A 69,809-nucleotide genomic window follows, 5' to 3' on the forward strand; every position below is an offset into this window, starting at 1 on the left:
CTACCGGACAAAGGGCCCAGTGTGTCTTGTGGTGGGGGAGGGGTGTAACATCGGCCACAGCCTGTGGAGCCTCTCCCCTCCATGTGTGACCCTTTGGCTTAATAGGCCCTTCTTTCTGCCTCCAGATCCCCAGAAGATGCCTGAGCCCCACGTGAAAGACAGACTTGCCCTTTTACCTTCCCCAGTTCTCCCCATGGCTGGGTTCTGCCTCTAGAATCTCTCAGTACATTTTGCACAAAACTCTGGGTGACCCAAACCAGGCCCACCTCTCAGACCAGCCCTCAATGCTGACGCTGGCCTGGTTGGAGAGGAGTCTAGAAGAGTCTCAGGTTTCTGGGTGGATGATAAGGGATGGCGCAGCTGGTTTTGAACAGGCTGAGTATGTCTGTGGAACATTCCAGTGGAATGGTCCGTGGGCATTTGAATGTTAAATGCCCTCACACCCTCATTATTGGCATAGAATAGGTTCTAGATTCCTGCTTACCCTGGAAAGCAGGGTCCTAGGTGTTGAAGAAGTCAGTCGTAAGGCAGGTAAAGTGTAATCATGGGATGTGGGGAGAGGTCATGCGGCAGAAACAGCTGTGAGCTTGTCTTTTTTATTTTTACCTGTCACCTAGTTGTTATTTTCATGAGTTCATACAAATTGACTAGAAAAGTGGTTGTGTCTGAGGGTGGGGGTGGGGTGGAACGGAAGAGATGCAGGGACGGCAAGGGTAGTGACGATGGTGAGTTCACAAGTGTTTGTCATTTTTCTTTATACCTGACGTGGACATTATAAATACCATTTTAAATCGACTCAAGAGTTGATAAAGCCAATTAAGAATTATAAAATTATACTTGCTTTAATATTAGTTAAGAATTGTTTAGTGCTTTACTGTTTAGAAAGGCAGTTCAGTTTATTACAAAATTAAATGTATTAAGTTAAAGTGCTTCCCACTCACCTCAGACTTCCCTTTTTGGCTTTTTGTGTTCCAGCGAACCTTTCATTTGTTCTCATTTTTCATCTCCAGAGAGAATCCCATTCCAGAATCATCCCAGGATGCTCTAAGTGCAAGCACCCCCATCTCCCCCCACAACCCCTGTTAGATTCGGCTCTCCCAGCTCTGTTCTATTACTCTTTCCTATGTGTTGATCAGAGGAAGAAAAATAGCTGCATATTTTAGTTTTCTTTTCCTAACCACTGCCATATATCGCCTTTTGATCCTTTGGCAAATGTTACCTGCTTGGAGCAAAGGAAAAGCCACATCATTCAGTGTGTCCCCAGCGACCGGAACTGGCTTCCCCTGCCCCTCCAGTTAGCAGCCCATCTGCCATTAGGATTGGCTTATGTGTTGTCCCAGGACACTTGTGTAGCTCTTGCCTTCACGTGCCTTGATATCACAGTGACCGATGGTCTGTATAGAATCACATGTTCTTCTGTGGGCTCGACCCAAAAAGGAAATGTGAGTCTTAAACCAGTGCCTATTAAAAAGGAAATACAGGGGCGCCTGGGTGGCTGAGTCATTAAGCGTCTGCCTTCGGCTCAGGTAATGTTCCCAGGGTCCTGGGATCGAGCCCCGCATTGGGTTCCCTGCTCAGCGGGAAGCCTCCTTCGATTCTCCCTCTCCCACTCCCCCTGCTTGTGTTCCCTCTCTCTCCGTGTCTCTCTCTGTCAAATAAATAAAAGCTTTAAAAAAAAAAAAAAAAAGGAAATACATACCATACAAACCAATTTCTATCAAGTTCTTTTTAAGGTCTCTCTGCAAGAAGCATCCCCTTTGCACCATTCTGGCCCCACATGTCTTTGTGGAGCCCCAGAGTCCCCCGGCATCCTCCAGCTGAGCTGCCAGAAGGAGACAGCTGTGGAGGCCAGACTGCAGGCTCTCCGCGTCTCGCACCTCCCTGCAGGCACAGGGGAGCTGGGGAAGGTGATGACAGAAGCAGGCAATTGCAAGACACAGTGTTGGGGTTGGCATTTCCTTGGCAGGACCACACTGCGCGCCTTCTAGGAGCATGGAGTTGTGTGCGTTTCACGAACGAGAAGCAGCAGCTGCCATAACCTTGACCATCCAGCCCGCAAGGTACCCCCTGTGCAGTTCTGCGCTGGAACAGCTCACAGCAGTAAGAAGCAGGAGGGTGGGCGGTATGGGAAATTGTCCTTTATCCAGCAAACGGTTATTAGGTAGCAAATAGCAGTCATTGTCACTGTTTTAAACAGAGAGAGGCTTTCTCGGGAAAGACTGCACTCCCAGATTATACAGTGCTGTTTCCCCAGCTTGCACATCCCCTTGGCTCTCACCCAGCAGAGGTTCAGGAACATAAGGAATCCATGCCACAGGATTAGGAAATTGGGGGAGATAAGCCGCCTACAGTTGCATAAATCTTGGCATATCAAAGATATCCATCTTGCTGTGGAAGGCATCATTTCTTCCCCACATAAACTGTGGAATTCCTAAGATGTGCACATTTGCACTGTCCCAGCCTCCTTTCGGCCCTGGGCTGCCTCTCCTATACAAGGTCACTGTTGGTGAAGACCAAGGACTGAAGGGAAAGTCAAGGTAGATTCGATGAATCTCCACAGCTCTAGAATTCCATAGTTCTGAGTTACTCCTCCTAATACCATTTAACTACCTGGCATGTTTCCATTTCTGCCTGGGAGGACAGCCATGTGGTTTGAATTCTTTCATCTGCATAGACAAAATAGCTGAGTGATCAACGTTTTTGGTTAGACAAATGGGAATGTGGGATGCAGCCAGAAGTCCTTAAAGGAGGTGACATTTATTTTAAGGCACAGTTGTTACTTAATGATGATTTGATTATAACGTTCACTTCTGTCTAATGTAGTATCTTAGCTCACATTGCTGTAATAAAAATACCATAGACTGGGTGGCTTAAATCACAGGAAATTACTCTTCACAGCTCTGAAGGCTGAGAAGTCCAAGATCAGGGTGCTGGCCAATTCACTTGCTGGTGAGGACTCTGCCTGGCTTGCAGATGACTACCTTCTGTCTGTATCCTCATATGGGGTGGAGAGAGAGAGGGGTGGGGGGGTGAGAGAGATCTCCTGTCTCTTCTTATAAGGGCACTAATCCCACTTATGAGGACCCCACCCTCATGACCCAATTCCCTCCCAAGGCCCCAGCTCCAAATACCATCACACTGGGATTGGGGCTTCAGCGTAGGAATTTTGGGGGTGATACAAACATTCAGTCCACAGCCTATGTAGTAAGCCAGTGGGCCAGATATTGGCTCTGTCTACACAGTAACTGTGTTTGGAATAAATGAGTGATTTGAAGTATCATAAATTAGTAAAACTGATACCAATTATGACCACTGACAAGAACGTCTTCTGAATACAGAGGGAGAGACAGTCATAGCTAGGGGCGTTTGCGGAGCTTACGAGCATGTATTTCAACAATTGTGCTCAAATCTTTTCCCTTCCAAGGGACTCTCCTAAGAGGGCCAAGGTATCTTCCCCACTCACCCACCCCCTCACCCCATTATGTTCACAAACTCGTACGTACACAGACAGAAGAAGCCTTGCTGCAGAAAATGATGCCAGGAACATGTTTTCTTCATTTAGTTTAGCAAAGACTAGCAGGGAAAGCTGAAGGAATGTGGTGCTAATGAGGTTACTGGGGGAGGTGAGAAGCATAATGAATGTCAGCCGTCAATGGTGAGGGGGACTGGGCAGGATGAGGCATCTTGGCCACCCAGACAATTTGGAAATCTAGAAAGGTGTGGGGGCGGGGATACTGGTGTAGCAAGACCGTCCCACCATCACCAGACAGCTCATCTCACCATTCACAGCTCTGGTGTCTGGTACTCCGTGAGACACCCCCAGTTTAAACCAATCCCTGGTAACTTAGTTTTCAGGCTTTTAGGCAAGAAGTGTCCCGTTACCCATTAGTCACTTTGTAACATAGCTTGGGTCTCTGTCAGCCACTAGACTGAAGCTCTTGAGAGCAAGGCCTGTGTCTTCTTCAGAGTTGTGTCCGGTGCTTGACATTGGAAGAGAGTGAGGGTCCAGAGTATTTCAGTGCGCACAAATGTTCGTTTTTGTTCACAACGCAGCCCTAGCGTGTTCTGAGTCCTCAGTCACCCCAAAAGGCTGACAGCCTACAGGCAGTTTTGATGACAGCAGCCCCTAGTCTGAAGCTGGCCGTCTGCCAGAGGGCAGGGATAGAGCGCCCAGCATCCCTGGAAGTGGCTCCACCAGGCGGCCTGAGATCCCCCTCCATGTTGGCAGTATGGCGCATGGCCAGGAGCGTAGGCTCTGGTATTAGTCTCCTCCAGCTGCCATAACAAAAGACCACAGACTGGGGGCTTATACAACAAAAAGTATTTTCTCAGAGTTCTGAGGTTGGAAGTCTGACATGAGGGCGTCAATATGGTAGGTTTCCGGGGAGAGCTCTCTTGCTGGCTGGTAGATGGCTCCTTTCTCACATGGCCTTTTTTAGGGCTTATGCAAAGGCTATGGCGGTGGTGGGTGGGGGACTGAGCCCTTTGTCTCTTCTTATAAGGATACTAATCCTGTGGGATCAGGGACCCATCCTATGACCTCATTTAACCTTAAAAACTTCCTTAGAGGCCCCATCTCCAAATGCGGCCACACTGGAGGTTAAGGCTTTTTGAGTGTGAATTTTGGAAGAACAAAACATTCAGTCCACAACAGCTCTGGACAGTTGTCTGGCTTTTGGTCCCTACTTTGTTACAGACTAGCTGTGTGACCTTGAGGATGTTCCTTTAACTTTTCTGAGCCTCAGCCATCCCGGGGCAATAATGGGACATTAATGGTGCCTATCTCAGGGCATTGTAAGGATCAAGTACGATAAGGTGCATGATGCGTTCAGGGAGGACCCAGTAATTAGTAGGTGTGCACTGATTGTTAACATTATTTACAGGGTCCTCTAAGTTCTGAGAAGGAGTTCCTTCTGATGTTATCCTGGGAATCCTGTCTCTTCAGAGCCAGGTTAACCTTCAGGGATTTCTACAAGGAAGAAGAAAAAGACAGGTTGGGTGGGGGACCCAAGTTTATCCTACTATATAGTTTGAAAATATAGAAAACTATGAAGAACATAAAAATCACCTGTAACTCTTCTACCCAGAGCCAACTCTGATAACCTTTCCTTTAACTCAGACAGACCTGAGTATGAACTTCTCTTAAAAAGGGGGCTAAGGTCCCTGCCTTGTTCCTACTTCTCAGGGTTGGTTGCCACGTGGTTAAACGCATGTGAAGTGCCAGGCACGGGGTGTTAGCTTACTAAGAGCGATTGCTCTCATTTCTACTGAAGAAGACACCCTTCGCGTTTGATACCAACATCAAAGCTCAGACAGGAATTCCCAGTAATTCATTATCACATCACCTTTCCAGGACCCCCACCCTCCAGGTGTGCACTCTGAAGCAGGTGTTCTAGATTGATAAGCAAATCAGTATTCTCCTTTACAACACTGACAAACAATAAGCAGTTTCCCAGCATAAATATTGCTATTTTTCCTCTTGCCCTAAAGCAGCTTTAAAAAGTGAGGATTATATATTTGCACAGGGGGCTGGGGGTGGGGGGTGTCTTCTTTCGGCCATCTCTTCCATCACCATCACTTCCCTCCTCTAGTGCAAACTGAGAAGTCGCATCTCTCCTTTCATGGTCACACATGGCCTTGGCTTCGTAACGAGAGAGAGGGAGATTGCATCTGTCAGCCTTTCTGGGCTTCCTTTGGCCAGGGTGGTTGTGTCCCTCACCTGCAAAGAAACTCATTTCCTAATTGCATATTAAATTAAAACTCCAGTTTTCAGATTTTAGGACAAAAGATCAAATATACTCAGCTTCATCCAGGTTCAGACAATAAGCTTATGGCTGGGACTGTCCCATCTTCCCATCTCTCCAGCCTGACTCCTCCCCACTCCTCTTTGCCCACTACCCTCCTCACTAGGGGAGGGGCCCCTTCTCCCCAGAGGTTGGACTGATACCTGGGAGGGGAGGGGCGCAGATGTTCCTGGGAAACAGCTGTTGCTGTGTAAGGGAACAGGGTTCACTCCCACCACCTGTCTTGTTCCCCAGCACCGCCCCCAGCAACAGCCCCACAAGGGGCTGGCCACCTAACAGCAGGAGAGCCTCATGGTTGACCCCGAATAGGCACAGCCAACTTTCTTGGTGTGGAGATTCCATGCACTCCAGCCTGGTCAACTTGACAAAAACAAACTGCTTAACCAAGTGTGTCCAGGAGAGCAGGCTAAGATCACCAGATAGCTGACCCATCTCCTTACAAGAGGGTATTCCTTCAACAGGTTCTAGGCCTTTTCATCCTGGGGCACAGCCCCCTCACAGCTTACCTGATGGCAGACAAACGAAATGACAAGAATAAGAGGAAATATGTTTCTTCCTCTGCTCTGTCCACAGTAATTTGCTGTATTGGAAAAGGGATGAAAGCTGAGCATTGTCCTGGACATAGAGTTGCCAGATATCCCAGAAAACAAATATGGAACAGCCTACCACTCACTGGCTTTAGCCATTCGATCCTGTTGGGATGCAACAAGTAGATGAGGCCATTCATTCATTTGTTCACTGGTTTTGAGTATCCTATACTTGGGGCTGGGGCTGAAGAGGGAGCAGAAACAATGATCACTAATAAGGCTTTGGACCTTGAGAACCTTAGTTCAGAGGTGCGGAGAGACTCCAGGGCCATGAAGTCTGCAAAGGTGGCAGAGAGTCAGGGAAGGCTTCTTATACTTATAAAGGGGGACAACTGGATTAGGTCCTAAAGAATGAGCAATTTACCAAGTGGAAAGGTGGGCTTCACTCATGCCCGGGGAGACCCTGCAATGGTGAAGTCTCCCTCCTCCTAGTCAGACTTTGTTGTATCTTTCCTAAGTCTAAATAAAAATCATTTCTGTTCAGATACCTAAGGGTCAGGAGAGTTGCAGATCCAACCCAAAGGTGCTCCCTGGACGGGATTCTGATTAGCTCCATCACGGCAGCCGTCTGAACACCTACCCCTTCCCCTGTGTCCAGCCCACTTAGTCTCAGGCCCCACAGTGGCTCCTCCACATCTCCCCCACTCTGCTCACATCCTCTTGCTCCTCGCTGCTCCCAGGAGCTCCCCACCTCCCACTATTCAGAGCAGAGAGAACACAGATTCCTGTGTATCCCCACCTCTTCTGCATCTTCACATATCTCCTTTCTACAAGCCTTGACCTTAACCTTTCTTGAATCTGTTTCCTCTGTGGATGGGCATAATAATACCTTTGGAAGGATCAAATAAAATAAACCATCTAAGTCTGTGACAGAGACCTGGCTTCCATTAATAATGGCCATCATTCTTCCATGCTGCAAGACCTTCCATTACAAGTAATTCCTTGTCCTCTTTTATCTTTAATCAATCCTTTGACTCTTTCCTAGCTGTTTGAAAAAATCTTAGATCTGTCTTAAATTGATCTCTTCCTTCAGGCATGCTGTCCTCAGCCCATTTTACAGCTCCCTTTACTCACAAAGGACTTGACAAGTTTCCACAAACATGCCTTCAACCACCACTTATCAAAGACTTGCTCCTCTCCAAAACAGTGGCCAAGATCTCCCTGTGGTCCTTATTCCCCTCCCCTGCATGGCCACATTTAATGCTAAGGAGAGGAAGCTCCAAGAGGAAGAGAATGGTTAGTGGTCAAATGCGGCCACTCAATGGATGATCCATTTTGAGTTGATTTTTGTATAAGATCTGAGATTTAAGTCAAGGTTTATTTTTTGCTTATGGATATCTAATTGCTCAACATCATTTGCTGAAAAAACTATCTTCCCTCCATTGAATGGTTTTTTTGCACCTTTGTCAAAAATCAGTTGACCATACTTATATGGGCTATTTCTGGATCTTTATTCTGTTCCACTGATTTTGTGTCTCCATCCATACTACCCAGTTTTGACTACTGGAGCTAAGTAATAAGTTTTGAAGTTCGGTAGACTAATTCCTCCCACTTTATTCTTCTTTGTCAAAATTATATTTTTTAATTTTTATTTATTTGAGAAAGAGAAAGAGACCCAGCGGAGGGAGAGGCAGAGGTTAATAAGTTAACTTATTCCTACTTTTCTGAGAGCTTTTATCATGAATAGATGTTTGAATTTTGTCAAATGCTTTTTCTGCATCAAATGATATGTGATTATGTGATTCTTCTTTAGCCTGTTAATAGGGTGGATTACATTGATTAAATTTTCAAATATTGAACCTGACATTGCATCCCTGGAATAAATCCATTTGCATGGTGTAGAATTCTTTTTACATATTGCTGAATTCCACTTGCTAATATTTTGTTAAGAATTTCTGTATCTATATTTATGAGGGATATTACTCGATAATTTTCTTTTTTTGGTGCTGTCTTTGTCTGGCTTTGGTATCAGAGTAATACTGGTTTCATAAAATGAGTTGGGAATGTTTCCTTCTCTTCTCCTTTCTGCAAGAGATTGGCATTCATTCTTTAAGCATATGGTAAGGTTCTCTAGCTTTTAAAAATAGTGGTTCCGGGGGCTCCTGGGTGGCTCAGTCGTTAAGCTTCTGCCTTTGGCTCAGGTCATGATCCCAGGGTCTTGGGATAGAGCCCCACATCGGGCTCCCTGCTCAGCGGGAAGCCTGCTTCTCCCTCTCCTGCTCCCCCTACTTGTGTTCCTCTCTTGCTGTCTCTCTCTGTCAGATAAATAAATAAAATCTTAAAAAAAAAAAAAAAAAGTGGTTCTGGGGGACCCAATCCGGAGCAAATAAAGCTGAATCTCTGGGGGTGGAACTTGAGTGAAGGTGCTTTTCCAAAGCTCTGCAGATGAGCTTATTAACTGTGCAGCCTGCTGTGGAGTTCGGTGTGGTAGTGGCCTTGAGGAAGGATGGGAGGGCGAGCTGAAGCAGAATCCATCTGAAGAATGACATGAATTAAACAACGGGGAGGCTTAGAGAATTTGGCTCTCGGAGACATGCCCCAGGAGCCCCTGATATCTTTGGGACCATATCATATAATGGGGACATTGGTCATCCAAGGCATCTGGGTTTGACTTGGCTGCTTAGAAGCCATCGATTCCTTACTTAGCAATTTCAGCTTTCTTGTTGGTAAAATGTGACTCCTCGGGTGGTTTCGAGAATAAAACAACACAGTAGGTATGAAAATGCTTTTGAACCTACACAGCATTTTGGGAAGGTAAACATTGATGTTTCTTTGGGCCCCAGATTCATCCTTACTGCCACTGTATCATGATTCCCAGTAAGTCCCACTAGGAGGTCAATGGGAGGCTTGTGACCCCAGTCGGTTGTAGGACCGATGTTCTCAGGCTGTGGAGAAACTTCCTTCTCTTCCCTGCTCACTTACTCTGCCCAAGGAGGTTGGCCTCTGGTGGGAAGAAGTGGGACCTCAGTCACAGTGAAAAGGGACTCTGACCTTGACCAGTGCCTCCCTCTCACCTTCCGTAGGAACATGCTTGCCAATTCAGGCAGCGTGAGGATTCTCATCAAGGGAGGCAAGGTGGTGAACGATGATTGCACCCACGAGGCTGATGTCTACATCGAGAATGGCATCATCCAGCAGGTGGGCCGTGAGCTCATGATCCCTGGAGGGGCCAAGGTGATCGATGCCACTGGGAAGCTGGTGATCCCTGGAGGCATTGACACCAGCACCCACTTCCATCAGACCTTCATGAACGCTACATGTGTGGACGACTTCTACCACGGGACCAAGGTAATGCTCCTGTTTGCTGAAGGTGCCTTCCTTTTGGCTTCTTCCATTTGTGGGGCTGCTCCAGACTAGACCCATGTGAACAGGATGCCCCTGCTGTGTTGCTCAAAGGAGAAGGGTGCTCTCCTGGGGCCACTGTGGCAACTGACATAGGAAATTCCAGGCTAGATGTCCTAGATCTCCATGACTACCGAAAAGGAGGTATGTGGGCCTGTTTTACTGACCACATCACTTACCTATGTACTGAGGCCGGACACTGATTTTATGTTTATATTTCTATGGCATGTAACGCAGACCTAGAAGAAGAGAATTTGCTGATGTTTGTTATTGTGCCTGTATGTGACAGGAATGAGGAATTGATCTGATGGACTCCTTTATGTGTGATAAGCTAAATTAATTCCCCAAAGATGGTGACAAATAGATATTTCTCTTCTAGATGATTTTAATGGCAGTAATTATGAAACAGACATAGTGAGCGATCTTGTATTATCTCTCCTAGCTTGTTCATTATTTTTAAAAACAGCTAGAAAAAAAATGTGGTGAGCCTCTTTCAGAGGGCATGGCCATGGACACTGTTTACAGTTATTGAGCGGGGCCTGAGCTGCTGGATGTTCCTGAATGCAGAATACAAAAATTCAGGCCTGTGAAACAAATGAATTAGGAGGAAAGAGTCACATGTGGGTTCTTTTATCCCTCTTCTGTGCTCCGGAACCTGTTATTGCTGTCATTCCTCTGCATTGTAATTATCTGTCGCATGCCAACCTCTCCGTGAACAGCAGACTATGGACTCCTTAAGGCCTGACAGTATTGTTCTGCTTTCCCAGAGCCTGGCCCTGACCAGGAACCAGAGTAGCTACCCAGGAAATGTTTGTTGAGTGAATCAGTGAATGATGCTTAATCTGTGTGGGTCTCTGTACCCAGCTATGCATCAGAGTCACCTATGAAGGTTTTTTTTAAAGATTTTATTTATTTGAGAGAGAGAGAGCACGAGTTGGGGGAGAGGCAGAGGGAGAGGGACAAGCACACTCCCTGCCAAGGAGGGAGCCTGACGTGGAGCTCGATCCGAAGTCAGACACTCAACTGACTGAGCCACCAAGGCACCCCTGAAGATTTTTTTAAATGCAGAATTGAATCAGAATCTCAAGGACTACAAGTTCCTGACCCGGGAGGCTGCCCCTTACGCTGTCTGACTTCCAAAGGCCTTGGCCTCTAACACTCCCTGGGAGAAAGGGATCTACTAGCTACTGGCCCAGGGGCTATAGTCAGTCCTCTGTCCTACTTTGGCCCACAGCCTCAAATCCCCAATGGCCCTGCACCCTAAAATCCCACCTCTGTTCTACCTGGGGTTCTCGGGGAGCCCTTCTCCCATGCTCAGGTGTCTCCCCCCAGGATCCATTTTCCTGGGGGTTCAGGTGTCCTGGCTAGGCGGTGGCTGACAAGGCTCTCCAAACCCGCCTCTGAGGAGCCTGGCTGGGGCAGGCAGAGGCTGGCCTTGCGGTCACAGTTCTAGGGCTGGCCCATCTCAGGCAGTTGGCTATTTAGGTCTCCCTGAAGATATCCTCCCTTTCCAGTCCAGGAGCAACAGACCAGACCCCTGGAAGGCTGGGCTGCGAGGAGTCACAGTAGCTGCGGCCTAGCCTGTTCTGAGGCAAGGGTGCTTCCAGGACTGATACTTCAGCATCTGGGGCCAAATCTGCCTACCCTAGCGGAGCCCAGAGAAGAGAGGCTGTAGGCAGACCCTTCCCACTTTCTCTTCTGAGAATTCCCCCAGGACCTGTGGGTAATGCCTCACTGATGAAATGGGGAGCCCCGTCCCCATAAGCTTTTGCGGGGTCCTCTTGCAGGGTACACTAGTGACAGGACCTTTCCGGAGTGAGGGAGCATATCCAGTTCCCCATCCCCATGTACTGGAGCCAGGCCAGGCCCAGCCTGTTTGGTTTGTGGTCATTGTCGTTTCTATTTTTATTGAAGCATAGCATAAATACCAAGAAGTGCACAAGTTGTAAGTATATAGAATTGTTACAACTGAACACACCCTTGTAACCAGCACCCAAATCGAGAGGCTAGACATTGCCAGACCGGAGTCCCTCCTTATGCCCCCTCCCAGTCACTACTCCTTACCAAGGATAACCACTATCCTGACTTCTAATACCACAGTTTCAAACAAACAAACAAACAAACATCTTCATTGAGATATAATCCACACACCATACAATTCACCCACTTAAAGTATAGAAGTCAATGGTTTTTAGTATATTCACCGTAGATTGGTTCTGACTGTTTACTTTATATAAATGAAATTAAGTGGTTTGTTCCTTTGCATCAGCTTCCTTAGCTCAACATTATTTTTGTGAAATTCATGTTGTATTTTATTCGCTTTTACTGCTTTGTAGTCTGATGTACCACACAGTACTTATCAATGGGTGTTTGGGTGGTTGCCAGTCATACTGTTGCTATGAATGTTCGTATACTTCTTTCAGCAAATCTGTGCACACATTTCTGTGGGGCACATTCCTGGGAGTGGAATTGCTGGGTCACAGGGTACACATGTGCTCAGCTTTAGGAGGTACCACCAAATTATTTTCCAGACTGGCTGTCACAAGGTCTACTCCCAGCAATAATGTAAGAGAGGCCATAGTATTTACTATCAGCATAACTCTGATTATCCCTGGGGTCCCTGCTGTAGTATGCTCAGGCCTGGCACCCCAAATTGTAGCTTTCTGGCTCCTGTTCCCGCCTGGGAGACCTGTAGTCCAAGGTCGGATGCCATGCTGTCACCACGCTCTCTATCCACCTCTCAGAGGGCAGGCTGGCCTTCTTTGTCTTATTTTTCACATTGTCATCTGCCGGGACCTCATTAGCCAGGAGTGACAGCTTTTCCCCTGAGAGCCTTTAGCTCTTTATAGCCAATGAAAACCTCAGCACGTGCATCTTTGTGCAAGGTGGTGAGTAACTCTTGATCTTTTCCAGGTTTCTCATCCATGGGAGCAGCTGCCTCTGGAAAACACATAAAAGCCCCTGTGTGATTTAAGGCCCCCCACTCCATCTCAGGCTCTAGTTGTGGAGTGTTTAAAGGCCCATAGATCCTAAGCCACCCCCCTGGCTACCTAAACCCACTCTTTATTCTATCTATCCCCTAAGCAAGACTGGATCTTGATGTCCTTGTGCCCCAGCCCTCAGATTGGACATGTTTCCTCATGCAGTCCCTGACTCAGTCTCCCCTGGATCCCATCCGTAGACCCTGCCCCAAGTTCTGCCTCAGTCTCCCGGCCTTCCAAGAGCTGTTTTCCTGCCCTGGTACTCCCACCCCTCCACTCCCGATTTCCCCTTCCCTCTGGTGCTCCTACAGCTGGGCGCTTGGGCATCCTCTTTCCTCGGGGTGCTGACAATCTCCCGGGGAGAGAAAATGCGCTCCTATTGCAGTGCCGCTCGGGGGGATGTGTCCACTAAATTATTCACACGGCCTGTGGCGCTCGTTCAGAGGCTGTGCACCCTGGTGGACCAACGCTGACCTACTTTGTACATTCTAAGGAAGGTAGCAGTTGATTCGCTTTAAGCATCTGGGTTTATAATTGAATAATAATCCTAAGGAAAGGCTCACCCGAGTGATTAGCCTAGAGAGAAAGAGAGATCAAGCTGCATCTTTTTGTTCTTATCTGACAGATCTGCGGGGCCTCGAACTCTGCACCCCCTGAGCTATTGCGTGCCTGTCAATTTGGCAGCCGCAGTCAGGGCTGGGAAAACAAAACAGTTGAAAGCCTGGCTTTTCCGAGAGCATCTGGGTCTCCATTGTACTGGGTCTAAAGGGATTTCTCTAGCACTTTAACAAACGCTTTGCCTGCTTTCAGAGGCTGTGGCAGGCTCTGCCTGGCTCCCCGGGCTCTGCATCCCGTGCTCACAGCCGGGCCCTTGATCCTCCTCCCCGCCTCCTCACACCCTCCCAACCTGCAGGCCCTGCCCTCCCCAGGCCCAGAACCTGGGTTTCTTGGAAGCAAAGCGCCAAGACCACCTGCTTGTTAATAATGCAGACCCCATTGAAGAAGGAGGTTATCTCCCGCGGGGAGGCAGGGGGCGGGAGGGAGGAGGGAGACCAAGTAACACCAACTGTGTTTATAAAGGTCCGGGATTTCAGTTGGGTCATGAGGTCTTTTATTATTATTCTGCTTAACGTACTTATGAGTTATATGTATTCTCTTGTGTGGAGCTAATGTTACCTAATAAAGAATGTTAATGCAAGCTCTGGAGCTCCACCCCACCAATGGCCCTCCGCTGCGCTCTGGGAAGATCAGAATCAGGCTTTTTAACCTATACGCACAGCCCCTTCACTAAGATGTTGATAGAGGGGGCAGGCATGGGCAATGGGGAAAAGCTTCCTAGATGCCTTTTCTGCCTCCCGCTCCTCCAAAAATATATTAAGAACCACCGTCTCGGCCAGTGGTTTTCAACCCTTGGAAACAAATTACATTAGAACAACTTGGGGAGAGGCGCCTGGGTGGCTCAGTTGTGTAAGCGTCTGCCTTCTCGGCTCAGATCATGATCCCAGTGTCCTGGGATCGAGCCCCGAATCGGGCTTTCTGCTGAGTGGGGAGTCTGCTTCTCCCTCTCCCACTGCCCCTCCCCCTACTCTCTCTCTCAAATAAATAAATAAGATCTTAAAAAAAAAAGAACGACTTGGGGAATTTTTTTAAGACACCAGTATCCAGGGCCCATGCCACATCGGTGAAATCTGTATCTCTAGGTCTGTCTCTTCCCCCATCAGTATTTTTTTTTAAGATTTATTTATTTATTTTAGAGAGAGAGGGTGCAAGCAGGGGGAGGGGCTGAGGGAGAGAGAGAATCCCAAGCAGATAACCCTGCTGAGCACGGAGCCTGACGGGGTCGATCCCACAACCCTGAGATCATGACCTGAGCTAAAACCAAGAGCCGGCCACCCAACCGACTGAGCCACCCAGGTGCCCCTCCATCAGTATTTTTTTTTTTAAAGCATCCCTGATGATTCTAACATTGGCAGGGGGATTAATAAGGAACTTGAAAAGTTCCACTCTTGAAAAGCACGTTGTCCTGGCTGTGACTCCTGCAGGTCTGACCCTCACCTTATGTGTCAGGCTGACATCTGAATCCCCTTTGAAAGCTCAGGCCTGCTTTGCCTTGCCCTTGCCAGTCTTATTTATTTGCTTCTCTCCTTCTATTCACATGCCTGGGTCCGGTCAGTGGGCTCCCAAATCCCAGCCTGGGTCCAAGAACCCCTGACTTGTTAGATTTCCCTGGCCCTGTGTTCTCCCCTCCTGTCTGTATCCCACCGACATCATCAGGGAGTGAGAAGTTGGCCATGGTAGAGGTGTCACCAAACGGAAGTCCGGCTGGGTCTGTCCCTCTTCTTTGAGGGTCCAGAGATTCCCTCTCGTTTGTGCCAGGACCATCTGTCACAGAGACATGCTCCCATTAACTCAAAATCAGCATCAGCAGGACATCTATTCTTCCCTACAAGGGAAGCCAAATCCAAGAAGAGTGCTTGGCCAATAGGTTTGGACAGTCTGTGACATCCCGCCCCCAGTGGAGGGTCCTGACCCTCCCTTGCCTTCTCTCACTGCAGAGGCCTGGGCCCTGTCTGGCAGAGTCCTGAGATTGGACAGGCTAGGACATAAATAAATTCCCTGTGGTGTCCGGCCTGCCAACATCCTTACTGAGGAACCCATTTATCCATTGTGCAGACTGTTTTTCTACTTTGCCTTTGAAATTTGCTCTTTTGGAATTAAAACTTTAAATGCTGGTCACTTCCTTTTTTTTTTTTTTTTCCTTCCTTTCTTGACTCAGTACCCTGTTTCTGTTCGGTTCTGGCCAAAATGTCTTTCCAGTCTTTTAGCTCTGCAATAACACTTCCTGCTTATCAGGACCCAGACTCATAGGGTCTTGCTTTTTTTTTTTTTTTTTTTTTAAGTAGGCTCCATGCCCAGCATGGAGATCAGGTCTGAGATCATGACCTGAGCCGAGACCAGGAGCCGGATGCTTAACCAACTGAGCCACCCGGACGCCCCTATGGTCTTGCTTATTAATGTTCCCAAGTTCACTTGTGTCTTCATTCCTGTAAAAAGCTGGAAGGGACTTTAGAAATCGAGTTCCACCCTCCCACTGATGGAAAATGAATGAGTTGCCCCAAGTCCCAGCGTTATTTGGACCAGAATGCAGGTTTCTCAGTCTGAGGGTCTTTTCACCATGCCACTCAGGGGCTCTGCTGAAACCCCAGAGCAGGATAGTCAGCCCTTTCAGACAGCCTGTGACCTCTTGGTGGGTGCCTTGACACGATGGCTCTACACTTGCCTGGACCAGATGAAGTCATCCCAGAACTGACATGCACTGGGCAGACAGTGGAGCGAGCTCTTTGCCTCCCTGCCATGGTGGCTTTAGCAGACACCACTCGTCCTTGGAGGAGTAACATCCTTCTTAGTTTTCGCCCTTTACAAATGGGTGTTGTAGGGATTAAATGAGGATGCGTGAAAAACGCTTCCCCCCGTGCCCGGCACAGAGTACGCCTACGATCAGTGTCGGTCCCCAGGCTGTGACGACCCGCGTCCACCCTAGGCCCACCCTTGGCTCTCTCTGCAGGCTCTTAGATCCACCCACTTCGACTTTGCAATGAAATTGTTCTACTGTCCCATCTAGTGCCCAGGCTGCCTCTGTGTCCCTGGCTTTGCCAGCAGGCCACCCTGACAGATTCTCTCAGAATCCACCCTCCTCCCGGCTTGTTTCCGGGGCCAGCTGCTGCCACACCATGCCTGTCCTTCCTGCGGAGCTGCCACCCTTCCGGTGTGGCTGTGCTAGTGGGGATCCGCACAGCTGGGCTCCGCTCCCCTTTCGGAATCCCTGCAGTCCCACGAAGATCTCCGTGAGTGCCTCATGAAGTGGCTTCCCCTTCCAAGCCACCTGGAGGTCGTCCCTTCTGCCTCTCCCAGTGGGACCCGGCACCTGCGCAGGGTTGTATTCGTCTTCTGCTGCTTCCGGACAAATTCAGACAATACCCACATGCTAGCTCCCAGTTCTGTAGGTCAGAAGTCTGGGCACAGTGTGACTGGGCTCTCTGCTCAGGGTCTCACAAGGATACAGTCAACGTGTTGGCTGGGCTGCTTTCTCATGCGGAGTTCAGAGTCCTCCGCCAAGCTCACGTGCTTGTGGCAGAATTCGGTTGCTTGACGCTCGAGTGCTGAGGTCCCCGTTCCCTGCTGGCTATCAGCTGAGGGCCCATCTCAGCTCCTTGTGGCTGCCGCCATTCCTCGCCACGTGCCCCCTCCATCGTCAAAGCCAGCCACAGAGACTCTTTCACTTTGAATCCCTCGGACTTGGAATCTCTTTTGCCAGAAAGAACCCTGTCCCTTTAGGAGCTCACCTGATGAGCCTCAGGTCCACTGAGATCATCTCCCTTTCTTAAAGTCAACTGTGCCATATAACAAAACACGTGGGTGATGGTGCCCCATCTTATTCCCAGGGCCCTTCCATACTCCTGGGAGGGGACTGTATGGGGCGGGGTTCACTGGGAGTCATCTGCCTACCATTGGGCTGGGGGGATCCCAAGCAGAACCATGGCCATCCTATAGACATTTTGCCCTGGCCCATCTCCACTCCACCAGTTTTGCTTCAACTACTTAAATCTTTTGAAGGCTTCATATTTACATATTTTAAATTAAAAATCACCTTGGCCACCCTTCACTTCACAGCTCTCTGCGCCTCGTGTCGTGCTCCTGCTTGAGAACCTGCCGCGACTCCCCGTTGTCTAAGATGTCAAGTTGGGATTTCTGGATCTTCACCCTGGGCAGCTCCCCATCTGACCTTGCCTCTCCCTCCAGTCCTCATTCCCAACACATGCACATGTATCAGCAAGAGGGTTTTCTCTCCCGGTGAATGTCCCACGCTCCCCGCTGCTATCCCTTCCCACCATCCGAGGAACCCTTCAAGGCCTACCAAGCCCACATCATGTTCTCCCTCCAGCTAATTCAGATCCAGAATCCCGCTTTCTCCTCCCCAGCTGAAATAATTTGTCTTCTTGGGGCTTTCAAATTGTTTCCTGTGTAGTTTGTCTTTCAGCTAAATTGAAGAGTATTTGTGGGGCAGAGACCACAATTTATATTTAACTCATGACCCACCACAGACCCACATAGCTTGAAACATAGAGTAGATGTTCAAGAAACACATGAATGTCAGCACAGTGTGGTGGTGATGAGCACAGACTGGAGTATACCATTAGAATCTGAATTTTAGCTCCATATTGACTGTGTGATTTGAACAAATTAATCTCTCTCTGTCTCTCAATCTCTTCTCTGGGAAATGGAGATTATAAGAGTATTTTATGTGTGTTAATCAAGTTACTATCTGTAAAGAACTTAAAATAGCACGATATGAGGGTCCATTAAATCAATCAACCAATCACTTGATCGTGCTACCAACCCCTGGAAAATACATTTGCACAGTTTCCTCATGAGCCTACATATTAAACTGTTAGGCATCAAATAGGAACTAAAAAGTTTGATTCTGTTCCTACTGTTAGGTCGACTATGTGTGTTTTAGATTTCAAATGGAGTCTAATAGTAATGGTGACGAATTCTAGATAATTTTCTCTCTTCTCTCTTTCTCTTAAAAGCAGAAATAGCCAGTCATAAACTCTGCAGGCATCAGGAGCTATTTAAAGATGTCCTGCTTCGGGCGCCTGGGTGGCTCAGTTGGTTAAGCGACTGCCTTCGGCTCAGGTCATGATCCTGGAGTCCCGGGATCGAGTCCCGCATCGGGCTCTCTGCTCGGCAGGGAGTCTGCTTCATCCTCTGACCCTATCCCCTCTCATGTGTTCTCTCTCTCATTCTCTCTCTCAAATAAATAAATAAAATCTTAAAAAAAAAAAATTAGGAGCTATAATGATCCTTAGTGACTATACGAATTCAAAACTATGGGCCAACTATAGGGCGCCTGGGTGGCTCAGTCGTTAAGCGTCTGCCTTCGGCTCAGGTCATGATCCCAGGGTCCTGGGATTGAGTCCCGCATCGGGCTCCCTGCTCGGCGGGGAGCCTGCTTCTCCCCCTCCCACTCCCCCTGCTTGTGTTCCTGCTCTCGCTGTCTCTCTCTCTGTCAAGTAAATAAATAAAAATCTTTAAAAAAAAAAAAAACCAAAACTATGGGGCAACTATAATAAGAACTTTCTCACTGATCAGTTTTTCTCTCTCATACTCACACACACATGTTCATACACTTTCACATTCTCGCACATGCTCAATCACACACACAATTTTAGAGCTGGAAGTACCACTAAAGATTAATGAATCCAACCCCGATCCATAAATAACTTTCGTGTTTAGATTGGAACTCGCCACAGTATTCTCAGTTAATATTTAGAAATAAAATTAGGGGCGCCTGCGTGGCTCAGTCAGTTAAGCGTCTGCCTTTTGTTCAGGTCATGATCCTGGGGTCCTGGAATCAAGCCCCACATCCAGCTCCTGCTCAACAGGGAGTCTGCTTCTCCCTCTCCCACTCCCTCGCCCTGCTCCTTCTCTCTCTGACTCTCTCTCTCTCAAATAAATAAAATCTTTTTAAAAAATTAAACAATATATGTTGGTGAACTTTATTTTGGGGAGGAGTATGAATAGAATGAAGAAGGTCATGATTAGGCAACCTAGGAAACCACCCTTTTTTTGTTTTAATCCGTGTATTTTTTTTTTCTCAACAAATTGATTAAGGTATAATTGACATACAATAAGTCACGCATTTTTAAAGCATATATCTTGAGGGGCACCTGACTGGCTCAGTTGGTGGAGCATGCGACTCTTGATCTCAAGGATGTGAGTTCGAGGCTCACGTTGTGTGTAGACATTACTTAAAAAGATAAAATCTTAAAGTGTACAGTTTGATCCATTTTGAAATATATATATACTGTGAAGCCATCACCATTAATATAATAAACATATTCATCACCCCCAAAAGTTTTTTTGTGTCCCTTGTCATCCTTCTCTGCCCCTGATAACCACTGATCTGTTTTCTGGTACACTAGATTAGTTTGCATTTTCCAACATTTTTATATAAATGGAATAATCCCGTATGTATTCCTTTTTTGGCCCAGTTTCTTCCACTCAGCATTATTAAGTTTTTGGTTATTGTAGATAAAGCTACTAGGAACATTTAGGTACAAGTATTTGTGCAGATGTATGCTTATTCCCCTTACATAATTACCTAAGAATGGAATGTCTAGGTCATATGGTAGATGTATACCTTTACAGTAAGACTTGAAAGCAGGTAGTGTAAGTCCTCCAGCTTTGTTAATCTTTTTTTTAAAAGATTTTATTTATTTATTTGGCCGGGGCCGGGGGGCAAGCGGTGGGGAGGGGCAAAGGGAGAGGAGAGAGAACATCTCAAGCCGACTCACAACCCTGAGATCAGGACCTGAGCCGAAATCAAGAGTCAGACGTTCAACCAAATGAGCCACCCAGGTCCCCCTGTTGTTTTTCAAATTTGTTTTGGCTATTTTGTCTTTGGGAGCAAACTTTTTTTAGTACAGGCTATGAGCTGAAAACTTAAGAGAACTGTAAACTGAGTGCATTAACCAAATTCTTGATAAATATTCTCTGCCCTTAGCATGGTCCCTTTCTGCTAGCTAAAAGTTAAAACTTTTCTTTAAAATTTTCTCAAGTTATTTGGAGCGGGGGCGGGGGGGGAGATACGAGTGTGTGTGTGTGTGTGTGCGCGCGTGTGTATGTGTTAAAAGAAACTTTGTTAGGGGTCGAGGGGAGGGCCTCGAGGATGTTGTCTTCCATGAAGCTGGGCTACACACTGATGTGGACGTACTGTCTTCACGTGATGTGTATCTTACTGAACAGTGAACTGTGAGGACGTCATGGGGAAGAGTCCATCCTGCCCCCTCTCTGCCTTACGACTAGTCAGTGGCGAATAGGGGTAGGCTGGGGCATGTTGAGGGACCTAGAGGAAGATAAAGGTTTTGTGGACTGGAATTCTAACCACTGAGCCATTGCCACCCTCTCCTGGTTCCTCTGTCAGGTTTCCATTCTCTTTGGTATCCCTTGTTACCACCAGGCTTGGGCTGTGGCTGTGATTTCTCTTCTGGGTCAGTGCCCTGAGTCACTTGCCAGGCTTAAGATACTCTAGAACTCATGTTTGGGAGAGCACGCTAGCTCCGAATCTCTACGCCCTAGACATAGTGGCCCATCAAAGAGTATATTTTTCCTGCTGTGTGGAAAATACAGGGTTCAGAATGGAGCATATTGAGCCTCTGATGGGCTCTGGGATCCCCAGCCCCCAGGTGGCTCCTGGTGGCTCAGTGGCTCTGCACAGGACCTGCAGATGAGCTTCTGTCCCCTGCCTCCTATGAGAGTGGTGTAGGGAGCTGTCCAGGCCCATTTGTCAGAGCACCTGTATATCCATTATTCACTTATTTTGATCTTTAAAGCCCCCCTTGGACAGGTCTTATTATCTTATTATCTTTTCTTTTTCCAGGTGGGGAAACTGAGTCTCAGAAAGTGAAATACTTGCCATTTTAATCAGTGCAGGGACAGGTCTGCCTGCCTCCCAGCCTTGACTCCAGCCCCATTCCTGGGCGCCTTGTATCCAGGGAGGCCCCAGGGCCACCTCCCTCGGCAGTTTTGTTGATGATATTGTTATCACTTAGCTTTGGGACAAACACGCGGACTCGCCGATGTCAGGGTAGACCGGGGCAGGAGAGCAAGTTGGGTTACATGTGGTGTATTTCTGGATGGTTGATAAATCCCTCTTCTCTGGCATCTGTGGGCAGCCTGGGCTTTTAATAAAGACGGTTGTGCCCTGCTTGCCTGTTAACTTTCCCGCTTTGGGATTAGAAGGGGCTTTGCTAAGGAGGAGGATGACAAAGGGCCCCTCTGTGTGGCTCTATTTTAGAATGGTTTCCCCAGGCCCCTTGGCTTCTTAGAAGCTGGCAGCCACTTTCTCTCCGCCACATAACTCCCTTTGAGGATCATCTCCAGTCTCCATGGCAACTGCATGTCGGGAGATAGCCTGCTCTGTGCTGTGGCTTTGTATTAAACACAATGAATTTAAATTGGATGCTCGGCAGTGAAGATAATCATTCTGGGTTAGAGAGAAGCCTGGAGCTCCTCATTTCACAATTTTGGATGTTGGCACAATTCTCAGATTTAGCCCTGTAATTCAAGCTCTAGCCACACCTACCCCTCTGTTTCTAAACTGCAGTTAGGTCCAGTTTCACTTGGGCTTTTCTCCGTTGTGTCACAGAAGAATCTTGGAAACACGGAGCCCCTCAGTCAGGCCAGGACTATCCTGAGCTCTAGAAGGGGCAGCATATACTATAAAGGAAACGTGGGGGCTCTAGAAGCAGATGGACCCTCATTCAGTCTGGCTGTGCGATTTCCTCTGAGTCCATTTTCTTATCTATCAAAGGAGAAGAGTAACCTCTACCCTATAGAATCATTTTTTTAAAAAATTTAATGTGCTAAAATAGAACATAACATTTACCATTTTAGCCATTTTTAAGTGTACAGGTCAGTGACATTAAGTACATACACAATGTCGCTGCAGTAATTCATCTCCAGGGGCGGGCGCCTGGGTGACTCAGTCGGTTAAGCGTCTGCCTTCAGCTCAGGTCATGATCCTGGGGTCCTAGGATTGAGTCCTGCGTCAGGCTCTGTACTCAGCCAGAAGTGTGCTTCTCTCTCTCTCTCTCTCAAATAAAATCTTTAAAAAAAAATCCATCTCCAGAATTTTTTTTTTAAAGATTTTGTTTATTTATTTCACAGAGAGAGACACAGTGAGAAAGAGAACACAAGCAGGGGGAGTGGGAGAGGGAGAAGCAGGCTTCCCGCTGAGCAGGGAGCCCGATGCGCGGGGCTCGATCCCAGGACCCTGGGACCATGACCTGAGCCGAAGGCAGATGCTTAACGACTGAGCCACCCAGGCGCCCCATCTCCAGAATTTTTTTATCTTAACTAGCTGAAACTCAGTACCCATTAAATATGACTTCCCCATTCCCGCCCCCAGCCCCAGGCAGCCACCATTCCACTTTTTGTCACTGTGAACTTGACTACCCTAGGTACCTCATCTATGTGGATTCTTACAGTATTTGTTCATTTGTGACTGGCTTATTTCATTGAGCATAATGTTCTCAAAGTTTCAACTACATTATAACATGGCTCAGAATTTCCTTCATTTTTAAGGCTGGATAACATTCATATATACCACAATGTGTTTATCTATCTGTGCATCACCGGACCCTTGGGTTGCTTCCACCTTTTGGCTGTTAGAATAATGCTGCTATGGACACATATATCTGTTTGAATCCTTGCTCTCAATCACAGACAGACTCATTTTGAGGATCACACAGGATAAGCAATGTTAAGAATACTGCACGTAGGGATGCCCGGGCGACTCAGTCATTAAGCGTCTGCCTTCGGCTCAGGTCATGATCCCAGGGTCCTGGGATCGAGCCCCACATCAGGCTCCCTGCTCGGTGGGAAGCCTGCTTCTCCCTCTCCCACTGCCCCTGCTTGTGTTCCCTCTCTCGCTGTGTCTCTCTCTGTCAAATAAAAATAAATAAAATCTTTAAAAAAAAATGAACACTGCACATAGTAGGCCATCCGTCAGTGTGAACCCCTCTCCTGAAAGTGCGTGCAGCCCCGGGGGTTAACTGCCACAGCGACCTGCTGTTTTCAGTGTCAGTGATGTCACTTGCTCCGGAGCAAGCTGCTTCTCAGTCCCTGCAACGCGCCCATCTGCCATGCCTGGGAATTAACACAATTCATTCCAGGGTTTAAAGGAAATGTCTTAACCGTGAAAATGTGCATTGTATCACGCATGCTTTAACATTCCCCCTCCAGTTGGTATTCATGTATTCCTCGTTCCAGAAGCGAGAGAATGTTAGGGCTGATGTATATACTTCCTTATCAGTTGTCTATTTTAAGTATTCCCTCTAGGAGCCCTGAAGCGGGGCGAGATCACCCCAGGCTCTGAGGTTCTGGGCTTAGTTACTATTTCATAGGTATCAGATGTGTTCTTAGCATTACAGAAGAGAATGGGATTTGGAGTAAAAATATCTAGCCCCCAGTCTTGGCCCAGCTCTAAGACACCAAGGTAGGCAAACCGCTGTCCCACGTGGTGGTCGTGGTTGATGAGAGGAGGACTCTGCTGTGCAGCTGACCCACTCCTGGAGCACTCCGTGCATCGAGGGAGAGAGGGACCAGGTCCTTGGGCTGGGGCGCAGCCCTCCAGGAGATTCTCTCTGGGTGTAGTTTCATCCAAAGCCCCTGGAGTAGGGGTGACTCTCTGCAGCCTTGGGCGCCTCCAGGGATGAGAACCCCAGAGCTCAGGAACAATCATCCTTCCCTGCGGGGTCCTCTGAAATTAGAGGTTCTGCCGCCAGCACCGCCAAGCGAGCAGCCCCCCAAGAGAATCGGCTAGCACCCCTTTGTACTTAGGAATCTGAGACAGAAGGGAAGGAGGAGGAGAGCTCTTGCCAGCCTCCTGACCTGGGTGTGACCCAGCTGCTCCAAGCAGCAGAGCAGCAGGGCCCAGGGCCGTTGGGCTGACGGGAGGAGGGGAGGGGAGGATTTGGCGTGGAGTCTCAGACCTTTCTCTGCCTTCTCTGCAGTGCTGCTGCTGGGGGCGGTGTGTGTGCCCGGAGTCTACCTTTTGAGCTGATGTCAGGGCTTCAGGAGCAGATGCGTTTGTTCACTGTCCCTGAGACCCCCAAACTGCCCTGGTTTGTTCACTCCTGGGGAGGGGGCGCTTAGGCCTCTGGGGGGGGCAGGCAACTTAACCTCTAGGGTAGTTCCCCTCTTCTTGAAGCCGTTGAGCCAGGGAGTTTCGTGCCTTGGTAGGAGGGTTTGCTCGGCTTCCATAACCCCGTGCCAGACTGGTCTAACTCCTAGACCTTGGCTCTTCTTGGCTCTTCTTCCCAGTGTTCTTCCTGGTCTTATCTCCATCTTAATCCTCTCCCACGTGCCGCCTCTCAGAGCCCTATCCCACATCACCTCCTCCGACTCACCTTGTCCCCCTGGGTGACCTGTTAACGATGACTCCCACGGTCATAGCTACAGCCTGGGCACCCCTGTGTGCCTCCCCCAGATGCAGCCGTCCACCACAACCCTGCTCCCCTCCCAGGGATCCCACATTCCAGGAATGGCACCCCCATCCTCTCAAGCTGGAGCTCGCTCGCCCAAGACCACAGGACTCAGCGATACAGCCAGAAGTCGGATCCAGGTCTGCCAGGCTCCAGAGTTCGGGCTTCTCTCACCGGAGAGCCTGCCTCCACACACTGCTAACAAGCATAAAAATGCAAATGTCACCCTAAGCCCCAACCAAACCCTGGGCCAGCCCTGAGATGCCTCCCCCTTTATTGCTGTGCTGGATCTCTGCCCGGACCCTTTTGTGGGCCAGCCCTGCCCCACCCCCCCGGGCTCCCCACTCCCTCAGCTCTCCCGGGCTGCTTCCCCTGCCCCTGCCGCCGGCTTCCCTGGCCCCTCACGATGGCATGTTGATTCTAGCCCTCTCTAGTTGATTCTGCATGCAACTCCCGTAGGAGTGTTGGCTCAGCGCCACACTCCTCTAGTTTTTCCAAACCTTGCCCCTGGGAATTTGACTCCATTTCCTGTTTTGCTAAGGGGTCTGGGACCAAGGGTCCGGGGACCCTCTGATCATCTCCTCCTTTCTCGATTCCCTACCGCTCTTGAGTGGATGGGAAGAGGGGTCCCTCCCAGCCTAATAGATACAAGGATCAACCCTCAGTTTCCTCATCGGAGCAATGGGGACAGTAATGTACCTCTTTCACAGGGTCACTGTTAGAGTTAAAGGGGCACAGAGCACGTGCTCAGGGGGTGTTGGTTATCATTAGTGATGTTCATCTCCACTTGGATGTCCCTCAGTGGGCTCTGTCTTAAGACGAACAAAAACTCCCTTCCCTCTCCTCATACTGTTTTTTCAGCCACACAAGCATGAAACCTCCCTCATCATTTACATCACCTCCCCTTCTAGCATCAAACCTGCCTGTTACCGCTTCTCCCGGGAAACAGCTTTCACGTTTGTCCCTTCCATCCCCAGCCCCAAATTCAGGGCCGTGACACTGCAGCGGGCACTCCATGGTCAGAGTATCGGCAGTCAGACTTCATCTTCTTCCCCTGCCCTGCAGCCTGCCGTGACTACAGACCTGTCCAGGGCTGGGGGTGTGGCAGCATCCTCCTATAAACCCCGCACTCCCTCAGCGCCCTCAGGACCACCGCCTCCTCAGGACACAAGTTGCTAAACTTTGCTGACCCGATGGAATCCAGGCTCAGCAGGGTCCTCACAGTCTGGTCCTAACTAGACCTGCCTCGGCCCAAACCAAACAGGTCTACTGTCTGTCCTCCAGCTGTGCCCCCAACTTTGCCCACACTATCATGCTCACCTTCCAGCTCTTAGCCTGCCTACCCAGTATATCCTTCCCTTCCTCTGGCCTTTTGCACTAGATGCTGCCACCAAAAAAAATACTTTTTTTTTTTTTTTAAGATTTTATTTATTTATTTGAGAGAGAGCATGAGCAGCGGGAGGGGCAAACGGAGGGAGAGGGAAAAGCAGACTCCCCGCTGAGCAGGAAGCCCGCCCAGGACCCCAGGATCACGACCAGGACCCCAGGATCATGACCTGAGCCGAAGACAGACTGACTGAGCCACCCAGGCGCCCCAAGAGGAATGTTACTTTTGATGCCTTGTACTCTCACAGTACTTCGAAATCATCTCTATTACAAACGAACTTTTTTCTTGTCCTGTTTGCCAACCACATTTCTTGCTTCTTCTGGAGCATCTGATACGTGTCCAAGAGGGCACGTAGTGTATGTATTAAAGCTACCTACAAATTATATACTTACTGGCCATAAACACTACTTATTAGGCTCCTACGATGTGCAGGCACTGTGCTAAGTGTTTTACATACATTTTCTCATCTAATTAGAGTAACCCCATGGATATATATTATCTTCATTTTACAAATGAGGAAATGGAGCTCAGAGATAAACAACTTGCCCAAGTTCTTACAAGTAAGTGATGGGACTAGGATTTAAACCTGGATCTGCCTGCCTTAAAGTCCGATTCTTGTCCTTATACTATTTTGCCTTTTTTTTTTTTTAAGATTTTATTTATTTATTTATTTGACAGAGAGAGATAGCGAGAGAAGGAACACAAGCAGGGGGAGTGGGAGAGGGAGAAGCAGGTTTCCCGCCGAGCGGGGAGCCCGATGCGGGGCTCGATCCCAGGACCCTGGGATCATGACCTGAGCCTAATGCAGATGCTTAATGACTGAGCCACCCAGGCGCCCCTATTTTGCCTCTTAATATGCCTGTACATGGCAGCCAGGGTAAGTGTGGGGAAAATGTCCTTTTCCCAAAATATATTGTGGATTGAAGGTTGCCTGCTTCCTCTGCAGAAAATTCAAAGAATGAAATGTGAGTTTTAGATAGGGTAATGCTTTAGAGTAAGAGCATTGCAAGGTCAGACGTGGGACCAGGCCCCCCCAGATGGTGTGGGAGAGGCTGTGGACACAGAAGGCGGGAGTGGAAAGTGAAAGGAAGTTTGGGAGTGCAATTAATTGCAAATATACAATTTAGAGAAAACCAGTCAGCTGCAGGATGAGCTCCACAGGCTGTAAATTACAGGTCAAGAGAAGGCTTGAGAGCTGTCTGCAGCCACAGGGACAGAAAGGGTAGCCCCAGGGAACTGATCACACATCAATCGGATGCCCTGCAGAAAAGCTAGGGGGTTTTTTGGTTTGGGTTTTGTTTTTTCAGAGAAAAGAGGCATTTGATAGAAAGGGGCGGGGGCAACTGCAAAAGAGACTGGAGCAGTCGTCAGTGCTCTAGAGGCCTGGAAGGGAATTGTCAGAAAGAGTCGGTGTCCCGAGCCCCCCAGTGTGAGCTGGCTGAGTTGGTGAAGCTCAGTGTAAACCTGTAAGAGCCGGATCACCCTCGATCAGGCAAGTGTAGCTAATAAAAATGTGGTACTCCTTGTTCAAAAATTATGAAGAATTTTAAGATGATGACAGCAAAACATTAAATACCAAGCAGAGAGCCTCTCTACATGCAAGGCACGGTGGGACCCCTCAGGCCACGAAAGATACGGACTGGAGTGCCAGGCATGGTTCTAAGCACCATGCATGTGTCATCTCACTTGATGAAATGCTCAGGTCCTTCTTTTGGAGAGCTTCTCAAGTCCGAAGACATGGTGGTGCTTAAGTGCTGGCTTTGCAGAGGGCCCATAAGCAGCTGACAGATCCCTGATGGTGAAGGAAGTTACTCAGAGCAAGAGAGAAACCACCGAGCTAGTGATTTTTTTTCTCTTGTACTTTGGGAGATTGTGAATAAAGGATAGAAGATCATTTTAATGTGCAAAGAAAAAGAACTGGTTCAGCACTTCCATGAGAGACAGATCTAGCTGAACCACTGCTGCCTTTTTCAGCTGCTTCAGTGAATGTAGAAATGTTTGCATCGCGGGGCGCCTGGGTGGCTCAGTCGTTAAGCGTCTGCCTTCGGCTCAGGTCATGATCCCAGGGTCCTGGGATCGAGTCCCACGTCGGGCTCCCTGCTCCGCGGGAAGCCTGCTTCTCTCTCTCCCACTCCCCCTGCTTGTGTTCCCTCTCTCGCTGTGTCTCTCTCTGTCAAAATAAATAAATAAAATCTTTAAAAAAAAAAAAAAAGAAATGTTTGCATCGCGTTCACTAGTCAACAAAACACATCCAAATACTTATTTGACTCTCCATGCTGGAGCAGTCCCTCTTTAAAGACTGAGTTGCCCTTGATCTAGAGGTCTAGGCAAAAGCAGATCCTGCTTTTCTGATTCCAGTCACCTCCCCGAAAACAAATCCCCTTTTCTATGCGAAGTATAGAGCGTTCTATACACTGCAGGAAGCCCCTCCCCCTTCCCCAGTGAAAAACCCCTCGGATTAGCTCTGGCCCAACTGCCTTCTCAACAGCAGAGCCCAAAGTTTGTGCCTTGACCTATTGGTTCAGCCTTGGAACAAGCTTCTTCTTTGGGAGAAGGGTTGCGGGGCAGGAAGTGGTGTGGAATTGGAAGATAAAAATCTGATGAACTTCTGAAGCATAAAGGCGAGCTTTCGATCAGGTTTAAGTTGAGTTTCAGTACAAGTTCTGGCCAAGTGTGTGCCTGGAAAGTGGGTCATAAAATGGATTACCATTAAGTATATTGGGTTTTATTAGGAAACAAATGGAGGTGAGCATTACCGAACGTCAAGTAATTCCAGATTTACCCAGCAGAATATCACAAATGTCAAAAACAAATAACAGTAACCCTTTGAAATACTCAGGTTATGTTTCATCTCCTGCCAAATGTGTATCACGATGCTGAGTCTGTTGGTTAAACAAATGGTCCCAATATCCATATTAACTTAATAGAGATGTGAAGTCCCACATTCACAATAAAAACAAATGCCACATACTCAGTGGGGGGTGCTTGGCTGGACAGCAGTTTACATAAAAACTTAAGGACCTGTGTTGGTAAATGGGCAGCTGTGGTCAGCCACGAGGCTCCGGGAGACCCCCGTAAATTGGCTCTTCCTTGGGCCAGGCCGGTAAAATTGGAAGTGCGCGTGCGCCGCGAAGCTACACAGCCACTTTCTAGTATCCTATGCACTGAACGCGGGGACTGTTCGTGTGTGAGCAGGAATACTCACGCACCATGTGTGGTGGTAAATGTCCATGAACCCGAAATTGAGTATCTACGTGGAGGAGTATTCATACAGCTAATTAAAGTGAATGAAATAGATCTTAAAGATGTTGAGTTTTGGGGCGCCTGGGTGGCTCAGTCGTTAGGCGTCTGCCTTCGGCTCAGGTCATGATCTCAGGGTCCTGGGATCGAGCCCCACGGGGGGCTCTCTGCTCAGCGGGAAGCCTGCTTCTCCCTCTCCCACTCCCCCTGCTTGTGTTCCCTCTCTCGCTGTCAAATAAAATCTTAAAAAAAAAAAAAAAAAGTTGAGTTTTTTTAAAAAGCAAGTTGCAAAAAGGTATGGACAATCCAATACCATTTGTGTAAATTTTTTAAATTCACAAAGCAAACATAGTCAAAGCCTAAGAACATAGATGGGAGCAATTTATATCAACCTCAAGGGAGAGGGATGGAGAACAGGATGGAGGGCTTTGTTTGGATTGCTTATATTCCATTTTTTTTTTGATGTTTTTTAAAAAAACAGCAGAAAGTATTAAATCTGTTATGTTTGACTAGTGGTGGGCTCATGCCTATGTGTTGTATTATTTTCTATACTTTTTTTTTTAAAGACTTTATTTGACCGAGAGAGACACAGCGACAGCAGGAATACAAGCAGGGGGAGTGGGAGAGGGAGAAGCAGGCTCCCCACTGAGCAGGGAGCCCGATGCGGGGCCCGATCCCAGGACCCCAGGATCATGACCTGAGCCGAAGGCAGATGCTTAACGACTGAGCCACCCAGGCGCCCCTATTTTCTATACTTCTACTGTATGTTTGAATTGATTCATAACTTTAAAAGTATTTTGAACACATAAGCATGGTTAACTAAAATTTTTTAAGGATTTATTTATTTGAGAGAGAGAGTGCAAGTACGTGGGATGGGGGGAGCGGGGAGGGGCAGCGGGAGAAGAAGAGAGAGAATCTCAAGCAGACTCCTGCTGAGCAGGAAGCCCCATGGGGCTTGATCCCAGGACCCTGAGATCATGACCGGAGCTGAAACCAAGAGTCAGATGCCTAACCGACTGAGCCACCCAGGCGCCTCACATGGTTCACTAAATGTTAAATATTTAGCCTCCTCTAAATTTATGTTTAAAAAGGATATTATAGGGCGCCTGGGTGGCTCAGTCGTTAAGCGTCTGCCTTCGGCTCAGGTCATGATCCCAGGGTCCTGGGATCGAGTCCCACATTGGGCTCCCTGCTCAGCAAGAAGCCTGCTTCTCCCTCTCCCATTCCCCCTGCTTGTGTTCTTGCTCTTGCTATTTCTCTCTCTGTCAAATAAATAAATAAAATCTTTAAAAAAAAATAAAATAAAAAGGATATTATAAATAAAGTAATATAGTCTATTAAATAGATTTCAGAAAACTAGAAAAAAAATAACTCAGACTCTCATCACTCAGAACAGTCCTTGTTAATATTTTGGTCTATTTCCTCCCATGTTTTTCCTTGTGTGGGTGCCTGTGTGTTTAAACATACTTCTCAGCATCTTGGGTACACATATTGAATTCTGCCATTTTCACTCATTATAGTATCACCCTTTTTCCATGTTACGACTTAGACTCCATGAACATCATTTCTGTTGACTTCCATTAAACATCGTCCACAGCTTGCTCAACCAACACCATCTTTGCATAAAACCAGGAACGTTCAGCAGTCACACAGCCCCGTGTTCGTAAACATAATCCCTTTGAAAGCCTCAGGAACAGGATTGGGTCGTGCTCTCTGTTGATTTCTAAAGGCTGTTTTGTGTGGGATGACAGTAAAAAGGTCTGTCACATCTGTGATATCACACTCCCAGGAAGACAGAGCTTGTCGGCATTCGTCCCGTGGGTTGGAACAGTACATATTTTCAAAGCCAGCTCTGTATATCTTGCCTGACAGGAAACAAGTGCTCGAACATCCTTGTACATCCAGCATCTGGTCTGGATTCCTGAGCCTGCAGCTGGGGGAGTATTTGCTGATCCTGTTAAACTCTTGTTTTGAGGCCGGAGGTTATAGCAGAAATAATTATTCCAGATATTTATGTGCCCCTTCCCAGCTTGCAGGTGCTCTCACATCCATTGCCACTAGATCATCTCTGGGCCCCCAGGAGGTGAGGTGCAGAGCGGGCACACAGCTGGCCCTGGATTCCAGCCAGTAAGTGGGAAAGTCAGCACCACCGTCCTGGGACACCTACCAGAACTCTTCAGTTACTGTCCTTAGACTCAGGCAAGAGGGGCCATGTCTGCCCAGAGCCCATTGTCCTCTTCTAGACTCAGGATCCCTGGAATTCCCTAACAAATAATCCTGAGCACTTCCAGGACCTATGCAAGCTTGAATCCGTCCTCTTGGGGGCCAGACTACCAGTGTGTGCACGCCTGGGTCCAAGGGCAGCATTTTGCAGGGAGTGAGCAGATCTTAGACCCGCAGACTGCAGGATGAACCCCAGTGTCAGGGGTGTGAGCTGGGGGCAGGTGCAAAGGCTGAAGGCCAACATCCCCTGCAATGTAGCTCAGAGCTACAAGGACTCCCAAGAGCTCTAAATTCAGGCCTGGCCTTCTCAGCCATATATTTGTCAGAGTAGTAGGAGGATAGAATGTATTCTGTGTAACAGCTTGATCTGTAACTTTTAACCATTTTAGAGATTCATCACATGGACCTCCTTTTCTACTCTTGCTCTGGGACCCACAGATCTTAAGAAAAGTCTTGGCTCTCTTATCATACTGTGCTGTTTCCAGGTCCCCCTTTTTCTATCCAAGGCCACACACATAGGGGAGTGCAAAGGAAAGCAATCTAGAACCAATAAAACAAGTGTATAAAATAAATAAAACAATTTAGTGTATAAATTCCCAATATCTGACACACCCCATGTCCACGTGTAAAGGCAAGAAATGCATTTCAGGGCAGAATAGAGTACAACCACCTGCTGCAAGGATGAATCAGCCTGGCAGATCCAGCCGGATCACAAATAGAAGCCAACTAGTAAAGCCACAATCTGCTGCTCTTCCCCTTCTCTCATTTCCCTGCCCCCTCACCCCCATCCCGGTTCCCCCTTTGTGTACCGCAGAACTACCGCCCTCTGTTGGTTGTTTTAAGCCATGCAAGAAGTGGGACCCCTGACATCTTGACAACATGGCGAGTTTTCTCCCTGGCCAAGTCAGGGTCAGCGTGGAAAATCTGTGTTGCAAGAGTTTTCATTTTAATTGTTGTTTGGCCACAGAACTGAATTTTTTTTCAGTTCCCCATTCCCCAGCAATATTTCTGATTTGTGATCAAGGATCTGACTGACTAGAGGAGCATGAAATCATCAAGACAATTTCATTGTCCTGTTTTTCTCCCCTACAGAAAACGGAGATAAACAGCCAAAGTCTGGATAATTAAACACACATTAGGATAGACTTCACTCCGTCCATTTTATTCGAGGTGTTTCACTTGACTTTCCCAGCTATCCAGCAAGGAAGCTAATTTCGGTAAAGCTTAGAGAGGTTAAGTAGCTATTATAGTAGCTATTATAGGTAAAGCATGTCAGACAGGTTAAGTAATGTGGCTGAGGTTATCCAGCTGGGAGGTGGCGAGTGGGGACTCAAATTTTGGCCCAAGTTGAAGGACAGGTTTTGTCCAAACTTTTACTCATTGGAAAAAGAGAGTCAACTTCTATCAGAGCACTCACAGAGTAGTGGAGCCCTCTCTTAATTATTCTATTTTGATGAAGTTTTGTTTGGGAACAACACATTAGCCTGGAACAGCCTTTAGTCAATGCTAGTTCTGGAAGCTTGTGCAGGTCACCCAACCAAACTGGTTCAAAAAAAAGTATGTGTGGGGGAGGTGGATCTTTAATACAGATTTGGTAATTATTCCTGGAGGTATGCTTTTTTTTTTTTTATTACAAGTAGGCTTTTTAAAGATTTCTCTTGAAGTGGTATCTTGTGGAGATTGTGAATAGGATAATTTTTCATTGATAAATCATACAGGGACCTAAAAAGTGCTCTATCTCAAACAAGATAAATGGAAATGAACTTAATGTGCTTGGAAAAACTGAAGACAAAAACCCCCATGTGGAAGGTGCATATGAAAACTTTGAATAAAATTGTTTCATGAAGGGGCGCCTGGGTGGCTCAGTTGGTTAAGCGTCCGCCTTTGGCTCAGGTCATGGTCCCGGGGTCCTGGGAGTCCTGGGATCGAGCCCCGCATCGGGCTCCCTGCTCAGTGGGGAGCCTGCTTCTCCCTCTGCCCCTCCCCGAAGCTTGTGCTCTCTATCAAATAAATAAAAAATATTTTAAATAAGTAAATAAAATTGTTTCATGAAATACGAGAGAATAAAACAAAATGACATATCCAAATTAACATTTGCTTCGTTAGGATTTAAATACGTCTGGGTGACTAAATAAATATTAAAAATAGACACATTACATTGAGCATTTGGTTGCATCATCTACATACTCCAGTTGGCCAGAATCATTGTGGGTGGGGGCAGTCTGCTCTTTGGGAAGGAGAGGCTGGCCTCAGGCTCCAGTAACACACGAAGTGGTTTTTCCAAAGCACCGAGCCACACTCCGAGACAAGGAAGAAGCAGGTTTGTGTGCTAGATCCACAGTGGGGGTGAAGGTTACACACTGGGTCCTGCATGTCCGGCTCCTTACAGTTTCCCAAGCGTTGCTGCACTGGGGACTCACAGCCTCTTGCTTGATAGGGTCTGTTGTTGGGCCCCCCCCCCCCCCCCCGTGTCTCCCTGCATCGGCGACTCCCATGTGGGAAGGGATGTGACAAGACTGCTCTTCCTGTCCCCTGCAGGCGGCGCTAGTCGGAGGAACCACCATGGTCATCGGCCACGTCCTGCCTGATAAGGAGACCTCCCTGGTGGACGCCTACGAGAAGTGCCGGGGTCTGGCCGACCCCAAGGTCTGCTGTGACTACGCCCTGCACGTGGGGATCACCTGGTGGGCACCCAAGGTAACAGTGCTGGCTGGAATCCCAAAAGAAGAATGAAAGCTCTCTGAGGCAGAGGGGCAGTCTGGTCGGAGCCGGCTAGGTTGGGGTACTCTCCCACAGGTGTGGGACCCCCCCACCATCCTAGCCCCCCCCAAATGCCAAAAGAAAAAAAAAACCACAGGATTCCACAAGGGGGTGAGAAGGCTTGTTCTTAATTTAAAGGGCCAGTTTTCCATCAGACACAGAAGGCCTAAGACAGAGGTGTAGGGAGCTCTGAATCCTTGCTCAGCCCACAGCAGCATCTCGATGGCAGCGGCACCTAAGGGGGCTGCTGCTGAGTAGTGAGCAAGAGTCAGGCTCCAACGGTCGTGTCGTTGTTGCTGGAAGGGACAGCATGGCCCTGAGGGCTCAGAACAGAACGGAGGGTGCTATCCTGGCTCAGTGCTGCCTGGAACAAATGGACAGGGCCCCTTCTTCCCTCTGGGGGCCCAGCCCCCACTCTGAGAGCCCGGAGGCTGCTCCTGGCGCATGGCTGAGGCTGCCTCCCACGGAGCCATTTCTCACTTCAGCCTTTGTGGCCTTCACTTCTGGCTTTCCTGTCCTCCCACTGCCCCAGGCCCCAGGCCCACACCCCGATTCCCACCTCCTTGCTCCTCCTAAAAAACAGATAGACAGGCGTTTAGATTTTGCTTCATTTCTGGAGTTTTACTGCTTATTACCCCAGGGAAGCAGGCTGGGTGTTCGTTCTTTCCTCAATTCTGTATTAATCACCATGTGCCGGTTCTTGTGTGGGTGCCCTAGAATCATAAAAAGAAACGAGCACTGGGCCGCCAGGCTGGCTCTGTTGGTAGAGCATGCGGCTCTTGATCTCAAGGCCGTGAGTTCAAACTCCACATTGGTCATGGAGTCTACTTTAAAAAAACAAAACAAGGGGCGCCTGGGTGGCTCAGTCGTTAAGCGTCTGCCTTCGGCTCGGGTCATGATCCCAGGGTCCTGGGATCGAGCCCCACATCGGGCTCCCTGCTCAGCGGAGAGCCTGCTTCTCCCTCTCCCACTCCCCCTGCTTGTGTTCCCTCTCTCACTGTGTCTCTCTGTCAAATAAATAAATAAAATCTTTAAAAAAAAAAAAAAACAAGCATTAAGACATTTTACAAAATCCTTCAGCTGTGGAGCCTGGCCTAAAGGGCCTGACTCCCTTCTCAGATGGTAATTAAAAGCCTTGTGTACTTCTGCCCTTGGTTTTTAGCTGTGAGTGTGGGGCTCACCCAGTCTCCTCCGTTATTTCCAACCTGGTCCTGAGGAAAGGCCTCAGAGCCCCCCAAGCCTCACACCATGAAGACCTCCCTCCTGGTATTGGGAAAAGGCTCAGACCACCCTGAATGTCAGCCAGCCCCTACACAAGTGGGGGTTTTGTTTATTTGGACACCCTCCTGGGTGGACGACCCTACCCCAAGCTTCTCTATTCCCTCCCCCTCGAGTTGGCCTGGAATAGAGCGTCCATTCCGATTCTCAGCCACACTGAGGCCAGGCCAGCCATCCCTAGGTCCCCGGAGGTTGTGGGGACTTCCATGCCTCTAGAATTTCAGATTCTTTTTTGTTATTATCAAAAAATTTCTTTCTAGGGGCGCCTGGGTGGCTCAGTTGGTTAAGCGACTGCCTTCGGCTCAGGTCATGATCCTAGAGTCCCTGGATCGAGTCCCGCATCGGGCTCCCTGCTCGGCAGGGAGTCTGCTTCTCCCTCTGACCCTCCCCCCTCTCATGTGCTCTCTCTCTCTCTCATTCTGTCTCAAATAAATAAATAAAATCTTTAAAAAAAAAAAAAATTTCTTTCTAACTATAGATTTTATTTTTTTTTTTTTAAGATTTTATTTATTTATTTGAGAGAGAGAGCACATGAGAAGGGGGAGGGTCAGAGGGAGAAGCAGACTCCCTGCCGAGCAGGGAGCCCGATGCGGGGCTCGATCCAGGGACTCTAGGATCATGACCTGAGCCGAAGGCAGTCGCTTAACCAACTGAGCCACCCAGGCGCCCTCTAACTATAGATTTTAAAAACAGAAAAGAAGCCCATCATCTGGTCACCCCCCCAACACAACCACTATTGTTTTAGCTTATTTCCTTCCAGTCTGTTTTTCACAGGTGCTTTTTACATAGTAACTCTTTCACTTACGTGGGAGCATTTTTTATTTGGCTGCATGGTCTTCATGGAGATAAACTTCAAGTTATTTTCCTATTGTCAGACCAATGTTGCTTCCATTTTCTCATCCCAGTTTCCAGTTTACATCCTAATAATGTTGGAATGAATCTTCTTATTCACATAGCTTTATTCACATTCCTAAATTAGATTTTTCCCAGGGTCTCAGGATTTTTTTTTTTTTTTTTAGATTTTATTTTTAGGTAATCTTCATGCCCAACCTGGGGCTCGAACCCACAACCCCAAGATCAAGAGTTGCATGCTTCACTGACTGAGCCAGCCAGGCGCCCCCAGTCTCTGGATTTTTAGCATTATTGTGCCTTCTTTGTAACGCCACTTCCATTATGGGGGCTGGGGGCACAAGCCGTGGGAGTAAAAGCTGTTAGTGCATTCACCAAGAAGGCTGCCTTGGAGTCAGAAACGCAGGACAAGCCTCTGGGATAGCAGAAACGTGCCTGGACAGTAACAATATAGGCTATGTTCGTGTCACGCTTGACAAATTACCAAGGAGTTCTGCGTTCGTTTGCTCATGTAACCATACAGCTGCCTGTGGGAGGAAAATGAGATACTGCGAGGTGGCGGGTGGTCACACAGTCACTCCGCCGACTGGCCCACATCCCCTCCATCCTGGGCCGGCATCCGCCAGCCCGCCTCTTGAACATCTGTACTCACGAGGCATTGCCTTTGCATTTTGCTCTCCAGGTGAAAGCAGAAATGGAGACGCTGGTAAGGGAGAAGGGTGTCAACTCGTTCCAGATGTTCATGACCTACAAAGACTTGTACATGCTTCGGGACAGTGAGCTGTACCAAGTGTTACACGCTTGCAAGGACATTGGAGCGATCCCCCGAGTCCATGCTGAGAATGGGGAGCTCGTGGCCGAGGCAAGGCAATAGAGAATATTGGGAAGGGGGAGGCTGGGGCGCCAGTACAAACAGTTCTTGGGGGGATTCCTGACCCCCCCATCACCCATCCCACAATTTTGTTCAGAGAAAATAAGTTATAAAAGAAAGTGTGAGATGTTGACACCCCAGATGACAAATCTGAGTCAGAAAATCCAAACTTTTCTACTGTCTATGAAACAAAAAAATCTCTTTACAGTCCAGAATGGTGTCTGAGTCTTAGATAATGATGTCTTAGTTCTACTGATAGGATATTTAAATTCCATTTTAGCAAAAGAATTTGGAGCACCTCTAAAAATATTCTTAATGAGATTTGGCATCGGGATAAATCAGAGTCCACTCTCTGCTTTCCTGTTACCCCCCCCGACCCCCAAAAGAGCTGAGATATTATTAACAATCTCCTCACTGGTAGATGAGCCCCTTTTCACGCCTGGAAATTAAATAGGATACTTGGGAACGGTTAACCTAGGTGTTGCTGGAAGCTAGAGATTTGACTAGACTTTCAGTGGGGGCAGTTCTGACTTTCAGACCGAGTGTCTTGGATGTCCCAAGCCTGTTGGCTAATTACAGAACTGTAATTTTAAGAGGAAAAAATATGTTCAATCCTTAGGAAGTGAAACTCAAGAGAGACTTACTGCAAGGGAGCCCTGTGCTGATTCTGCCCTCTTTGGAAGATGAATACTACAGAAGTGAGAAAAGTAGCAAGCCTATTGGAATGGGCTACGTCCGGCATATTTTAGTGTCCCTGGGGTTTCTGATTTTCCTATATCTGTATGGTTCTCTCAGTTTTCTGTCTTTTATTCAGGGTGCCAAGGAGGCGCTAGATTTGGGTATCACAGGCCCAGAAGGAATCGAGATCAGCCGCCCAGAGGAGGTGAGGAAAACTTTCTGTGTCTCTTGTCAGCTTTTTTCCTATGGATTCATAGAATCTTTAGGATAGAAGAGACATCAGTAAATATAAGTTGTGTCGCTTTCTCCATGGGTGAAATTCTCATCTGAAGCTTTTCAGAGAACATCCTCCTCCCTGCTGAGGTTGACATGGCCTTAAGCTTCTTTGGGAAAGACTGTATGGGGGAAACCAGACCCACCCGATTTGATTCTGATTTCAGGGATCCGAGGGAGACAACGTGAGGACAGCGGGAATTGCTTTCCCCAAAATTGAATGGGGGGCGGGGGGGTGGGGGGGAGACAGAGTGAAAGTGCCTTCAGGTGTTAAAAGAAATTCTAGACTATAAGCCAGTGATTCAGCATTTTCTGAATGACATCGCTTTGAGCACCTGAGGAAAACTTTGGACCCTTCCCACCAGAAACCAGAGGCACACCCATGTCTGTGCTCTCTGCCCCTTACTACCCCATGACCCACGGCGATGGTAATGAAAAGCCCTGCCGTCCTTCTAACCTGTGGTTTTATCCTTGCTCAGTGCTGCAGGGCGTCCACACACATCCCCGATAGTCCCCCTCCCTGCTGGAGAATTCTCCGGAGGGACCACATTGGACTTCTTGTCCTGTGATCCTATTCAGACATCCTCCACCATTCGTGAGGAAAAAGCTATTTTCCATTTCTTCAAAGCCTTCAGTGCAGGGTGGTGGCTGCATGTCCCTGAGGGACGAGGAGCCAGAGACAGGATGTGAGGGCACTGCCATCAGACAGACAAGGCCCTGGGTGTCCGTGAGAACAGGAGTGGGCGGGTGAGCACAGGACTGGGCTTTGCTCAGTTATAGGAGGGCAAGAGCAAGGCTTTGACTATAGGATATTAATAGCATGAGTCATCACTGTCGTGGTCTAGTGGTTAAAGGCTCCACGCCAGGGGAGATTTTGCTCTCCGCAGGACCTTTGGCAACACCTAGCAATGTTTTCAGTTCTCCACCTGGGGGTGGCACTGCTGGCCTCTGGTGGGTAGAGTTGAGGGATGCTGCTTCTAGATCCTACGGTGCCCAGACAGCCCCCACCATGAAGAATTACCTGACTCAGAACGTCCACAGTGCCAAGATTCAGAAACCCTGGTCTGGGTTAATTTCCAGTTTGGTATTAGTGAGCATCGTTCCTTTGCTACCGTGCTGAGGTGGCTGTGGAGAGAAGACACCAGAAAACACGGAGAGATGGGAATCTAGGTTTCCGTTTGCTTTTGTTTTGTTGCCTTTTACTTAAGGCCTGAGTAGCATCCAGCGAGTATATGCCTGGTGCTAAGTTCTCCGATTGCCTCAGGGGGAGCAGAGTGGTTGGAGCTTGGTGCTCTTGGGATGCAGCCCCTGTGGGTACAGTGGACCCTTCCAGCTCTGTGTTGAATATTCCAGAACTTTCTACAAAGTGGGCTCTTGAGCAGATGAGGGCTTGCTTGGGAGAGATGGTAAAGCTTGTTTTCTTCCGGTACTTTGTTTCTAACAGTTGGAAGCTGAAGCCACTCACCGAGTTATCACCATTGCAAACAGGGTAAGTAGACCCCGACTTGCCCTCAACCCATTCTTGACTCTGGGATCAGAAGCCAGACTCTTCAGTCTGCACGGCGGGGTCCCATTCTGCCCTGGCTGCCAGCACTATGCCTGACTTGCAGGAACCCAGAACCGTTGGCTGGGTGAATGTTGTTATTCCCACAGACCTGGTGCCTAGGTCTTTCCTGCCAGCTCTCTATTCCACCCCCTTGAGCTTGCTGAGTCTGGCTTCACTGCTCAGGTGGAAATGGCTCCCATGGGAGGCAGGTGGGTTCAGGGGCCACAGAACCTCCCTGCAACTGAACTCTGCTTCCTGTAGAGGAATTCGGTAGATGTTTGCTTAAACCTCCACCTCTGGACCACTTAGAACTTTTCCTTGGTATCGCTCAGGATCTGGGGGTGCAGATGCAGTGTGGTGATGAGAACCGAGGAAGGGATGTGAGGCCTTTACCAAATACAAGCTCTCAAGTGTATGCAAGTCACTCAACCACTCTGCTATACTATTTTGTTACCTAAAATTGGAGTGGTAATATCACTTCTCACGGGATGGTTGTGAGTCTCAAAGGGGGCAGAGCAGGAACGGCAGTTTATAAACAGCAGAGCCCTAGACCAAGGTTATTTCTCCTTCTAAACGATCAGTAAAGAGTTCAATTTGCTCAGAGAATCTGAACCGTCACATCTAGAACACCGGTTTTCTAAGTGTGGTAACTGGACCGGCAGCATCAGCATTTGTTGGGAGTTTAGAAATGCAGATTCTCGGGCCCATGCAGACCTATTGAATCAGAAACAGGGCATGATGCCCAGCCATCTGTTTTCAATAGCCCACCCCTGATTCTAGTGGGCACTAATGCTCCAGAACCTCTCCTCTGGAAAGACACGGACTCCCTCCAAGGGTGTAAGCCTGAGGGGTGGTGTTAAGAACACCAGGGAAAACACAGAGGTTGGAGGTCCAGCAGATCTCAGAATCAGACAGTAAAGTTGTGCCAAGCATATGACCTGTCGGGCCAGTTCCTAAGCTCTCTGTCCTCTCATTTTGATAAGCAGAGAAGGCCTCAGAATAACATTTGGGAAAAGTTTCCCGTTAGCAATTTACAATGGACAGGGACATTGTTTTACTGGCATAATGAGAGTTACGATATCAATTACTCCCTGATGGAAACTTAACCCAGAGTAAGGACAGATCTGAACAACACAAGTCCAGCTTCCTATTTTTTAGCTCAAACATATGCCCAGAGAAGCGAAGACATGGACCTTTGTCGTCCAGCTCAGCAGAGGAGAAGCTCATCGATACTACAATCCAGGTGTCCATTTGCAAGACCAGTCCTGTCTGACATGGACTCTGAACCCTGAACCTCCTGTATTTTGTTTCTTGTCCAGGGTGCATTCTGTCTACTGATAAAGCAGCCCTCATACAACAGGTTTTGTCATTTTAGATACGGAGTATAATCCACGACTGTCTCTAGGTCCTCACACCCGTGAACAGAAAACAGTCCCTTGTTTTAAATTATAAATCATCTTGATTTCGGCTGACCTCTTGCCCTGACATTCCCACTGACTCTGGGGCTGAGTGCTGCCTGCCTCCTCCCTGCTTCACGCAGTCCGTGCTCTGGCCGCCAGCCCCGCATTCCTGGTGGAAGACCCTCACCCTGAGAGTGGGGCTGAGAGACACAGGGGGAGGTGCTGCGGCCAGCATTGGTTTGTCTGGGGCTGTGCTCGTGCTTGGCAGGTTCATGGCATTGATGCGCTCTCCTTCCCGCTGGGTTTCCTTATTTAGACCCACTGCCCGATCTACCTGGTCAACGTGTCCAGCATCTCGGCCGGTGAGGTTATCGCAGCTGCTAAGATGCAAGGTGAGTCCTGGGGCTGGAATGGACATGGGCATGTGGGGTGGGATTGTAGCCCTATGGGGCCCGCCAGCCCAGGGGCCCAGTGTATGCCCTGTTGTCTCCTGTCACCCTTAGAAGCACTCTGCTCTAGCCTGGGTCCAGTGAGTTAGAACCACTGTTTTCCTCTGCACATCTGTCTGCCTAACAGCTTTACAAAAGTGTCTGTCACCTCTCCTGGGTCTGGTCAAATTTTCCAAGTTTTCAGGCAACTCATTAATTGCTATCTTTTTGGCCTCTTGGGTTTTACTAGCAGTTGCCTTGGTAACTGACATAAAATCCTGGACCAGTTCCAATGGACATTTCAGGGGATGCTTTGGAAGTCCCTGGAGGAATAACAGCATCTGAGTGAGCCCAACTTCCCTCACAGCCCCCCCCCCCCCCCCCGCCCCCGGCACCCTGAGTACGAGCCCCAGGGCGCCTGTGTTTCTGCTATTGCCGAGCACCCGGCAGCGCCTGGGGGTTTTTATCTGTGCTTGTGGTCTCAGCCGGCTCAGGGTGCCAGCGAGGTCCTGCTAACAGGAGAAACCAAGGCATGGTCACAGACCTGGGGCTAGAAATCAGAGCAAGGGCTCCCAGCCTTCTGGCAGGATGGCCTGCGAGGTCCCGCCCCCTCCCGCCCCCTCCCGCCTCTCCCCTCCTGGGAGCCCCTGGCCTGCCTCACCCGCGCCGATGCCCCTCCTTCCTCCCAGCAGCGCCCCGCGGCCCCTGAGCTCCAGCCAAGCCGCGCTCTTCCAAGTGCGGCGCTGCCCCTCCTCGGCGCCCCTGCCCTTCTGTTCTTCTCGCCTGGAGCCAGCCTGGCGCGATGCAGCTCTGGCCTTGAGCCCAGCTGTGCTCTCGAACACCCTCGGGAGCTTGGGCGAGTCCCTTCCTCTCTGACTTCAGCTCCTTCACCGAGGACCATTCAGACCAATGGTCTCTCAGGTCGGTGGGCTTCCTACTCATGGTCTGACCTCTCTCCTTGCAGGGAAGGTTGTTCTGGCCGAGACCACCACGGCGCATGCCACGCTGACCGGCTTACACTACTACCACCAGGACTGGTCCCACGCGGCCGCCTACGTCACGGTGCCCCCGCTGAGACTGGACACCAACACCTCAACCTACCTCATGAGCCTGCTGGCCAAGTAAGGCGCTCCAGCCGAACACTGTGGCCCCAGAGCACAGCATTAACTCGTGATAGGCGCCTTCCCGGGAATTTACGCATCTTCACCGTGATGTCCTAGCGGCCCCAGATCTGACCTAGAGTCAATTTCATTGTGCCCGTGGGATGACTTGGCCCTGGTGACCCTCCCCAGGGCCCGCCAGATAACTGCCATCCTATGGGGCTTCCCTGACCACTCGGTTTGGAGTGAGAGCTTCTGAAGTGTAAGATGCGAGAGCAGCCTATAGAAAAGCGTGAACGGTGGTGATGCAGAATTTCAAGGGACATTGCTTTTTACGCTGAAGACCACTGCAGGGCTGTGGGATGTGGCCTCTGATGTGTCCTAGAATGTATGTGGGCCTTTCTGTCTCTTTGTTCTTGACCTCTCCCTCCTCTCATTGTTTTGCAACAATGTATCTCCCCACATGTGTCTCCCTCCTTTCTTTCCTCTTTTCCCTCTGCCTTCTGCCCTCTCTCCCTCTTTCCCCTCATCCTCCCCTTCCAGATCTCCTTTTCTCCAGCTTCTTTTTTTCTAACACTACTTTTTCCCATGTGATCCGAATCTAAAGGCAAAAGTTTAACCAACAGGTTGAATTCAGAGGGAAACAAACATGAAAAGCTTTTGTTTGCAGCTTCTTTCTTTCCTTTAGTAACATTTTGGGTAGAATCCATTGCTTTCTCTCCCTTTTGGTTACTAACGTCCAGTCTAGTTTAAATGTCCATCTCCTCCCTTCCCCACGCCCAGTTCGGGGCTGGGGGATTCTTCTCCACACCCAAGCACCAGCCTGTACTCCTGCTTCTCAGGCAGAAAGTGGCTGGCCTTTGGGGCCCTCGCTGGGCAGGGCACATGCCCAGTGTGGGCTCTCTTGTGCCTCCCTCACGTAATCCCCTGCTCTGGGAGATGGGGTCCAGCTTAACCTCTTCCTCCTGCATCTTCCTAGCTTCCAGAGCTAGCGGTGTCCCTGCAAACAAGGACCCTGGAAGGCAGCTCAAGCCTGGCCACCTTCTGCAGTGTCTGGGGCCCAGCAAAAGCTCACCCAGCTTTGCCACTCTCCACAGTGGGAGGGCAGGCTGTCCCCATCCCAATGGCTCCCCTCACCCAGAGGCTCGGGGCAGGTCCACCAACCCACCTCCCAGGCAAAGGCCCGCTGCGATCACTTCTGCTCTCTGTGGGTGAACCTGTTGAAATGTGCCCTCCTTGACTGCTAGGAGAGAGAGTAGGGAAGCCCACTCAAACCATGAAAAGAAGGAGGAAGGAAAGACAACAGGACTCTCCATTCTACAACACCTCAGTCTCCCTGCCTGTCCTCTGCTTTTATATACCTGGGGTGGTGATAGGCCTCTTCTCTTCTAGGGTGATGGTGGGGATAATTGAGGGAAGTGGCCAGCCCTGACTGAAGGCGGCTGAGAGGAGAAATGCCAGATCAGCTCTTACTTTTAAAGATGCTTTTCAGGGGCGCCTGGGTGGTTCAGTCAGTTAAGCGTCAGACTCTTGATCTCAAAGTCATGAGTTCAAGCCCCGTAGAGCCTACTTTAAAAAAAAAAAAAAAAAAAAGCTTTTCCTTGGGAAAAACCAGCCTCCTTTTCATCATTATCAACACAATAAAAACAAACATGTATCATGAGCCCACTGTAATACTTTGGGCTCAGTTCCAAGGTCAAAGAATCTTTTGAAATAGATTGAAATTGCCACAGGCAATTTAACTGAAAGAACAGAAAGGTGGTAAGTGCCCCCACCCACCCAAATTCAACTAGGCTGGGGGAAAAAGAGTATTATTATTTTTTTTTAAAGATTTTATTTATTTATTTGAGAGAGCATGAGAGGGGGGAGGGTCAGAGGGAGAAGCAGACTCCCTGCTGAGCAGGGAGCCCGATGCAGGACTCGATCCCAGGACCCTGGGATCATGACCCGAGCCGAAGGCAGTCGCCTAACCAACTGAGCCACCCAGGCACCCCGAAAAAGAGTATTATTAATTGAATAATTTAAGTTTTTATGTCTAGCCTATTTTTAATCTAAATTATGTAAATAAATTCGCTCAAGTCGAATTGTAATTTCATATGAACTATTATGAGAATAGTTTCAATCCCTTTTTAAAATCAGTGCATATTATAAAAATGTGCAATTTTATAGAATTTGGAGCATTGTTTTAACAGTCTCGTGATTGACAGGAATTTATGGTTACTTTCTTTTTGTCTTTAGGGCGCACTGTTGGTGATAAATGATATAATACAAAATACCTGATTGAAAACCCAGACACCAATGATCATATTCCTATAAGAGAATCTGTGCTGCTTCATCGTGATCTACTTTAGGATATGATTTCTTATATGTCAGTGTAAAAAGCATAATCTGTGGATAGGAGGATTTATCTTTTATTTGAAATCTAATTTCTTTTTCCTTTTTTTATTGAAGTACAGTTGACACAGGATGCGACATTAGTTTCGGGAGTATAGCAGTGATCCGACAGCTCTGGGGCTTCCGCTGGGCTCACAGTGTAGCTATGACCTGTCACCATGCACCCCACCATCACAGTACCACTGACTAGGTGCCCCGTGCTGGGCCTTCCTTCCTGGTGACTTACTCATTCCAGAACTGGAAGCCCGTACCGCCCCTACCCTTCATGCATTGTGCCCATCCCGCCACCCCCCTCCCTTCTGGCAACCATCAGTTCATTCTCTGTGTAAAATCTGATTTCTTAAAGGGGCCAGAAGTTTTTCATTTGAATATGTAAAATTTTAAAGGACTTCACAAAGCCAGTCATGTTTGAAAGTTTGTTTTTTTTGTAAAGATTTTATTTATTTGACAGAGAGAGGCACAGTGAGAGAGGGAACATAAGCAGAGGGAGTGGGAGAGGGAGAAGCAGATTCCCAGATGAACAAGGAGCCCGATGCGGGGCTCGATCCCAGGACCCTGGGATCAGGACCCGAGCCGAAGGCAGACACCTAACGACTGAGCCACCCAGGAGCCCCTGAAACTTCAGAGTATGGTTGGTGTGTCCTATCTCCTAGATTCAGGGCAGCACTAGGTGACCTCAAAAGCCCCTTTGGAGGGGGCACCTGGGTGGCTCAGTCAGTTAAGCATCTGCCTTCGGCTCAGGTCATGATCCCAGGGTCCTGGGTTACAGCCCTGCATCATCTTCCCTCTCCTTCTGCTGCTCCTCCCCCAACCCCTGCTCATGCTCTCGCTCTCTCTCAAATAAATAAATAAGAAATCTTAAAAAAAAAAAAAAAACCTTCTGGAATGTGACCACATTATTCACACTTGCCGCAAGGGCACCTACTTGTGTGGGAATCTTTTTTGAAGGTGGGTGCTCAGTAAGACCTGGTTGAAGAATGGGAGTTGAGGTCCCTAACCCTCCGCTGGTGACTGACAGGCACCTCTTCTCATCTGATCCCTGCCTGGGCGTCTGGAAGACCCCTGAGAAGAAGGTGAAACTCTGTTGGGTTCGGCAGGCCCAGGGAACGTGGGCAGCCCTGAGACACCCTAGAACAAACCGTCTGCTGTGTGGAGAGTCCCTCCTGCGGTCTCTGAGAAGGCCCAGAGCAGCAGCTTTGGCTAAGGAAGACACCAGCCCATGCCTCAGGAAGAAGAAGTCATCTCACTGTGGATCTGGCCAAGGACATTAGTCATTTGGCAACAGCTGTGACTGATGAGCCCTGCCAGGCCCCCGCTAGAGACAGCCCAACATGCAGCCTGACCCCAAATCATCTGAGGACCTTACAAATATGGTCACCAAGCCAGTGAATGCCTTCTCCCAGAGTCCCCTTCTGACTTGAGCAGCCATCACAGCCCACGGGCACTCCCAAGGCTTTTTCGCCTCCTACAAATTAGATTCTCAGGGCTCCTGCTGTGCGGTCCCAGCAGTTGTCCCCCCCTCCCACATGACCCCCATGCTGCAGCCTGGACTCTGCCTGCCCTCCAACAGTGTTTCTTCCTGAGGTTGCCCCAGCCTGGGCAACGTGGGCACCCTTCCTCCTCCGCCCCACACCATCTCTGAGCCCTCGGCCTACTACAGAGATCTCTGAACGTGGCCCGGCTCTCTGCCGCCCTCATCTGGCAGAGTCTGCTGCCTCGTGCCCGACGGTCTCACTGTCCTGAGTTTCTAGCGAGCCCAGAACCCCCGGAGAGCCCCACCGCGCCATAGCCACCCGCAGCCTTGCATGGAGGCCAGCCTCAGTAACCGTCTGATGCTCACGGAGGGCAGGCGTGGTGAACTGGTTGACTTGCGCATCACGGCTGGGTTATGAAGGCAGACTTCTCTTCCATCTTGTACCTCCTTTCCCCAATTCTGCGCCATTGGAGCCCCCACGTCCAAGAAAGCTCCAGCTGCAAGTTATTTAGCAAAGCTTAACACTGGACCTGTGAATGTTTTGCCCAGCACATGCTTGTCGCCAGTGGGAACTGGTGGGGGGTGAGGAAGGAGATGAGAGGAAGTTGGCATCTGGGCCTGTGGCAAGTGCAACCACCTCACGCGAGCAAAATGCTAAGTTCAGTCTTTCTCTGGCCGCGGTCTTCACTCTTAAAAGTTGACGTCCCAGGCGCCTGGGTGGCTCAGTTGGTTAAACGACTGCCTTCGGCTCAGGTCATGATCCTGGAGTCCCGGGATCGAGTCCCGCATCGGGCTCCCTGCTCAGCAGGGAGTCTGCTTCTCCCTCTGACCCTCCCCCCTCTTGTGCTCTCTCTCTTTCATTCTCTCTCTCAAATAAATAAATAAAATCTTTAAAAAAAAAATTTTTAAATATTGTCAACTCTTCTAAAAAAAAAGTTGACGTCCCAAAGGCTCTTATCAGTGTCTCCTGTGACGTTGACAGGCGGTGTCACACTCAGCCCGTATTCCCATTCTGCATATGAGTCAACTGAGGTTCACACAGATTAAGTAACTTGTTAGAGGGGCGCCTGGGTGGCTCAGTCGTTAAGCATCTGCCTTCGGTTCAGTCCATGATCCCAGGGTCCTGGGATCGAGCCCCGCGTCGGGCTCCCTGCTCCTCAGGAAGTCTGCTTCTCCCTCTCCCACTCCCCCTGCTTGTGTTCCCTCTCTCGCTGTCTCTCTCTCTCTCTCTCTGTCAAATAAATAAAATCTTATAAAAAAAAAAGGTAACTTGTTAGAGATCATACTTCAGAGGTCAGCTTTGCCTGGGTCCCAAGGGAAGGCTTTTCCCCTGCATCTGTCCCCACCCTCTGGGACCCTGGCCCCCCTCCCTTACCAGTCACATCCTTCTCTCTATCCAGTGATACTCTGAACATTGTGGCATCAGATCACCGGCCTTTCACTACGAAGCAGAAAGCTATGGGCAAGGAGGACTTCACCAAGATCCCGCATGGAGTGAGTGGTGTGCAGGACCGCATGAGCGTCATCTGGGAGAGAGGAGTGGTATGTTCCAGGGACCCCTTCCTGCTCAAGTCCTAGCAAGTTTTCACTCTTTGGAGGGCTGCATCAATGGCTCCTTGTTTTACTCAAAAACAAAACCAAAAAGGTCTTCCCCGCCCCAAAACCCCCACCCCCATGCCCCCGCAAACAAAAAGGTAGTATGGCCTATTACAGAAATTTGGAAAATACAGAGAAGTATTAGGGGGAAAAATCCCCATAATTCCATTCTGAGAAATTAAATGATTAATATTTTGATATATTTCTTTCTAGTTCTATGTATGTGCTACATGTTATTTTAATAACTGGGTTCATCTTTTTTTTTCATATAACACTCTATCTTGAGTGTCTGCCTATATCAGTAAAAATTCTTTTAAAACATCTTTTTGATTAGCTAAATAACATTTTGTCCAATGGAAGTACCACATTTGTTCATCCTTCCCTGATGTTTGGAACTTTGAGCTATTTCAAAATTTTGCACTTACAAATAATGCTGCAGAGAATTTCTTTGTTCATGAGTATATGTACTGTCAGCATTTCTAATTATTTCCTTAGGATAGATTTCTAGAAGCAGATTTCTGAGCCAAAGGATATGGACATTTTTAAGGCTCTTTATATATTTTGTCTAATTGCTTTTCAAAAAAGATAGGGACTAGGACTTCATTTGAATACCACCTGTTCTCCCCGTGAAGAATAAGTATTTTTGGTCAAAGTATGAGCCTAAGGAGATCTGAAGTCCTCAAGACTAAGCCACCAGCTCAGGGGGGCACAGGAGTGGCTGAGGAATCCCCCTTGAAGGGAGTCCATGGTTCTCTCCCTGCTGGGTGAGGCAGGAAGATGTTTTTGAAGAGAACAGAATATACGTCCCTTTGTGGATGAAGGGAGGCTACCGACCAATCCGTAGTGAGCATATGAGAAGAGCTGGTTGTACAAACAGGAGGTAGATTTCCACTGGATAGACAGCCTTTTGCAAAGGGCCCACTCACCATTGTTGCTGGATGAAGGAGTAAGGAATGAGCAAGGGCTGGGGACCAAGCCAACCAGGTTGGCTTGTTAGACATGGTGCCCACATCATTGTCCTTCTAGGCACCACTGACCTGACCAACTAAAAGGCCACAGGCCCGAGGCAAGGGTGACCAGGGGTTTGAGGCACACGCGGGGCTTGGTTGACTTGACACTCCTGCAATGTTTCAGGTTGGAGGAAAGATGGATGAGAACCGTTTTGTGGCCGTTACCAGCTCCAATGCAGCAAAGATTCTCAACCTGTATCCCCGCAAGGGCCGCATCATCCCTGGAGCTGATGCCGACGTGGTGGTGTGGGATCCAGAAGCCACAAAGTAAAGCCTGCTGCTAGCTTCCAGGATGAGAGGGACATGGGGTTTTAAGGAACTTATATTACAAAACTCCACAAGCTTATTGTCTTTGCCCTGTGTTTAGCATAGCGAAGTCTGACCCTGAGGACCTGCCATGGTCTGGGCACTAGGAATGCAGCAATGAACAAAACAGTCTTTTTCTTGAGAGAGAGAGAGAGAGAGAGCAAGTGGGGAGGGGCAGAGGAGAAGGAGAGAGAGAATCTTAAGCAGGCTCCACATGCAGTGCAGAGCCTGACGCAGGGCTCGATCTCACAACCCTGAGATCATGCCTGAGCCGAAATCAAGAGTCAGATGCTTAACCAACCCCGAACCCGCTACAGTGCATCTCCATGCGCACAGCTCTTTACAGTATTTCAAAGCGGCTTCACATCAGTGAGCTCATTTGATTTCCATGCAGCCCCAAGAAACACTCATGCTGGAGTTTACATTTCCGTTTTCCTATTGAAGAAGCTAAGACCAGAGAGTAGAGGGCTCCCCACATCACAGAGCTAAGAAGCAGTTGAACCGGCTGGATACCCTGACACTCCAGGCTCTCCCACCCGCCCCCTGCTTCCCTCCTAGAGGGTGTTGGGTACTCCTGAGTGCACAGCGCTCGACAGCCGCAACATTAATGGCCACGAGCTGAGTGAATATATGGAGTGTCTCAGTAGTCACCATGCCACAGGATACAGAGCATGGTTTTTACTTAGAGATTCGGGCAGGGGAGATGGAAACCGTTTTTCCGTATTAAATTTCATTCAATCACTCAACAGATTTTTAAGTGCCACTCTTTCCAGGCACTTTTCCAGGTGCACAAGCTAGAAGTGACAAGATAGGCAAACATTGAATGGAATTTTGAAAATACAAAGTTGAATTGAAAAGAAAGCCAGGACTGTGTACCACCACCCGCCCTGATGCCAGGATACCCACGCTGTCTTCTCTGTAAGAGCATTCAAGAAGCTGTGTTCTGCATCCTGATGCCTGGGGCTGGTCCCTGCTGCTGTAGAGGTGTGGCTGTCATTGATCGCTAGTGGCAGAAAAACCCCTAGAGTTTGGGGGCACCTGGCTGGCGCAGTTGGTTAAACGTCGGACTCGGTTTCGGCTCAGGTTGTGATCTCAGGGTCGTGAGTCTGAGCCCCGCATCGGGCTCCATGCTCAGCACGGAGTCTGCTTGAGATTCTCTCTCCCTCTCCCTCTGCCCCTCTGCTCATCCTCTCTCTTTCTGTCTCAAAAATGAATAAATAAATCTAAACCCCCCCCACACACACACACACACAAACAACACTAGAGTTTAGCCCAGTTGATTAATTTCCTGGGGCTGCCCTAACCCTACCTCAGACTGGGGGAGTTTACACACCAGAAATTTATTTTCTCACAGTTCTGGAGGCTAGTCCAAGATCAAGGTGTCTGCAGGGTTCAGGAGGGTTGGTTTCATCTGAGGCCTCTCCCCTTGGGTTGTAAATGGCTGTCTTTCCCCTCTGTCTTCATATGGTCTTTCCTTTATAAATGTCTATGTCTGGTGTCTGAATTTCCTCTTCTTATAAAGACATCAGTCAGATTGGATTAGGGTCCACCCATATTACTTTTGACCTCATTTTACTTTAATTAGCTCTTTAAAAGCCCTATCTCTAAATGTAGGCACATTCAGAGACTGGGGATGAGGACTTCAGTATACAATTTTGGGGGGTAATACAATTCAACCTGCAACAACCAGCTTTGGGGGATCATTCCTTCCCACTGAGCATCCCCCCATCCCACTGAGCATCCTCCCTTCCTACTGAGCATCACCCTTTCCAACTGAGCATCACCCTATTCCACTGAGCATCTCCCCTTCCTACTGAACATCTCATCCCACTGAATATCACCCCTTCCCACTGAGCATTTCCCCTTCCCACTGAGCATCCTCCCTTCCCACTTTGAGCATCACCCCATTCTACTGAGCATCACCCCATCCCACTGAGCATCCCCCCATTCCACTGAGCTGAGACATCTTTACCTCTTCTCAGAGCTTTCTATCCCACCACTGCTTCTCCCGCAGGACCATTTCATCCAGCACCCAAGTGCAGGGAGGAGACTTCAACCTCTACGAGAACATGCGCTGCCATGGCGTCCCGCTGGTCACCATCAGCCGGGGGCGAGTCGTGTACGAGAATGGTGTCTTCATGTGTGCTGAGGGCACTGGCAAGTTCTATCCCCTGAGGTCCTTCCCGGACACTGTCTACAAGAAGCTAGTCCAGAGAGAAAAGGTAAGATGAGGGAAGGAGAAGAAGGGTATGGGAAGAGGTTGAGGCCCCCTGTTGGGGAATTCTGTAATGACTGTATTAAATCTCAAAGATGTTCTCACTCTCTTCTCCCACTGAATCCTATTGCCTGGAATGGTCACTTTAGGAACAATTGAAAGAGCAGAAAGGGGTACCTATAACAAAGTAAAACATAGTGGGAACAGTCGCCAATTCCCCTGGAGCTAAGGGAATACTAAAGGCTGCTCACAGATGTCCCCAACATCTAGTCCCTGGGAGGATTCTTGCCCACCCTCCAGTGGAATTCCTGGCTTGGCCTGGGTTACCATATCTGCCCTGGAGTTGCTCTTTCCCTGAAACCTCCCCCTCCCTTGTGACTGTAGTAAGGTGGGTGGGATTTGCCAGGTTTGGACCCCCCCTCCCCCAGCACTGCTAATGGTCAGGCCAGGTCTGGAACAGTTCATATCTCAGGGGTCCCACCCAGTCCATGGATTCCATAAGCACCCTGTTCACTAAAGTTTTGGGCTTCTCCTCATCCCCAGGGGTTCTGTCCTCCGAGTAGACACAGTTACCCAAAGGAAGCCTGGCTGTACCTTCATTGCTTGGGGATTGATTGTCCAGCCTTATCTTTGAGAGCTGGCCTGGAGAATCTGGCCCGAGTTCTTGCTGACAACGCCAGGTGCTGGGGACTGCAGGCCTGGCCTCTGGGCAGAGGTCGCAGATCATCAGGAGAGAACAGCTCTGACACCCTGAGAGCTGAAAGCATCATGCTGTTTCCTCTCCCATTAGTGTGGCTTCAGAAGGCTCCTGTCTAGATAGGGCGAGCGTTCTAGCACGACCGAGGGCCCAGCAGCTCTCCTGCCTAGGCCCTGGGATGCCGTGGTTGGAATCGTGGCACACTTAAGAGATGTTGATCTTTTTTTTTTTTTTAATTTCCTCACCCAGCTTCCCCGGTGTTCTGTTCGTCTGTTCCTTTTGCCCAGTACATCCCAGTCCTCTGTACACAGCAGGTGCTCACTGTGTGTTCTGAAGAAAGTTCAGTGCAGATTTCTGGTAAACTGCTCAGCTCAGCCTTGTCTGCCAGCCGCTTGTCTGTGCAGGGGTGAGGCCCAGTAAAATGGTCTGTGTGTTTTTCAGCCAGAGGCCCTAAGTAGCAGCTGGTAGGGGCGCCTTTTCTGGACCCTTCCAGGTGACCTCCCTGCCCCCGCCCCACCCCCCATATTGTGGTCACTGTCCCAGGCCAGCATCAGCTTCCTACTCCCAGGCCCCATGCTCTCCACTCATCATCAGCTCTGGCTTCCAACAGGGACCAGAGATATAAAGGACCCTGACTGAAAATAGACTCAGCTGCCATATGACTGAGCCCTAGAAGTCTGCTCAATAGTATCTCAGGAATAGGGCTTTTAAGAGCTGCCTGGGGCTTGGCACACTTGCCATAAAATGATCATATGACCTCTCATCTTCGGCCAGACTTTCTTAGTCTCTTGGTTCTCTAGTCCTTTATGCCAAAGCCAAGCTTCTTTACTCGGTGCCTCAGGCCTCCCCTCCTTGTTCCCCTTCTCATTCCTTCCTGGAACCACCCAAAGGCTTTCAGGAGTAGCTGCTTCAGCCTGTGCCCTCCCAGCTGTTCTCTGAACACCCACTACTCTGGCTGGCCTGTGAAGCCCCAGCCCCGGAAGGAAGGTTCCACCGGGTGGGATGGGAGGCAAGTAGGCCTTTCTGCACTTTTCGGGGCCCTCACCAAGACTTCGTTCCACCCGAGTGTGGTCCTCAGTAGAGCCCCTCTGTACAAGTGCATTCACAAAAACTACAGCTTTCTTTCACAAACTGTGGTCCAGGCCTCCTGGGCTGGGAGGGGTGTGTGTGACAGGACAAGGGAAACGCCAGAGCAGGATAGTGCCAGTTTCCATTCCCCATCTTTGATTATCAGAAGTTTTTTTTAAGTATTAGTTATTTAAGTCATCTCTACACCCCACGTGGGGCTCAAACTCCCATCCCTGAGATCAAGAGTCACATGCTTCTCTGACTGAGCCAGCCAGGCGCCCCTGATTTCCAGATAGAATTTTAAGTGATCGGGCAAACTGGGAGTTCCGGGTTCCCAAAGGCACAGGAGGCAAACGTGATCGTGTCTGTGACCGCTGAGTTCCTCTTGATTCGCTGGCTTGCGGGGCCTTCAAGGTTCCACCATTGCCTGGTTCCTTCCCAGTCTCGATGAAGTAAGGGCATGTAAGACTGATATTTGAGAAGCAAGCATCTAGAGCGTCAGAGTAAACAGGGCATATGAACACCAGAAGATCAATCCTGCTGGCTTTTTCCATGTGTGAGGGCCCAGAGCTCTCAGGATGACGATTGATCCTTCTCTGCCAAAGGCCAACAAAGGAAGAAATCCAAAGCCAGATCTGCTGCGGGGGAGCAGACTTGAGCTACATGAAAACAAAACAAAACAAAACCATGACTTCAGTTATCACAGTGTTCAATCCAAAAGCAAGCTCAGGGTCTGTCGGGAGGTCAATAGTCCCATCTCCAGTGTGCTCCTCGGATGTGGACGGTGGCAGAGGCCTCAGCCAGCCTCTGGAAGGCGTACCGACAAGAGCCCGAAGAGGGAGGCATTCATACACCAGAATGTCTGACAAAGGGTGGCTGTCATTTTAAAAAGGAAACTGGAAAATAACATGTGTCGGTTAGGATGTGGAGAAACTGGGACCCTTATTCATTGCTGGCAGGAATGCGAAATGGTGCAGCCACTTTGGAAGACAGTTTGGCAGTTCCCCAAAAGTTAGATATTAGAGTTACCAAGTGAGCTCTACTCTTGGGTATAGCCTCAAGGGAAATCAAAATATATATCTACACAAAAGCTTTACGTAATGTTCATAGCAGCATTTGTAGAGGCCAAAAAGTGGATACAACTCAAATGTCCATCAGCTGTTGAATGGATAAACAGAATGAGGTATATCCATAGGGTAGAATATTATTGAGCCAGAAAAGGAAATGGAGTGCTAACAGATACTACACACCACGTATATGAGCCTTAAAAACCTGACGCTAAGTGAAAGAATCTAGTCACAAAAGACCACGTATTTTATGATCCCATTTATATGAAATGTCCAGAAGAAGGAAATCCGTAGACAGAAAACCCATCAGTGGTTACTCAGGGCTGGGTGCTGGGGAATGGGTGTGGGATTGCTTTTGGGGTGATGAAAATGTTTGGGAATGAGAAGGTTGTGGGAGTGGCCCAATGTTGTGAATATACACCTCTGAAACACCACTGAATTGTATACTTCATTAATTTTTTTTTTTTTTGAGGAAGAGAGAGTGCGCGTGGTGGGGGGTGCCAGAGGGAGAGGGAGAGAATCTTAAGCAGACTCGGTGCTGAGCACAGAGCCCGACATGGGGCTTGATCTCACGACCCCGAGATCATGACCTGAGCAGAAATCAAGAGTTGGACACTTAACTGACTGAGCCACCCAGGGACCCCTGAATTATATACTTTAAAATGGCAAGTTTCGTGGTACATAAATTATATTGCAATTTGAAAAAAAAAAAAGAATATCTGATGACAGTTCTGTGGTCTTTCCAAAAAAAGGTATTTTAGTCAGGAAATAGGTCAACAGAGGTCACAGAAAGTACTGTAAGCCCTTCTAAAAGCCAGCCTCATAAACGCGTGAGATGGATACCAATTCACAACATGTGGCTCCTCAGGCCCGCCAAGGTGGAGGAGCACCAGCTTCCAGGACTGATGTAAATTCAACCCAGGGTCTCTTTAACTGAAGCATTTATTACAATGACAATGTAAGGTTCCCAAGCAAAGGCCTGTTCTATTGCCTGTTGTCACAGCCTTTCTGTAAAAGAACGCACGTATGCAGAAAAAGGAAACTAACAAAAAAATCTCATTTTCCAAAAATGATGAATGATCGGCCCCTAAAGAGCATGGGCCTCGGGGAAGAAAGCATCTCAGTGGAGGGTTTGGTGTGCAGCCAGTAGTGAGGGGGCTGCCAGCAGCCGGGGTGTGGCCTGCCAGGGTCACTCGCTCAGGATTCAGCCAGCCCGTGCTTCTACGAACCCCACCCCCCCGCCCGGGACCCCGGCCTCCAAAGCCAGGATGCCAAAGTGCAGCCCCGTAAAGGCCGAAACAGTTCAGACCAGGCTTGACATTCTGAGGGTTGAGCTAAACTATGGCTCTGTTGTGGGAGAATATAAAGGACTATGTATGTAGGCGGAAGCTCCTTCAAGAAATTCCCCGTATGTGTTGTTTTTCAACAAGATTTTCAGTAAGCAGCAAGCAGCAAGGAGGTTGAGGTTCTGTCCCTGACGAGTGCCTGGGGAGCAGATCATCTACACTGCTGCGTCAGACCCTGTGTGCCCACTCCAACTCACTCTGTCCTCCTCACGGTAGCACCTTCTAACGTGAACAAGCACACGTAAGTGACCTCTGCCATAATTAGGGCTGCTGGTCCTTTAGGTCACTTGCCACGTGCCAGAGCTGTTCTGAGAGCTTTATGTATATTAATCCATTTGATCTCGTAACAATTCTATATGTAATGCTAATAGGTACTATCTTCATCCTAATTTGACAAATAAGGAAACAGACACAGAGAGATTAGATAACTTGCATAAGGTCGCAGAGCTGGGATTGGAACCCATACTGGATGCAGAACATAGGCTCTTAACTTTACTGCCTTTGTGAGTACAAAACTAATTAGTATTGCCACGGGGGTGGGGGGGATTCTCATCTCCAAATCAGCTATATTTTGCTTCTGTCCCCATAGAGTTGTCAGGTCACAGTAAAAGGCATGGCCTCTTGGGAGCCTGGCAAGAGAGGGGATAGCATTGCTCCAGGTGAGGGGAATACCCCAGAAATCTGCCCGCTACCTTGGAAAGGATTCTGCCAATATTGAGGGGGAGCCCACAGGGGCCCCCGTATGCAAGCGTGCATACCTGCGCTCACACACACTGTTTAGGAGAGAAGAGAATCCTCCTCTCCCTGAGCTCCAGATGTAAGGAACTTTTGTCACATCCAGTCATTTGGGTCCTGAGCGGAGTGGCAGCACCCAACCTCCTGTCAGCCATCGAGGCGGCTCTGGTGGCGATGGCGTCTGGGCTCTGACAGTGTCCTCTTTTCCCATTTTCTCCTTCTCCGTCCTTCACTAGACCTTAAAGGTTAGGGGAGTGGACCGTACGCCCTACCTGGGGGATGTAGCCATCGTTGTGCATCCTGGGAAAAAGGAGATGGGCACGCCACTCGCAGACACCCCCACCCGGCCCGTTACCCGACACGGGGGCATGAGGGACCTTCATGAGTCCAGCTTCAGCCTCTCTGGTAAGAGCAGGGGCCACTCCGCCTGGGACCTGCGTCTCTCCCGCAGTGGGGTAGCAGGAGCTGAGGGACTTCTGCAGCGTTTCCTCTCCCTCTTCTCCCCTGCCCTGGCCCCCGCATGTCTAGAGATGAGTGCCGGGTCCCACAGTAGAGACGCAGCAACATTAGGAGGGGCGGGAGGGCTCTCCAGGTCACTGGGCACCAGCCACTCCAAGAGGGCACAGCTTGTCTGGTGCTCCTCTCCCCATGGCTTCTAAGTCCACATACTTTTTTTATTTTTCCGCTTGAAACATCTTGAGGGCTCTGCACACAGTGGGTGCCCTGGGGATGATCAGAGCTCAGAAGGGTTAACCCTCTGTGCTACGTGGGACTGCACCCCCACTGCAGTCTCTCCGTCCCCGTCCCTGCTCCTCACCAGCCTCTGAAAGAGGTGTTTCCCTTATTCCCTTTCCTCTCACCCCAGCCCCATGTTTGCCCCTCCAGCACCTTCTTTTTTGCCAACAATTGTAATGCATGTGATACCATAGATGATACATGGGGTGTGTCTGTGCTCTGGGACTTTATTTATCCCAGGCACTCTGCAGTAGTGAAAGGTGGGGGTCATTGCCACAAAAACGGTAGCCCTCCCAGAGAACGAGCAAGGCTATAAGGTGGCCTGGTCCTGCAGGCAGCTCTGACGGATGCTGGGACCCCCACTTGAAGAGGGCAGGGCCAAGTCTCCCTGAACTCGCTGAGTGGCCTTCGGAACCAGACCAGGTGGAGGCCTGGCATCGCTCTGCAAGGGCCACACTGGGGCCTGAACGGTGAAAGGAGCAAGATCCAGATCCTTCCACACAGGGCGTGGCATTTACTGGTACATACAAGCTGTCCTAATACGAGAGGCCGAGGAGTACCGAGGGAGGAGGGCTGCCCCCCGAGCTTCCTCTGTGCCCCCCTATGTGCTGGGGGCAGCTCAGGTCAAAGGACACATGCTTCCTGTTTTGAGGACCTTGCAGTTGGGGTGGGGGTCCTCTCCATCCTCAGAGCCAGTCTCGTTGCCATGATAACTGTTCCCCCACCCTGAGGGCCACAGTGACAAGACACGGGTGCTGGGAGTCACAGAAATCCGTGGTGTGGACTGCATTCTGCCCTTCAGGCGTCAGCCACGCCCGGAGAAGCCTCAAGGCGCTCAGAGCTGTGGGCGCACTGGCCAGTGGCTTCTACCACATCTCAGGGCACGATGTCTCTCAGACTCAGCAGATATCAGGCGTCCTCCCACCTTCCTTCCACCCAGCCTTGTCTGTTCTGGATGGGCTGGACTGAAGAAGGTCCCACTCACCCCCTGGGACACCAAGCCTCTTTTTTCTAAGTCTTGGGATTTCAAGACGCTGGGCCCTTGGGGTGTGGTCCTTTGGTTTTCCAGAACAATGGAGTGCCCAGCCTTCTCCCTGTTGTACTCACTGGGGTGTGTGTACAAAGGTCCACATGCTGACGGGCTGATTCGTGGTCTGTGTGCACCACAAAAGCCCACATTCCCAGGCTTGGGAGCGAAGGTGGCAGAGGCCCTGAATCAGAAAGACCCGGGTTCAAATCCAGGCGCTACCACTTACACACCCTGTAACCCTGGGCGAGTCACTTAACTTCCCTGAGCCTCGGTGTGCTCATCTGGAAAATGGGCTGGAGCTGTGAGGCTTCGGTTAGAGCATACCCACAGAGGGCTTACCAGCCTCCCCCGCCGGATGGTGGCTGTGCGTTTATAACCCGGGCGAGAGCCGCCGAGCTCACCCTCTGCTTCCTTCCTGCAGGTTCTCAAATTGACGACCACGTTCCAAAGCGAGCTTCGGCTCGGATCCTCGCTCCCCCCGGAGGCAGGTCAAGCGGCATTTGGTAAAGGCACTGACCAGCCCCCCAAGTGAGGACGCACCACTGCCACCAGCCCGCACACCCTCCGGCCACGGCTGCGGGGGGCGGGAGAGGCTGGGCCGGGCGGCACACCACCTGAGGGGGCCACGGGACCCGGGGAGCCCTCCCCATGTCTGACCCGTGATTCACTGTGCTTCGAGCCAACCCGAACAGGCACTTTGAGATGTGTTCCTCCCGCTGCAGTCCTTTCCTGCCTTGGCCCCGGCAGGCTTTTTCGGGGGCCCAGGAAAGCCACACTATGCACCGAGCCCACTGCATAGAGCCCAGCCCAGCCCCTCCTCTCACCCCCCCGCCACGTGCTGGCCTTTAGTGCCCTGCCCCCTGGCCGACCCACCAGCTGTCCGGAGCACTTTAGCAGGTGGGTGTTGGAGGAAAAGGACCCCCTCCCCCGCAGGAGGCCCTGTGGTCACTTTTCCCAAGTCAGACCGCTGTTGGCTCCCCAGCCATGCCCAGGGTGTCCCGTTCCTCCTGACTCAACGCTGGCCCCTGTGTGCGTGTGGTGGGGACACTCTGCACCCTTTGCCAGCTTCTTCCTCCTCCCACCCCAGCCTCTGGGAGTCACAGGCCCCCAGGGGCTCGCTGGGCGGGGCACGGGGCTGGTGCCAGGCGCGTGTACATGATTTTGTTTTGCACGTTTGGTTTGCGCAGTGGTTTGGTTTGACTTGTTTGTGCATCCTGTGAAGAATAACGGTGCTTCGTGTCACTAGCATAGCATAGAAACAGGAGTAGATGTGGACCTTAAGAGACGCTGCACTCGACGCCGACCAGACAGCCTAGGGCACAGACGAGGAGCGGGGCGAGGTGCCGGGCTCACGGGCCCTTCTTCTGCCCACCCGGAGTCTTCCAGGCTGCCGCGGCCCTGTCCCAGGCCCTCCTCCCCTCCCCCCACCAATCCTGGGGTAGTTGTCTACATTCTGGGTGGGGGGCCCAGTACGCCAGCCCTGGGGACCTCCGGGGAGCAGAGTCGCCCCTCCCAGCACTAACACCCCAAACACCCGGCTTCCTGTAAACTCCCCCCACTGGACAGAGGCCCAGCCGCTCCTCCCGTGTGATTGGCAAGAGGCCTCACGCCTGCTGAGAGAGGGGGAGCAGGACTCGGGAGTGAGCGGGCTAGAGGCCGGGGAAGGAGGCCAGGCCAGCGGCACCAGGCCGGAGAACCCACCTTGCCGCACAGGTGCTGTGGCCTCCTGGGCTCAACACCTCCCCTTTCCCTGCTCGTGGCCTCCGTCTCCTCCCACGTCCAGTTGGGCTCTCCCTGCCTCGGATGCCCCGGGAGGTTTCCAAGGAAACGCTAGAGGCTGGGTGATCATCCACCCCGAGTGAGCTGGGAGGCATCCCAGCCACCTGCCCTTCTTAAGCCTTGCCCTCCGGGCAGGGAATTGATTTCATGTTGCACATTCGCTTTGCGCACCCCGCGCTTGCCCTGGGGCTCTTGGGCTGGTGGTCCTACCCTGCACATTTCTTCAGTGCTTTACATGCTTTCAAAGCACTTCCATATACGAGCTCTCGATTGCTCCACCCGACTGCAGAGCATGTGTTATTCTCCCCATTTCACAGATGAAGCCCAGAAAGTTTAAGCCTTCTGACCCCACGAGTGTCCATGACGACCCTTAAGAGCTTGGCTCGTCTACCCTAGCTGTGGAAAGGAAGAGTGGGGGGACGTCTCTTGTAGATCCCACCTGAGAATTGAACCATCCAGAAGACTTACTCCCGTGGTAGGCATTCTGCTTTGTTTTGCACAAGTAGATAGATCTTTCTCATAAACCAGCTAACGCCTATTCACTCTCTGAGCCAGCACTAGTTAAATGTTGGGGGGCTTGCCCTGTGACTTGAGTTGCCTCCACATCCTCCCTTCTTGCTCATCTTCCTCACTTAGGAGCTGAAAGGACAGAGACGGTACCCCAGGGAGCAGAGGCAACAAAGGCACTCATGGGGGGTGGCAGCCACGGGGATAGTAGGTAGAGATCTGGGCCTAGGAAACCATGACACGGACCCCTCGGTACAACGCACATCATCCTGTTTATCCCAGCCCGTTGCTGGGTCGTGGGCCTTGGGCAGATGCCAAAGAGCCGAGCAGTGGTGGCAGCCGGAGGGCACAGCATCCCTGCTTGGGCTAAGAAAGCTTTACCTTCTCTGAGTGCCTCCGCCCGAGAGATGCATGGTCCATGGGATGGCTCTGGGAGACCACATCTTGGAGTGGTCCACAGTAGGCCTTCCACTTCATCTTACCCCCCCTCCACACACACATACCCCCCGATCCTTTCACAGACCCCACCCTTGCCCAGGAGCTTCTAGATGAAAATCAGAAGGAGGTTCAAGGGACCAAAGGAACGGTCAGCCCCACCCCCACCCCCCCCACTCCTTGCCCCTGTGCAGAGCTCCAGCCAGCTCCATCAGCAGCCCCACCGCTCCTGGTTGGAATGACAAGGGTCTCTGGTTGCCCTGAATGCAGCTCTCAAACTGGTCTTGTACTTGCTGAATAAATACTGTTGTTCTTGCCTTAGCTGCTCTCTAGGTTTGTGGGATTAAGTGACCAGAAAATTGTGCTACCGTGTGTGCGTGTGTGCCTGTGTGTAGTGCTAGGAGTCCCCAGTAGGTCTCTGTCAAGCCAATGCCGTGATGAGGGCTTTTCCAATACTGACCCCGAAACCACAGAAGCACGCGAAAACCCCAACCCCCTCCTGCTGCCCCGGGCGGCAGGCACAGCCTGGGGTCGGGACGGAGCCTCCAGCACCCAAGTGACTTCTCACTCCTCTGTAAACGTCATGGTGCTAAGATTGTGTCAACCCCAAGACGACACATGGTCCTGTGCTCTGGCCACCTGTTTGAGGCAAAGACAAAACAGCCCGACACATTGTGTTCTGGTGCAGGTTTGTATTAAACCGTAGCTACTTCTCACTTGGTCTCCGTTGTGTTTCTTCCAAAGAAGAGAGAGTTTGGCAGGGGACCTCCTCCCCAGTGGCAGGGGCAGACCTCAGTTGCTAAGAAAACTCAGCTTTGGTTCTTCACTCGTACTGGGGGTCAGGTAGCCTCTCACCGGGAGGCCTGAGCAGAGTCTGCAGGGAAAAACAGCTGAGAGGTGAGAGCCTCGGTGCCCAGTCCTCCTGGTGGGAACAAAATCAAGGCTTCTGGAGCCAGATTCCCAGAACAAGGTTGCTGAGTTAACTGAAACAGGGATAACTGGGGGAAAGCATTACATACAAAAGGCGGGGAAACTAGGCTTTCCCCACTTACCCGTTGTTGCCTATTCTTGGCTACCATTTTGGAAACCCATAGCCCCCTCTTTACACAGTGGAACTCTTGGCCGATGGAGCTGTGGCCTCATAAGATCACAGGACAGAGGGCTGTCCCAAGGCCAGTGTGTCTTTGAAGGACCTCCAGGCTACTCTCTGGTTCTCCAGAACCGCCCCGCCTTTGGATTGGTCTACTGTACCCTCCAACCCCTTCCACCTGCACCAAGACTCCTCTGCCCTCTCTCTAGATCTCAGCCAGCTGTTGGAAGGGATTATTGGATCAAACTCCCACACTGAAGAGTGAAACTGTTGCTTCCATTACTATAGGGTCACTTGTACTTATTTCTTAGCCCCCAGAGATAAAACCCCAATGAGGGAATTTTAGGCAGTGTACGAAATCGTTGGTGGCAAGGGAATTTTCCCAGCTTTCACCAAATAAACAACTCTGCAAATAAGACCATGACCAAAAGTAATACCCTGGGTGCTGCATTTGGGGCAAAGCAGTTGGCTATTATGAAATGAGCCGTATGTACTAGCTCCAGTGGGGTTTCTGAGCCAGTATTACCTGGCTTGTGAAGGATGCCGAGTCCCTGGGATGGGACTGGGCCAAAGTGTCTGTGTTAGCCTGATTTCCCATAACGTGAGAACACACCAGAATTTGATTAACTGCCAAAAATACACAGCTTCAAGCGTTTGGATGAAAACTAATGTGGCCATATGTTTGCCAGGCCATGTGTACCGTATGGGGTGATTGATAGAGAAAAAAAACAAGACACCCAGAAAGACACAGCAGGCCTTTGTGTGCATGTAGTTGAGGGAAAACAAAAAACCACAGACTTTAAAATAAGGCAGTCTACTAAGATCATTTATAGGATTATCTGCATTCAGGGAAACCTCACCAGCCACGGGCTGGGCAACTTTCACCCTCAGTCTCTTTACTCAGAATTACAGGAGGACTTTTTTTTTTTTTAGATTTTATTTATTTATTTGAAAGAGAGAGCGAGAGAGCGAAGCACAAGCAGGGGGAGCGGCAGAGGGAGATGGAGAAGCAGGCTCCCTGCTGAGCAGGGAGCCTGATGTGGGGCTCGATCCCAGGACCCTGGGATCAGGACCTGAGCCAAAGGCAGACGCTTAACTGACTGAGCCACCCAGGTGCCCCCAGGAGGACTTTTTTACAAAAGTATAACCCAACACTAAGAATTGCCTTGTAGTTGGTGGAGATGGGAGAGTCTCATAACACCCCAGGTCTAAAGAAGAAACCTCGTGATACACAGGGAGGGGAGACCTTACAGTGCTAGGTTAATAAAATATTATTTGACGGTGTTGTTGATAACATATTTGAAAGGGTTTTAGTGCTTTCCCACTAAAACGAAAGGATCTAACATTCTGTTGAGACTTGATACCATCTTAAAATGGAAGCAGACTTCTTCATTTCTTTCCCTGGTATATTTATGAACCACACATTTATACCTGCAGGGATCTTGTCCTGGTTGTCCCAGGATAGTTCTGGGTTAAGTCTATTGCTCCAGAATAATTATGAATCGTGCCCCCTTTCATATATGTCGTGCTTTGGGCAGTAAATCCTATAGCCACCTCATGCATGCCTATTTATTTGTCAGGCCATTCATATGCCTGTCCAGGAGTTAAAGAGTTATCCACCACTGAAAGATGAGGGGCAGGGCATCGCGGGAGGTGGGGAAAATGGGTCCTTCTGCAGGAAGTGGGGACAAGGGTGTCCTGTGACAAGCCCTGAGTCTTCACAGCTCCAGGAGGTTTCTTTTATATATATATATATATTTTTTTTTAATTTTATTTATTTTTGAGAGAGAGAGAATGACAGAGAGAGAGAATGAGAGGGGTGAGGTTCGGAGGGAGAAGCAGACTCCCTGCTAAGCAGGGAGCCCGATGCGGGACTCGATCCCGGGACTCCAGGATCATGTCCTGAGCTGAAGGCAGTCGCTTAACCAACTGAGCCACCCAGGCGCCCTCCAGGAGGTTTCATGAGGTCTCAGTGGCTGTGGATACAGCAGAGCGGTGAAGGTCAAGGGCACTTCCCTAAGCTTTTCAGTTTAGCTTATAAATTTACTGTTCCATTAAAAATGGTCAGTCTAGGGGCGCCTGGGTGGCTCAGTCGTTAAGCGTCTGCCTTCAGCTCAGGTCATGATCCCAGGGTCCTGGGATTGAGCCCCGCATCGGGCTCCCTGCTCCGCGGGAAGCCTGCTTCTCCCTTTCCTGCTCCCCCTGCTTGTGTTCCTCTCTTGCTGTGTCTCTCTCTGTCAAATAAATAAACAAATCTTTAAAAAAAAAAAAATGGTCAGTCTATCAACTTTTATCATTTACTTTTAAGGGGACTTTGATCCCATTGATCCACTTAATTGGACACTTTACAACATTTACAACATTTCTAACTACATTTGAAATTCTACTTCCTTTTTAAGAATCTTTCCTAAGTGCTAAATAATTACTGCTAGTCTAACCAATGAAATCCATAAACATAGTGAACTTAGAGGTTCATTAGCTATTTCGGTGCCAAACATAAACTTAGATTCCATCTCGAAGTTCTAAATCTTAAGGTACACATTTTAAATTAGTTAAGGGGCGCTCACTCTACCAGGCCCTAATTTTTTTACAAGTACACAAAATACCTAACGTGCAGATTCTCTCAACACAAAATTGTTAATACTATGGTTTGGGTTTGTTAAAGTCTTTCTTTTCTCAATTCTATCCTTGTGCCAAGTCTAAGTTCCCACTGGGCTTTGGCTGGGAGTCCTGGCACCTAAGAGGATGTGAGGGAGGCCTGCTTCCTCGCTCCATTCAAGTGGCTCGGATTTCCAAAGTGATGTACCAGATTTTCACTTTACCACTACCTGGCCCATCTACACCAACCACATAGTTATTAGCGCAAGATTTACATCTAAGTTCCAGCCAAATGAATTCTGCTTCCTTTTACATTTTTTTGACTACATTAGATCCTTTGTATTTTAAGGTTTCTTTAAATTTTAACTTAACAAATTCTGGCCTTGTAGAGCTTTCTTTTAAAAATAGGCTTTATTTTTTTTAGAACAGTTTTTGATTTACAGAAAATGAAAAGATAGTACAGAGAGTTCCTGCATACCCTCCACGCAGCTTTCCCTCTTATTAACATTTTACATTCATGTGGCACTTTTGTTACAATTAATGAACCAATACTGATACATTCTCATTCACTAAAACCCATACTTTAGGGACGCCTGGGTGGTTCAGTTGGCTAGGTGTCTGCCATCGGCTCGGGTCGTGGCCCCGGGGTCCTGGGATCCAAGCCCCATGGCCGCTCCTTGCTCAGCGGGGAGCCTGCTTCTCCCTCTGCCTCTACCTGCCATTCCCCCTGCTTGTGCTCTCTCTCTCTCTGTGTCACATACATAAATAAGTAAATCTTTTTTTAAAAATGCAACTTTCTTAGCAACTAAACATATATGGCATACTATGTATTGTACTAAATTTTGTAGGCATTTGCTAAATGATTCTCCTAGCTATGACTTCTTTTTTATTCAGTAACCGCTGCAAAGTCTTTAATTTGACTATGGGAGATCAAGAAGATACTGGTATCATAGAATGGCACATGATTAACAAGAAATATTCACATTAAATACAGGCTCTTGAGGTTTTACCTGAACTCTTGACTCCTGTGTCAAAATGTAGACATCTACATGCGCACAAATGCACGCATGCACACACACACTATTTTTATTTTCACTATATAACCCCAATTTCATAAAGTCTTTGGAAATACTTTTGCATAAATACAAGGTATCTATTACCTTAATGCTACTTGAATTCAAATTTCCAAAATCCAGTTAGAATTCTAGGACACCAAGCAGATAAAGTTAATAAGCTAATGTTGGGGAAACATGTATTATTATTATTATTTTTTAGAAGTGGGGGGTCAGAGGGGAGGGGCAGAGGGAGAGGAGAGAGAGAATCAAGCAGATTCCCCACTGAGCGGGGAGCCTGATGCAGGGCTTGAACTCATGACCTTTGAGATCATGACCTGGGCCAAAATCAGGAGTCAGATGCTTAACCGACTGAGCCACCCAGGCGCCCCAACATATATTATTCTTTTAATGCCATACAGGAAGTTAAGTTGAAACTTTTCTATGGATTTATATAATTTTGGATTATATGAGTTTTAGTGAATGAATTGATAAGACATTTTTCCAGTTGTAGCACATTTCAGTCTCAATATCTTTCACTACTATCAAACCCCCGTGTCTTACATCATATTTACAAAAATGCTTTAGCTCTTTCATTTTAGAGCAGAAATTCAAATTCATGTTGAAATCAGTTATGCCATATCCAAAATCCCTGATTTCACGTTGTAGATTATCACCTCGGGGGGGAAAGCAAAATTACATTAAAAAAAAACGAACTCATTGAATTTCCCAGCTGAAACATTATATAGTATGTTTTACATACCTTTTGAATTTATGAGGCAGTTAATCCTGAATTCCCAAATTTGAAACTACTTTATTTTTAATTTTTTTTTTAAGTTTTATTTATTTGACAGAGAGAGGCACAGCGAGAGAGAGGGAACACAAGCAGGGCGAGTGGGAGTGGGAGAAGCAGGCTTCCCACCGAGCACGGAGCCTGATGTGGGGCTCGATCCCAGGACTCTGGGGTCATGACCCGAGCTGAAGGCAGACGCTTAACGACTGAGCCACCCAGGCGCCCCTGAAACAGTATTTTAAAACAGCTATAAGAGTTATAAATGATCCTCTTACCAACAAAAGGAGTGGAGGTCACTGGGTCAACTACCAACTTTCTATTAAAGTCTTTGCCTTGCGGCGCCTGGGTGGCTCAGTCGTTAAGCGTCTGCCTTCAGCTCATGTCTTGGTCCCAGGGTCCTGGGATCAAGCCCCGCATCGGGCTCCCTGCTCCACGGGAAACCTGCTTCTCCCTCTCCCACTCCCCCTGCTTGTGTTCCCTCTCTCGCTGTGTCTGTCAACTAAATAAATAAAAATCTAAAAAAAAAAAAAAAAAAAAAGATTCTGTCTCTCTGCAACTTGTGCCCCTTTCCCCTAGCTCTTCTCTCTGGGGGTACACAGAACAAACAACCATCTCATTCAACGCATCTTATCTCTAAGAGTTCTCAAACATCAGCATGGGCCAGAATCACCTGGAGGCTTTATTTAAACACAGCTTGCCAGGCTTCACCACCCCCCCCCCCCCCCCCCCCCGTTTCTGACCCCGTAGGTCTGGTTTGGGGGCTGAGGGTGGGGATTTCTAACAAGTTTTCAGGCGTGCTGAGAACCACTGCTAAGCAAACAGCTCCCCTTCCCTCGGCTGTCCTCCCAAGGCAGTTTCTACACGCCGCTTACCCTCATCTTAAAACTTGGCACCAAGCCTCCAGAATGGAGGTTACGATCCGCACAAGCCAAAGACTTCCAGCCTGGGGAGGAGCAAGGAACAGCCGAAAAGGCAAAGGGTGGTGGGAAAGTGAATCTCTAAGCAATGACCTCCTTTGGAGGGCAAGTGCCTTCAGTTCCTAGGCAGCCAGAGCAGCAGCTGTAAGCTGAAAATGCCAGGAAGCGATATCTTCACCTGCCCCTCTCCACTGCTAGCCTGGCCTCTTTCTACCCTGTCTCTGCCTTGTTTGGCTTTTCCCGGCTCCCTAAAAATCCTGAGTCAATGGGATGGCCCCTGACCACCGTAGTAGTACCCATAAAGGCCTCCAGGTGGCGCTTTAAGCTCATCAGTGGCTGCTTTTTCCTCTTAAAGGTGCCACGCCGACCTAACCTAGAGCAGGTAAGGCCCCCGGAAAGGCAGACACATGCAGGTTACCATGGCCTCAGTCCCAACCCCCAGAGTAGCTGGGGATCGGGTCAGTCTTGAGTGTGAATGAGGGGTCAGAGCGGCACTTCTGCCAGGAGAACCCCTGGGGCCAATCTCAGGGTTTAGGTTAGGGTTGCCAGATTTAGCAAATAAAAATACAGGATGTTCGATTAAATTTGAGTTTCAGATAACAAATAATTTTTAGGTTTTCCTTCATGTAGATGTGTCTCAAGTAGTGTGTGTGGCATACTTATACTAAAAAACTATTTGTTGTTTAACTGAAATTCAAATTTAACTAGGCATCTTGCATTTATTTATCTGGCAACTCTAGTTTAGGTTTACTCACCATTTTCCGCCTTCTACAACATGCATGCTTATGGAATACGTGCCAGGCATGTGTTAAATACTACAAAAAGGAAGCAAGTGTGGTTCTTGCATTTACAGATTAGTTTGGGGAAAAGACATATTGACAAATAATTATAGTACAGAAAGTGTAGGAAACAACGTCACCATGGAAGAAGTTCGGGTTTTGGTTTTGGATTTAGGTTCAAACCATGCTTCTAATGTTCACTAGCTGTGTGATCTTAGCCAAGTTCATTAACCTCTCTGGGCTTCAGTTGTTTATTGCAAAATAATCCAGTGAATCCCAGCCTTGATTACCCACCTGATTGTCATGGTGGGCATTTTCCACAAAAAGCAGAGTAACATCTTGCAATCCAAGCCACTGGTCTGGAGTTGCTGTTCATTCTGAATACAATACGTCAGTAATGTTCACAGGAGGTTTGTCTTAAGATCTTTGCAAATTCTACGTTTGCATATTGGCTTCCATATAATTTAATAGGCTATAACTGATGGGGAGATCAAGTGACCTCCTGACCCTCGGGAAAGTTTGCTTATTACTCATAGTTACCATTTATTTGGGTATTTATTGTGTGTGCGGCACTGCTAGGCATTTTTCATACATTATCTCATTTAACCATCACAACAATAGATGAGAAAAACCATAGCCAGGAAGTATCAGCCCCAATGCTTATGCAACACCCCCAGGGTAGAGGGCTAGAGTCACTCCCTAGATAAGGACTCAACTGCTCAGGTCATGTGATTAGAATTCATCCCTCAGCAAATTTACATATTACTTTACACAGTTGTAAATTTTATTTTATTTTTTTATTTATCTGAGAGAGAATGGGAGACAGAGAGCATGAGAGGGGGAGGATCAGAGGGAGAAGCAGGCTCCCCGCTGAGCAGGGAGTCCGATGCGGGACTCGATCCCGGGACTCGACTCGATCCCGGGACTCGATCCCGGGACTCGATCCCGGGACTCCAGGATCATGACCTGAGCCGAAGGCAGTTGCTTAACCAACTGAGCCACCCAGGCGCCCCACACAGTTGTAAATTTTAAAACCATGTTAAGGGTTTCCTATGTGTGGGAATCAGTCCTATTTGAGAGCCTGTTCCACTTTCAGCAAGTTTCAAATGAATCATGAATATTGAGAGCTGGGGGAGCTACTTGGGTTGGAGATACAGCCCCAGGAGTCATAGGAATAGATGAGACCACTCAGGGAGTATGTATAGAAGAAGGAGAGAGAAAAATGAGATGGGAACCCAGGGAATCATCAGTGTCCAAGGGCAGATTTAGGGAGCAAGGGAAAATGGAAAAAGAAACAACAAAAAATCAGGAGGACCCATGGTTCCCTGGTGAATGGCCAATTCCAGGGGGCGGGGGGGGACAGGCAGGAAAGGTACAAGATGAGCCCGG

General features: G+C 49.0%; 1 protein-coding gene across 1 annotated transcript; it reads left to right on the forward strand.

The window, feature by feature from the left end:
• Positions 1 to 9,244: 9,244 nt before the first annotated feature.
• DPYSL5 (dihydropyrimidinase like 5) lies at positions 9,245 to 59,015 on the forward strand. The gene is made up of 12 exons (XM_035000458.1): positions 9,245 to 9,679; positions 34,153 to 34,311; positions 37,184 to 37,363; positions 38,187 to 38,255; positions 39,768 to 39,812; positions 41,586 to 41,661; positions 42,662 to 42,818; positions 48,066 to 48,207; positions 49,396 to 49,538; positions 51,592 to 51,799; positions 56,942 to 57,110; positions 58,892 to 59,015. Exons 1-12 carry the CDS (start codon positions 9,266 to 9,268, stop codon positions 58,975 to 58,977), a joined length of 1,848 nt encoding a protein of 615 aa, XP_034856349.1. The 5' UTR covers positions 9,245 to 9,265; the 3' UTR covers positions 58,978 to 59,015.
• The last annotated feature ends 10,794 nt before the right edge of the window (positions 59,016 to 69,809 follow it).

This window comes from Mirounga leonina, unplaced genomic scaffold, assembly GCF_011800145.1.
Source record: "Mirounga leonina isolate KUSES-001 unplaced genomic scaffold, KU_Mleo_1.0 Mir_125, whole genome shotgun sequence".
Lineage (NCBI taxonomy): Eukaryota > Metazoa > Chordata > Mammalia > Carnivora > Phocidae > Mirounga > Mirounga leonina.

Bases quoted from the DNA above. Each gene is read 5' to 3' on its own strand.
- DPYSL5 (XM_035000458.1), top strand. From the start codon at position 9,266: ATGTTCTCAGGCTGTGGAGAAACTTCCTTCTCTTCCCTGCTCACTTAC. The intron at 49,539-51,591 runs GTAAAGCCTGCT...CTTCTCCCGCAG, and splicing joins TGGGATCCAGAAGCCACAAA to GACCATTTCATCCAGCACCC. The intron at 57,111-58,891 runs GTAAGAGCAGGG...TCCTTCCTGCAG, and splicing joins GTCCAGCTTCAGCCTCTCTG to GTTCTCAAATTGACGACCAC.